At 46.2% G+C, this 71,224-nt stretch overlaps 1 protein-coding gene across 1 annotated transcript; it reads left to right on the top strand.

The window, feature by feature from the left end:
- The first annotated feature begins 12,638 nt into the window (after window positions 1–12,638).
- Sfrp1 (secreted frizzled related protein 1) lies at window positions 12,639–51,895 on the top strand. The gene is made up of 3 exons (XM_004855447.4): window positions 12,639–13,347; window positions 17,944–18,021; window positions 50,107–51,895. The coding sequence occupies exons 1-3, from the start codon at window positions 12,825–12,827 to the stop codon at window positions 50,427–50,429; spliced, it is 924 nt and encodes a 307-aa protein (XP_004855504.1). The 5' UTR covers window positions 12,639–12,824; the 3' UTR covers window positions 50,430–51,895.
- The last annotated feature ends 19,329 nt before the right edge of the window (window positions 51,896–71,224 follow it).

Below are 71,224 nucleotides of genomic sequence, written 5' to 3'. Positions count from 1 at the left end.
TGGAAGAGGCACAGTCTCTCCTCTTAAGGATGGTGATTCACTGCACAGATGCTGGGGAGGAGGTCAGGAGAATAGACGAGGTGGCAAGAGTTGTAAGGAGCAGGAGACAAGGGATGTGTGAGGGGGCAAGCAGCCAAGTGAGAGAAAGTGAGTGTGAGAACTGATCAAGTCTGAACCTTGCACACAGTAGGGGCTCATTAAATATTTGCTGATTGATCCTTGGCCTAAGAGTGCTTGCTCTTGTTCACTCCTGTGTGGTCTGGAAGAAAGATGGAGAATATGACTCCACATGCATCCCAGACTGGACAATGGGGGCAATTATCCAGAAAATGTGAGCTGTCACCCTCCCAAGCCTTTTGCAATAATCACGTGACATTTTCAATGAAGTAGGATTTTTAAGAACCTATGTAATTGAGGCCAGTATCAGAGACTCGTATTGTTCTTTCTACCAGAGAGGATATTGATGTGGTTCTATTAATTCATCTTCTTTTCTTTAAAATTAATATGTATACTTTTGCCTTTAGCAGAAATGATGTATAGTCAATGTAGAAAATTTCAGAAAATGAAGAAAAACAAAAAGTAAACCACCTAGGATTCCAACACCCAGAAATGGTAAACTCAGTATATGTAGTTTCACTATTTTTCCTTCTTTCCTTCCCTTCTTCTTTTTTGCCTTTCATCCTTCTTTTTCCAAAATTGAAATCATATATATATATATGTATATGTATATACACATATACAGAGTTTGCCAAAAATGTATATGTCAGAAAAAGTAAAACATATAAATATTTTAATACTAAATTTATTGAGACATCATGAGATCAATACAAGTTATCTTTGGCCTCTGCAGTTACAAAAGGTATTCAAAGTAGTGGCCATTAGCTTCCAGACATTTATTAGTACAATGAACAGCTGAAGTGTGTATACATTTTTTTGGCGGGCTCTCTATATGTGTGTGTGTGTGTGTGTGTGTATATATATATATATATATATATATATATATATATATATATATATATATGCAACCTAGAGTCTCTGTATTATATTCATCTACTCAGTCATTCATGCCTTTATCACATAATAAGTTGTTATTTGAGGGCTTATCCAGCGCCAGAGCACTATGCTATGGGATGTGACAATGAAACTGTTAAAAACAAAGTACACAAGTTTCCTAGGCTGGGTTTGAATTTGGAATCCTCTTGCTCAGCCTCCCAAAGAGCTGGGATTATAGGTATGTGCCACTATGCCTGACTTGGTACCACTTTTAATAGTTGAGTCTGAACTAGTAAGGCAATGTTCTCTATAAAGATCCTCTGTTTCCAATGTTACACCTTTGGGTGCTTGAAATGACTTTCTCAGGATGCACAAAAATCTAGGTGAAATTATATCAGCAATATTGGTGATGAAATTATTTAAAAGAAAAATGCAGGACTAGGGTCATAGCTTAGCACGTGCAAGGCCCTGGATTTGATCCCCAGTACTGCCACCAAAAAGATGGAGGGCAAAGAAATTTGCTAAAAGTTCACAGCCAAGTCCTGGGTCTTTTCCAGGGTGATCAGACCATACTGTGGCAGAGAAGACCATGAGCCAGGTAGACCAGCTTTCCAGAGGGATTGACACAGAGTCACCCTTTCCTTACAACCCACGTGGGGTACTCTTACTTCCTGGGTTGACATCTGGGCTAGGAGAATGAGCAGTTCCCATTGGAATGGTTTTAGGTCTGGTGTTCACCTTGCTGTATGCACACTGATCTCTAGCAAAAGTGGAAGTGTTCATTGACTTTTGCCCTGGGCTCATCAGCTGTTGAGGTTCTGTCTTCACTGGGTGGTAGAGGCAGCATGGTCAGAGTTTGAAATAGCTGTCTAGATTTGCCCCTTTCCATGCTAAGAAAAAAGACTCAGAGAAGTAAAGAGAGTGCAGAATGACATGACACTCAGTCCCTCAGGCTGGAAAACTGGAATCTTGGTGCAGTGCTCACTCATGGCAGCAGGTACTCCAGGGCTGCCATCTTCATGGCATCTTCCCTTCCAGCAGCTGTGCTTGTTTCCCTGGGTAAACCCAAAATAGACATGCTTGTTCCAGGCCCATGGCCAGCAGCAGGCCTCCAGTTATACTGGAGCACTACTGCCTGGACACCACTGTGGCTATGCCTGTGGATGTCCTGGGTGGCTGGTTCCAGCCCTGGGGCTCTGTCCTGGCCTGGGGATGCTGTGGGTGCAGGATCCAGGAAGTAGCATGGTGCCTTGGTGCCCACCAGCTAAACCCTTCTGAAGCCTGGAATATGGACTTTGTCTGACTGCTCTAATCTGCTCCAAAGGGAGGAAAGGCAGTCATTTGGCAAAAATAAGCTCACTTGCAGCCATTGTTCTTAGGGGGCAGAGCTGAATGGCTGAGGGACTAATGTATTCTATTATGCCCATAGTGGCCTCCGGGTGCTTAGCATGGGGAGAGGGCAAATTCCTTAGCCTCCCTCCCCCAGGGCTCTGCTCCAAGCCTGAGGTTCTCCCCTCTCTGGACAGCACCAGGAGCCACAGTGGGGAGAGGGGTGTGGAGGGAGACTGAGAGTCCACTGAGAGAGGCAGCTGCGGAGGCCTGGGAAGAGTGGGAGGCAGCCTGAGGTAGCTCTGGTGTCACAGGGCACTTGGTCCCTGCCTGCACTCTGGCTCTGCAGGGCACAGTCACCAACCATGGAATGTGGGTTTTCATCCCTTTCTCCTCCCTCAGCAACTCTTTTCCATGAGGAACATTTGTCTTCTACAGGACACAGGGGCTGGTAAGTGGGAGCAGGTATGGAGACAGAGCCTGCTCCTGGACATCTGTCCCAGGCCTTCTACTCACATAGCAGGGGCTGTGTGGCTCTCTGCTCAGTGGCCCTGTGTGTGTGCTTTGGACATCTAGGCCCCCATCAAGGACCTCCCTCACCTCCCTCACCTCCCTCACTGAACACGGTTCCTCCCAGTGAGGAACTTGGCCAAGGGAGGAAGGAGGGAAGGCAGGGTGTGGCCCACAGGAGGCTTGGAAGCGTAACTTCCCTTGCCTCAGGGCGGCTGAGCTCATCCTTCAGCAAGCTTGCTCTGGACAGCAGTACTTCCTGCCCCCCCCCCCCCATCTATTTTGATCTCTTTCTCTTTTTTTTTTCAATACTAGGGATTGAACCCAAGGCCTTTGCACTGAGATACATTTCCAGACATTTTTATCTTTTTATTTTGGGCCAAGCTCTCACTAAGTTGCTAGGTTGCCCAGGCTGGGCTAAACTTTTGATCTTCCTCCCTCAGCCTCCCAGAATACTAGGATTACAGACAAGTACCACCATGTTTGGCCAACAAGGTATTAATTCTTATTGAAAATAGTTAGCTAGCCTTGTGGAAGACATATCAGAAGGCTGAAGCTTTCTTGTTTGGAATAATTGGAATGAAGCAAGAAGATGGACAAAATGATTTAGAGGTGTGTATGTATGTATGAGAGAAAGAGAGATGAGAGAGAGAGAGAGAGAGAGAGAGAGACTAAAACATCTCTACCTCTAAAGCCACAATGGGGTGATAGGGTTCCTGGTAGGCTTGCTCTAGGGCTGTGTCCTCCCAGTGTCTTCTGGTTTCTCTGGGTTGTTAGAAGGTAGATGAATCTACCAAGATGAATCACACTGACCTGATCAATTGGTGATACACAATACCTGAACATTCAACTAAGAAGGAGGAAAGGCCATTTTGGCTCATGGTTTCAAAGGTTTCAGTCCATGGTTACCTGCTGCTGTTGCTCTGGGCCTGTGCTGAGGCAGATCGTCACAGAGGGAACATGTTGGGGTACAAAGCTGCTCACCTCATAGCAGTCAGGAAGCAAAGTCAGAGAGAAAGAGGAGGCAGGGGCTGGGATCCTATATTCCTTTCAAGGGCACACATTCAGTGACCTAACTTCCTTCCCCTGGAACACATCTCCTCAAAGTTCCACCACTGCCCCGTAGTGCCCAAGACCAAGCCTTGAGCACATGGCCTTTGGGGGACATATTAGATCCCAGCAGTAACACTACTTGTGACATCTATTTAGTCCTAGCCTTCCACCTCCACTGTCCCAACTCTCTGCTTGCACATATTTCCTCCCATGTTAGCTTTGGTGTGTATCCTTCTTTTCCACCTCAAGGTTCATGGGGTTAGGGAAGACAACTCAGATGCCCTCTCCTCCCTACACGATCCTGCACAGGACCAGGGGCACAGTGTGCAAATGATCAGTGAGTACCTGTTGATTCACTGGCTGCTGGAATCTGAAAACACAGCTCACAGCACCAGCCGCAGATGAAGCTTATGTCAGAGGGAAAGAGGATGAAATTAAGCTCCAAGCTGAAACCCTTATTAATTGTGAGGAGCTGATTTCCTCAGGGTGGGAATGGAAATAAAACCCCAAAGCTGGGAATTTGGATGAGTTAAAACCTTGCAGGATGTAGGGTATTTCATCCTCCTGAAAGAACATTTATTCTCCTGTCAAGATGACAATGATAATGGCCATAAAAGAAAACATAAGTGATAGTGTGAGGATTACACAGCAATTTAGGGTGCAGCTGGTTATATACTTATGGACCCAAATGGCTGGAAAACCCTTCAGACTGGAGAAGTTAATGCAGAACTTGGAAAGCACTCTTTGACTGAATGGCTCTTTTGGGGAAATTGTTATTTATGGAGCTTTATGCTGTGTATTAAGCAATTCGGTGGTCTAGACTATAGTTAAAGATGAAGAACAAAAGGTTTTGATGGACAAATTATGCTTTGTGGGGTGGGGGAGCTTTCTTATAACACTGTAAGTGTTAGATGGATTTGATAGAAGACATTGATAGAGCGACAAATATTAAATACGATAGAATGTGAAACTGCTAGGAGATCACAGCAGCACCAGATACACAGCTGCTTGTACTCCTATGTGGAGAAGAAAGTGGGGACCCTAGGGCCTCTCAGGGGACTCTGTACAGAGGGAGAAAGAGCAGTGTGGGGGTATGTATTGCTGAACCCATTAACATTGAGAACCACAGTGCTCCACAGTGACTGGAGTTGACGCAGAGGAAGATTTACAAACTTCCAAGCACATGGAAGAGTTTCTCAAGATGATGTTTCTTAGTACTGAATATGCTTAAGATTCACCTCAGAATTTCATTCAGATGGAAATTCTGATTGAGTAAGTCTGGGAGGGTGGTTAAGAGTCTTTATCTGGAACAAAGTCTTAGAAGATGCTGATGCTGCTGGTCTGATGACCACACTTTGAGTAACAAAGTCCAAACAGAGTGAAACCTTTGGGTTTCCTCACCCAAAGATGGGTTTCTGACTGTCGTGAGAGTCGCTAAATTAAAGACCTGTACAATTTAGGTTGGTTTTTTGCAGCCTGAAAAAAAAATCTCAAATGTTTTTGGATTTAAACAAGTGCCCATGTAGGTCTCATCTAGCAAGAATTTGGGGGTAGGCAGCTCAGAACTCTTTCAGTAATTCCTTATAACCTAGGATGTTTCTGTTCCATCCTCCTTGTGGGCTGGCATTTATACTTGTGCTTATGGCCCTTGGTTGCAAGAAAACTGCTATACTTCCTGGTGTCACATCTGAATGCCAGGCAGGAAGAAAACAATAGATTCAGGTGCATGGCATCTAAGGCTGTCTGTTAAAAATGCGTGTCCACTGACCAACTTCTACTTACTTCTCACTGATCAGAGATGGATCATAAAACCAACCTTGAGAAAGTAGCTCTTTCTGTGAGTGCATATCTATGGTACACCTGCTACACACAGGAAATGGAAATACAAAGATCAAATTTCTGCAAGGCCTCCAGACACATAAGCAAGCAAAACTGTGTTTGAAGAGAAGGGCTCTGTCAATAGTGGAGGACAGGAGAATGCAGTCTGACTTCTCAGGCTAGGGAGACAGTCCTGCCTGCAAAGGTGGCATGAGCTCAGGCCAGATACAGGAGTCTGGAGTGGCACCTCTATCCTAGCTGCCCCTGTGCTGGGTCCAGCTGGCACTCACCTGTCAGACTGCAAAGGTAGCATTATTTGCATACAAGCTGTTATGGTTTGGATCTAAAATGTCTCTCCCGCAAAATCTTTTGAGAGATGGGGCCTGGTGGCAGAAGGCAGGTCACTGGAGTGTGACCTGGAAGGGAACAGTCTCACCTCTGGCTCCTCCCTTCCTTCTGTGCTTCCTGGCTGCCATAATGTGAGCAGCTGTCCCCTGCCAGGCCCTTCCACTGTGTTGTTTCTACCTTGGAGCCAGCTAGCCATGGACTGAGCCCAGTGAAAATGTGAGGCAAAATAAACCTCCTGTAACCTGCTGGTGTTGAGTATTGTATCCCAGGGATGGGAAAAGGACTAATACCCAATCCAGTGCTCTGCTGCCCATGGCTATATTGGGTTGTAAATACTTCCATGATCACTCTTAGAAAGACCAAAGAACTCTGAAAACTTCCAGGTCCTAGAGGGCCACAGACCCCTTACCTCACATCTTGACCAGACCTCTGTCTTTCTCATGACTACACTGAGCCCTCTCTCCATCACTTCACCCCCAGAATGTTTCTTCTGGGCTGCTACATGTTGGCAAGTTGGATACACGGGTTCCTTGGGAGCTGCCTGCACTGACCACTGTGGTCCCCTCTGCAACCTCGGATGGGCATGGCCACCCTTCCTTGCCACTGGCCCCAGTCATCCACTCCAAGTCCTGCAGAACTGAACCACTCCTTCCTACCCTTCTTTCCCAAGATCCACAGGGAGACATGTGATGCACCTACGCAAACTCACATCTATCTCTTGTCCCTCTTTTAAAACCATCTTTACCTTCTAGCTGGCCTCCTGGAAGCACCTGGTAAACAAATTCATAAGATGTTACCAACTGCCCCAAAGTTCAGGAACTGGCGATCTGATCCAGTGTGAACTCAGCAGTGTTTAGATTCCAAAGAGCTATGTTCCAGAGCCATTTGTCTTGCATGGGGGGGTCTTGTGGCTGAGCTACTGGTGAGGGTTCCACCACCCTGAACTCCCCTGTCTTCTTCTGTTAGATGGAAGTAGTGAGACTCTGTGCCAGTGCAGGGGCTTTCTGTGAGGCTCACATGTGATAATGAACATAGAGTAGAATGTGGGAAAGACCACAGAAAGAGGGAGGCTGTTACATGACAGGGTGCTCTGCTATAACCAGGGTGAGTGACATGTCCGGGACTGGCAGGAGGAGGTTTACCAGTACCACCATCCCATGGAGGTTTCCTGCTGGGGAGGAGAATGGGAAGGGCACTCTGCCCTGTCCCCATCTCTGCCAGCAGCTCATTTATATCCAAGTTACCCCCATCTCCAATCCTTGAGGAAGGTGGTGACTGTCTGGCACACCTGTCACCAAGGGTTAGGTAAATAAGAACATGAATCCTCGGGGAATGTTTCAGGTGCTGGCTGCTGCCCACCCCAGCAGCGCCATGAGATTTATCAGCATCTGTCACTCAGGCATGCGCCACCTAGCTTTCACTTCCCTGGGGTCACCAGAGGGGAAGAGGGTCTCCTGCTATGTGGTGTCCAAGCAAAGCCTGGAGCCCTGAAACAGGAACCTGGCACCTGGGTCGAGCCCTAGAGCTCCCTCTATCTGCTCCCGATGCCCACTCCTGGTTACTGTCAGCAGCTTCTGGAAACCCCAGCCTTGTAGGTATAAGCCCCTGTTTTTACATAGCCTTGTGCTGGGGGGTGTGGGAAGAGTGTCCCAAGCAGGGTTTACAGGAAGCTCTCTCTTTCTTCCCTGAACTGGTACTGCACTAATGAATCCATCCACCTCCATCCTCTGCTGAGCAACCTCTCACATGCAGACCCTGGGGAGAGAGTAGTGCCTTGGACATAGCCTCCGACACAGGGTTGGCTATGGGCTAGGGAAAGAATGAATACAAGACCCTACTCTCTACAGGATTTGAATAAGCACTGATGACCTATTTCCTCGGGATCCAGAGTTTCCTTTCCTGAAGACAAAGAGAACTAACTGTGACAGCTATTCATCCTTACTTGTCCTGGAAGTTCTAGGGACACTCAATGCAGACTCTTTGTGCAAATAGCGCAATACCCAATGAGCCTGGGTATTCCACACATTTGCCTCCTTCTGCTACATGCTTAATCATCACCAACTTGGGGGACATTCTAAGTCTTCAGTATAGGCCCAGCTCTGTACAGGATATTGGGGAAGCAGGGATGGACCAAATATAAGTCAAGGTCTTGGCCCTCCAGGAGCTGACAGCCAAGTAGCACACACCCAGAAGTCAGCAGTTATGCATTTCTTGTCTGTAAGGATGTGTGCTCAGGTGCTCTGGGCACAGGGAGCAGAGGGCTGTCAATCGACTAGATATGGGGGGAAGGAAATGATGAGCAGACAGGAAGTCAGTCAGAACTAAGCAGAGGCAGTGCTACTTAGGGAAGAAGAGGTGGGTTTGCCTATAAAAAAAAAGGTGCCTAGGAAAATTTGAATTCCAGATAAATAAGAGCTATTCTGTAGTATAAGTAGCATCCAAATATTGCATGAGATATACCTAGACTATAAATTTTTCATTGCTTATCTGAAATTCAAATTTTACTGGGCATTCTCTATTTTAATTTACTAAGTCTGGGAACCCGATGAGTAGGAATTGGTATAAAGGTCATGGAGGGCATTGCAGACAGAGCAAAGACCATTTGCACACAATGCCTGCCAAAGACAGGAGGCAAGCGAAAGCAGGCAGGCTGGGTGAGAAGAGACTGGGTGATTAGTGGGGCTGGGGAAGCGACACTGGGGGAATTTGGAGGGCAAGTAGTAGATGTTCCCCGCCTGGAGTTTGGGACTGATGAGTGTGAGGTTTTGGATTAGAGAAATAGACAATTCAATATTTTTGTTTCAATTTAAAATGTCATATTAAAATTTGCCTTTCATTTTTAGTTGTTCTCTTTCTGGAAGATAGTATGTAAACCTACAGTTTGTACATTTCTAAATAAGTTACTCTATCCATGAATTTATAAAAATTGTCAGGCCCAGTTTGACAAAGTGTCCCCTGAAAGGTAAGCCCATGTGTCCTTCTGAGCAGAGGCAGGACTGGGTCCACAGGTGGCCTTGTAGGGGTCATCTGATGGTGCTGTTACCAGCCACTGCTTGTGGGGGAGGAACCTGCAGTTTCCTCCACAGGAAAGTGTTCTAGTGCATTGCCTCTCGTTGGTGGCTGGGTCCCAAAGTGGGGGAAGGGTTCAGCAGTTGCAGCTGGGACACCCAGTGAGTATCCATCAAGAATGATGCAGAAGGGATGCAGATGCCAGAAAGTGGTGAGGCTGGGTGCACTTTCTGCTTTCCCAGACATTTCAAAGCCCAGTAGTATGCCCAGTCAGTCCTTGAAAGAATTAGGGGGTAGAAATTGCTTGCCTTAGAGGTGGAAGGGAAAGAAGCCTGTCCAAGTAATACTGCTAGACTTGGCAATGTCTTGCATGCCATGCCATACAGCTTTAAGCTTTTAGACCCTGACTGAAGGCCTAACTACACACCTCATGTGACCCTAGACACTGAGAGTTCACATCCTTCCTTTTAGCAGGGCAGGCATTAGGAGTTTGGTCTTACAGGTGAGAATGCTACAGCCAGCAGGGTGTGGAGGACACACTTCCTAGGTGTCCCACGCCTGTGGGAGCAAAACTGAGGCTATGCCTACTGTTCTGACTCAGCCAGAACACTTTTTTTTGCCTTGTTCCAGACCTGCTGCTAGGGGGCCACAGGCAGGAGTCCCTCTGTCCTGTTGCTGCCCTGACAGCCCATGGAGCAGACTTCTGAGGGTGTCTCTGGAGAGAGTCCTAAAAATCATGAATCATGAGCAGAACAGAAGTCTCTCCCACTAGAGTCTTGAGCTCTCAGCATGGGAAAAGGCCACCAGGCCCCTCAGCTTCATGCCTGGGGGCGACTGAAGAGTGCCTCCTGAGGCTGGTGTTGTTAGGCAACAGGGCATTCACTTCTAATTTTCAGGGATGAGCATCTAGCAATGCTGGAAAATCAGAACTTTTTTGAAACAAGAAACATAAATTTAAAGCTGAATTTGCTTTGATTCATTTAAATCACTGGATAAAGAGGGAGGCATAGGCTTCCAGACCAGTTAGATAAGAGGGAACTCAGGTTCTGGGAGCTGGGCTAGTTAATGGCATAGTCAAAGAGCTTTGGTCCTGAACTTTCTCCTGTGTATGCATGCACACACACACACACACACACACACACACACACACACACACACCCATTAGAACAGGGGTGACTGGATTTTTAAGTATAAAGTTCTGACAGTGTAAAAAATGGCAAAAATACCATACATGCTTCTGAAATACGAGGTTCTCTCTAGTCCTGTTCTCCATATGTGAACTGACCCGAAGTGACTCTCTAGGGTCCCAGCATGATTCAAGGTTGTCAGTGGGACAGAGACCTAGGGTCCTTCCTTTTCAGCAGGGCATTGGAAGGAAGCAGCCATTAGCAGATTCAGGCCTCAGGGTCTACTGACTCTGTTTGCCCTGGATCTGACTGTGTCCCTGCTATAACCTGGGAGGCTCAGCTCTAGAGCAGGAAGACCATCAGAGGTGAGGTGAGGCTGCTGGGCACTGAGGGGAGATCAATGTCAGTGTGAGGTGACCAGACACAGGCTGGGTCTTCCTGTGAATGGATTTGTGAGACTGGCTCCTAACTGGGGACTTTGAGGGCTGACGGAGTTACAGTCACATGGACTAATTTCCAGAATTTTGACAGCAGCCTTGCCAAATCCTCCTACCATTTGGGAAGGTTGTACAAACACAAGTGAGGGGTCAGCTACGTTGGGATCCAGAGGTGAGAGAATGTTATCCACAAACACCAGTCCTTCCAGTGAGCGAGTTAGCACACACTTGGGGACTGGGACTGAGGGCCTAGCCTGAGGAGTGAAAAGGACCCCCTACCAAATACCATTTTTCTCTAAATGCCCCTTGAATGGGAACAGTTGCCTGGTCTCCTGTGGTCTATTCTCTATGAGGAATGTCCTCACCAGCTCCTCAGGCTGAGCAGTACAACTTATTTCAGGATTAACCCTTGGCCATCCAAAATGTTGCTCTGTATCCTCTGTCTCTTTGCCCCCATCCTGTGCCTCTGGCTTTGGGGTGTTTTGCATGGTCTAGAAAGGACAGAGAGACCTGTACCATCTGCCAAGTGCGTCTCTGGAGAGACGCTCCCCGCCCTTGAAGTGGACTCACACCCTTTGTGGGGGCATGACTGCTTTAAGGAAATAGCACTGCTTCTTCACAAACTGTAGTAGTTTTACTTGGAACCTCTCCATCAAGAAATTAGGTTTGCAGAGCCCAAAGTCAGCTTCCCCAGAGCTCTACAAACAAGCCAGCCCAGCAGTGTCACACCTCCAGACCTAAGATCCTGTCTGTCACTAGGGGAGGTTCCATTGTGCTCAGGCATAGATTTTAGCATCTTTGGCTTTCCTTCACCCACGCTTAGGGGCACAAGCATGTGGAGCCCCAGTGGTGCACAAGCTCCTTGTAACATGTCTGCTGGCCTGGGGTCAGTTGTGGCCACGTTCCCAGCTCCAAGAAGCTGAAAACTCCTTCCCCTGGGGATGTTTGAAACACACAGTGCAAAGAAAGCTCAGGAGGGAGATGGAGAGAGGCAGCAGGTCTTCTGCTCCCAGGGCACAGATGAGACAGACAGCTGAGCTGGCTCTGCCAATACTGTCCCATTGGCTTCTGCCTTGCCAGGACCTTTGGTTTTGACTTGAGGTTCATTGACTGGGTCTGAACATAGCATGTGTGCCTGAGTGATGAACTTAATATTTACACAAGCCATGTTGATAAGTACACATGTGTTTTTAATGTTTGGGCTTTCTACACCACAAACATGTCAATGCATATATGTGTGCACACACAGATGTGCTGTTGGCTGGGGTGGAACTTGAGTAGGGGTTTAAAAAACTATTTAGAAAAAAATTTTAAAGTTGTCCTCTCAAGGGTAACACCTTTCCGAGCAATTATTTCCCACCAACCTGAACAACTTTCACCTCCTGCCTCCCTTGAGGGTGAGAGCCACCAGGCAGCTGGGTCACCTGGAAAAATGCGATGGTTTGAGCACAGCACAGAGTCAGCAAGCCACCTTCCCTGTCTTTGCGGGAGGCAGCAGGGGATTTAAAAGCAGACAGCACTTACTTCAGTCTTCCCATAAACGACTGTCTGTGCGTATCCTTGGAGAACAAAACTTCGGAGTATCGCTGCTCATGTGAGCGTTGCTGCTTGAAATCAGGACAGTGTAAAAGCAGTCTTCATAATCTCAGGACTTCCTATCAAGGCTCTGCTTCTTCGCACACCGATCCACATCAATCACAAACATTTTCCTTACGCACCACCCCACTTCTGTCGGCTCCTTTTTTTATCCTTCCCATCTTACTTATTTATTTCTCACTTTTGCTTTGGAAGGGGTGTTGACCTGTGTCTAGTTGTACCAAACCGAGCCCCCTGGCCAGGGAGGCGATTGGCTCCTGGTGCCGGTGACGGTCGGGGAGCCGAGTGCGGCCGCGCAGCCGGGCGCTGATTGGCTGCGCGCTGAGACTCAGCTCGGCCACCCGCGCGGCGCCTCGCCCGGCCTCGCTCCTCGCTCGCTCTCGCAGAGGTGTCGCGCCCGCCGCACCGCCGCGCCTCGGGGACGCCCGGACGCCCCTCGCGGTTCTCCGCCGCTGCGCCCGCGGTCGGCCAGGGCAGTCCCGGGCCGGGGACTCGGAAGAGCGCGCGGCCGCGAGCCGGGCCGGGCTGGGCACAGCGCCTTTTGTCCCCAGAGCCTCCTGCAAGTTCGCTGCGGGACGCGCGCGGGCGGCCCGACGTCGCCGGCATGGGCAGCGGGTTCGGCGCGGGGGGCGTGCTGCTGGCCCTGGCCGCGGGGCTGCTGGCCTCTGGCTCGGCCAGCGAGTACGACTACGTGAGCTTCCAGTCGGACATCGGCGCATACCAGAGCGGGCGCTTCTACACCAAGCCGCCGCAGTGCGTGGACATCCCGGCGGACCTTCGGCTGTGCCACAATGTGGGCTACAAGAGGATGGTGCTGCCCAACCTGCTGGAGCACGAGACCATGGCCGAGGTAAAGCAACAGGCCAGCAGCTGGGTGCCCCTGCTCAACAAGAACTGCCACATGGGCACGCAGGTCTTCTTGTGCGCGCTCTTCGCCCCCGTGTGCCTCGACCGGCCCATCTACCCGTGCCGCTGGCTCTGCGAGGCCGTGCGCGACTCCTGCGAGCCCGTCATGCAGTTCTTTGGCTTCTACTGGCCCGAGATGCTCAAGTGCGACAAGTTCCCCGAGGGGGACGTCTGCATCGCCATGACCCCGCCCAATGCTACCGAAGCCTCGAGACCCCAAGGTAAGGGCGCCTTGGACCCCGCGGGCTCCCACGCGAGGCCGGACTTGCTCCCGCGGCGCAGGCCGTCTGTGCACGGCCGAGCGAGCCCAGGTGCCGCGCGGCGTCTCTGCCAACTCGGCCTGGCGGGGCTTGCTGGGCCCGGGAGCCTCTGTTCTCCATCGGGTCTCCCCTTTTCCCTTTCAGAAGCCGAGCCTTACATTTTTGTAGCCTGAGAGGTTGCCTCTGTCAGGGTAGGGTATTTGCCCATCCCATGCCAAAGTTTTTAATTCTCCCAAGCGGGGCTGCTCTCGCGGGGAAAACACGAACGCCAGAGTGGGAAGCTCAGAACCGCTGAGAGAAAGCTAGGCGCGGCTTTATTTTCACAGGGTTGGAGAGCAACTTTAAACAACTTTCTTAAGCTGCGCAAAACTGACCCAGGGAAAGAAGTGTAGACATCGCGGGGATTTCTTCACCTTTTCTCCTAACAGTTCTGTTTAGGGATCTTCAGGACTTCCTCGCATACCCCCTGCTTCTCTCATTCACGAAAATCCTCAGGTAATTAGAAAGATAAAAATGTAATTAACTCACTGTTGGTCTCCTCCGTGGGGAGTGGGCCCTGGAAATTGGGATCTGCAAATTCCTAACCCCCCTGGGGACCTGAGATTCTTCTCTGAATCCCTTGCTACTCAAAGGGCAATTCTTGAATGGCAGAAAAAAGAAAGATCCTTGGAGATAAAAAAAAAAAAACAAGTATACCCCAGCCTGGTGGCCTGACTTATAGGAACGAATTCAGCCCAGAATCCTGTCAAAGCAGAGCTGAGACTCAGAGCTGGGTGGAGGACCTGAGATAGGGAGCTGTACCAGGGGTGCTTAGCCCAGGGACCCACATCTTGGGGCCTTTTGGGGCAGTGGGGAGAGTTGAGCTCATCTGGAAGTGTTCAATGTCTTTTGACCTCTGTTACTGCTACTAAAAGGATGAGCAAGCTATCACTGGCTCCCTGAGTGAGGATGGGTTAGATGTGGGGAAAAGGATGCCCTGAAGTTGGTACCTCTGCTCTTGCTTATCCTAGGGAGAGAGATGGCCCCAGAGGGGTGGGGGCACAGGGATAGACACCTCCCTGGGTGGGCGGGATGGGCAGCCCTGCTTGCAGGGGCCAGTCCCAGGCACCTGTGCGCTCAGGGCTAGCCTTCCAGAGGGGCAGCTCTTTGAAAGCAGCTCTGAGTAGTGACCTAAAGTAAAGCACTTTGTGTCTTGCGGGTATGGAACTGTTCCTGCAGTCCTCAGGTTTCCCTTGCCTCAGCAGCTGGGGGTGAGTGGCCCTGCTCTGGAGGCTGTGACCAGCTCTGCTTGGCTGAGTCCAGTCTTGGTGACCTGTGGTGGCCTCTTTCTGGGGTTGTTTGTGGACAGAAGTGGAGACTTCTGAGGAGCAGATTGTGGGGGCAGCTATGGCTCCAGGGAAGGATGGAGCACTGGATAGGCTGGTGCCTGGTCATGAAGGAAAAGAGCTCCTCAAAGCCTGCTGTGGAGTGGGCAAAAAACCCTCTGTTGCTAACCCCTGGGTGCCTTTTCCGAGGTCACTGTCCCCTTGTCTGCTATCTTTCTGGACCTAGGTTCAGGCCGTCCCCTGCCAAGTTCTGTGCTGATCAGAGAGAATTTCTGGGAGAGGATCAGTCAGGAGTGGGACTAGACTGGTGCTCTCCTCATGTCCAGAGAGGGCCCGGGTACCTGCCCAGAACTGTAGCTCCTTGCTGTGAGGGAGCCCATGTGACTTCCCCAGCTGCCTGGCCACTGTCAGCTGAAACTGGAGGTGGGAGAGTGTGTGTGTGTTTGCGTGTGCACGCACGTGTGTGTATGTGTAGGGCAACCTGAGACAGACTTAACACTTGTCCTCAAAGCCTTATGGCTGGTGACTCTGGGACAACAACTAGTAGTACTTTTGAATGACAATGAATATTGTATCTTCGAACTGATCGTTTATTTACCTTTTATTCTTTGAAATTAAAACTGAATTTTTAATACAGTGTCATACCCTTATATACTTAAGACTGGTCTCTGTTTACATACATGGGCATATAGAGTTTTTGGGGTACTGGGCAGCAACTTGTTATTAAGGATAAATCTGATAATGAAAAAAGACTCAAAAGACATTCTTCTCCCTAAAGGCAGATGCCCAAGCCACATCAGTCTGTGTTACAGGGCAGGCAATTGTTCTTTTTCCAAGACAGTGACTTCTAAATCTTGTACTCATATTAAACTTGTTGAATTCCAAGGCCAATAAATTGTTCCTCTTTCCTGCCAGGTTTACTGATGCAGTGCATTGGTTTAGTGCTGTTGTTGAGGCATGTTGTGCATTAAACCCACCAGGCTTTTTAGGCCCAGATCGTGGAGGCTACAGTGCTGTTGCCTCCCCACTGCCGCCTGCCTTAGGATCTCTTCATCCATCTCTCATCAGCTGTCCAGGGAAAATTGGCTATGCATACGTGTGTGTGTCTGTGTGCACACATTAATTTAAAAAGTTCAATTTAAAAGTGACTCCAGTGTTAGGCTTTCTCTTCTGAAATATTAACAAAATAAAAAACCTTGTACTGTTTTGTTCATCTATTTTAAACATTATTTTAAACACATCTTAAGACAGTGATTCAGCCTTGCCTTTCAGATAGAGGCCTGGGTGGCTTTCTCTTGCCCAGGCAGCCTACAGGGCCCCAAGGACACACGAGGAGGTGCAGATTAATATTATATTACACATTCCTCTCCTTTCTCCAGAAAAAGCTAGTCCAGAGTCTGGCTGTAAGAAAAGTCCAGATAGAAAAAGCCATCTTGAAAAACACACTGAGCTCCCCAAAGGGAGGTCTTGCTACTGAGAGTCCTTGAAGTCCAAAGGTGTAATTGATGGGACTGGGGAAAATGCCTTTGTGGGGTTCAAAGTCTGCGGATCCAGGGAGCTGCGGTGAGCATGTGGAGGGGAGGGGAACTTGGCCTTTCTATTCAGGTTTCCCTGACCTTACTACTTTTTGGATTAACATTATATATGTAGAATTTTCCAATTCAATAACTTCTACTTAAAAACATAAACAAGGATTAGAAGTAACTAAACGAGGAAAGCACAAAGTACAGGTCACTCTCTTGAGCACATAGGGCTTCCTTTCCCTTTTTTTTCTCTCCATGGAAGCAAGAACCATAATGGGAAATTCTGGGCAAGTTTTTTTCTTTGGTAAGAAACATCACCTCCAGAATTCAGCCTCAAGTTCTGGGTGCAAAGCATATTTCCAACATCTGCTCAAAGACAGTGAAGCCACCCTCTGCTTGGAGTGTGTGCTTGGGGCACGAGATTACCTGCAAGGTTCAGAGTACCGGTCGGAGAAGTGAATGTCAGGACAGACTCGGGTGTGGCCTCTGCTGGGCTGGCAGGATCCTTCTTGGATCCAGCTGGAGAGGTCTGGGGTGCCAGACCTCTGTGGCCTACAGGAATCCTGCCCAGGTCAGGCTTGTAGCTCACTCCTGCTCCATCTTGGGGGGCTTTGTCCACTTCAGGGTCTGAGCCACGGGGGCTCCAAAGGAAGGGAGGTCCTACTGCAGAAGCCATGGAGGGGCAGAGGAAGAGGAAGACGAAGAGCAACCCCTTCCCATCCCCTTGCTTTAGTCTCAGGGGGCACTGTCCTGTACTTTGTAGCTGCAGTGCAGCTCAGCTTGACGACGTGGCCTGGTGTGGACTGTCCTTACAGTGTGGTGTGCTTCCCTACGTCCTCTGTGAGTTGTTTGCTAGTTGATGATGAAGAGGAGGAGGACAGCAATCATAAGCCACTTTGGCCTTTCAGGCTCCACTGGGCACTTCCCCCTGTCCTTCCAGCTGAGAGGCTGCTGGCCCTGGCCTCAGAGGTCTCCTCCCTGTGGCCCAGCCTGCCTGCCCCACACCCCTCCTCTTCAAAGGCTTCACAATCACTCCTGAAAGACCCTGCAGAGGGTGCCCCCTGGGCCAGCTCTCTCCTCCATTTGGCAGCTCAGGCCCTGCCTCCCTGCCCCCACCCTGCTGCTTTACTGGAGCTCCTATTGCTGGCCCTTGGGAGAGGGGTGTTCAGAGCTTTGGGGCTGAAGCTCCTGCGCCTGTGTCTTTTTCTTTTAGCTCCTGTAGAGCAGCTGGTCACATAGATGGGCCATCTTCTTGGAAGTTTGCTCATTGGAAGGGGGCAGAAATCAGAGGGGGATAGCTGAAGGATAGGGGAAAGGACCACAAATAGATGACTGAAATAGTCTGTTTTGATTTATAAGCCAGCTTTTTTCAGGGTCTCTCAGCAGCCCATAAACCAGGCTTCCTGGGACTTGCCTGCACCTACTTGGATAGCATTAGTTTAAATGTGTCACATTCAGGGTCTCTAGACCAAAATATTTAAAGAAACGATTTACCTGCTTATAGCTTAGATCCTGCACTTGATCTTAGCCAAAAGGCCGAGAGGCGATGGCTTAGATCCTGGATTCAAGGGTCCTTCTTTTCAATTCTCAGGTCACCTTTCAGAATTTCTAGAAGACCCTATCTGCTTTCAGCCTGCTGCCCATGATGATCTCCTTCTCAGGGGAACCCCTTAACTTACAGCTTCTATTTTCCCTCTTTCCCTTCCTAGGTACGACTGTGTGTCCTCCATGTGACAACGAGTTGAAATCTGAGGCCATTATTGAGCACCTCTGTGCAAGCGAGTTTGGTAAGAAAGGGTTCCAGGCCACCTCTGGAGGGCTTGGGATCCCTGTCTCCTGCTGGCTTCTGTCCCCAGGAACAGAAAGCCTGTGGGTACATCTTGTTAGAAATTTAGATTCTCCACCTCTGTCTTATCCCGAGGGCTGCTTGTCCCACACAGACAGAAGACAGGACAGGAAGGGGGACCAGACAGTCTCTGTTCAGGTCAAACTGCTCTGCCCTTCTGTGAGAGGGGGTGTCACTGTACAGATTTGGGGGGCTTTCTCTAAGACAGGCTTGGGGACCAGTGAGGAGGAGCTAGGTAAGCACAGCAACTCTTTGGAAGCTGCAAAGTAGAGGGAAGAGGTCAGTCCCTCTCACCTGCTCTCTCCTGCAGCTCCAGCCTGCAGCTCCACCAGCTCCTCCTGTCAGATGGATGGCTCTTTCTATATCTACCCCTAGGTGTCAGCACTACTCTACCCAGGATTTCAGTGGATGACCTGGGGTACTTTCCTAAGAGGGGGGATATTTCAGTGCTTGGAAGTACAGAGGAAGGCCCCCAGGCAGGTTCTTCAGACAGAGCAAATTGACATCCCCATGGTGGTGTGCTTTCTTTCCCTCCCCAAGTCACTCTGAGTTGAGATAGAATTGCACACCAGCACTCTAGGATTAAGGCTGGGCGTAACCTGGGCACAGATCCCAGGACCTCTCAGGGCTGGTCCCACACAGTCTGGCCTTCAGGAGTCCTGAGTGCCAAACACTCTGGATGTCTCTTCTCGGGAGAGGTCAGGTGGGAGTGGGGTCCCTCCAACTCCCAACCTATCTCTGTCTCTGTCACTCGTGGATGTGGAGAGGCTGCCCACCAGGCCCAGTTTGCCGAAGGACAGGTTCAGCCTGATGCTGAACATTGTGTTTCTCCTAATTCCTGCATTGTGTCCTCGAGGTTGGATTTCTTACAGAATTCTTACCAGGAAAAACATAAAGGTAGGTAATGTGAGTCTTGCTCTCTATTCACAACCCCTCCTCTGTGTTCTTAATCAGTTGCACAGAAGGGTTTTGTGTTGGTAAAGGGAGTAGCACACGGAAGTGGAAGGAAATAGTGCACCAGTACATCTGCAGGCCATTTGCAGCCATGTCTAAGTTACAAGTTGAGGAATTCAGACCCTTCGCCACTGAGAGCTTCATGAGAATCGATATTTCTTTTGGTTTTTATTTTGATGTCCCTACCTGCCTCCATCATTCTTGGGGAAGGACAATGGCACCCCCAAGAAAAATTGTTCTCCTGTACATTTTGCTGCTTGGGTTTGAGTCACATTCTTCTTTTCTTTGGCCCTTTAAAATGAACTCAAGTAAAATTATAGAGGGCACCTGGCAGGATGCATGGCACATCTGATTGCCCTTCTGTCTACTGAGTGTCACTCACAGCCACTGCATGGTTCACGGGGGTGCCCCAAGCCAAAGGTCTCCTGCTGTAACATCTGTGGGTATACAGCCCCACATGACCTCAGCAACAAGCCTTTCATCCCCAAAGATGTACTTGGTTCCTTCCCAAAGGTACATTTGGACACAGGAAAAACAATGACATACACAAAATCTCTCAGTCATCCTGAGAGAATAACTTATTTCGAGGCAGGAAAAATTGGCTCAGCTGTGGCCAAGATCCCAAAGGATCCTCAGAAGGGATATTCAGATATGGTAAATCACAACAATCTCTTTAGAAGTTGGCTCTCTAACATTTTACAAATCCAGGGAATATTAGAGTAAACTCTGAAAGGTGTAGATAGTTATGTTCATGTGATTTTATCAGGGAAGAGTGATGGAAGCCCTCGGCAATGAGCATGTAGAGGTGGCTGGTGGGTGCTGTCTTCCCAAAGATCTCAAAATTCAGTGTATTTGATAATTTGTATGTACGTATCCCTCCATTCAGCATTTATTGAGTACAAGTCACTGGGCTAGATATTGTAATCCAAAAATACTCATCTAGCCTAAATTATAATTTAAATTTTAGATTTTAAACATCCAGACCAAATACCAACCAATGATTTGCTAGAGGATCATGGAGTTGGGTTATAATTCAGAGGCTGTAGATGGGGTTGTGGGAACTCAAGGCCAAAGGTAGTGTTAAGAAGCTGAAAAAAAGTGGATCTCCATCTTTGTGCTGAAAATCTTTATTTGAAACTCACCAACCCCAAATCATCATCAGATTTTTTTGCTGTTCTCCCAGTTGCTCACCAAAACTCAGGTACCTCAGACACATGCCCTAGTTAAACTAGACACATCCCATGTCCGAGGCCTGGAGTGAAGAGGCCAGCCTTAGGAAGGAATTGGAATGTGGCAAGGCTGACTTTGTACAAAGGAGGCAAAGGTCCAGGGGACACTCTGACCTTTCACCTGTGGTGGATGCCCTTTCCTGCTGCAGCAGGTGCCTGCCAGGTAGTCAGCAGGACCCCAGTGTGCTGCTTATGGGAAGTAGGGTGAAAATAAACAGTCAGGTCCAAGACTCTGAGTGATTAACTGTTTGGGATTGTGTCCTTTTAGCCCGAGATTATTTTCTTCTTGGGTTCACAGGTCTTCTGAGTTTGTCTAGAACCTTCAAGGTCATCTTACCAAGCCCTCTCTTTTAATAAATAAGGAGTCTGACTTTCCCAACTGGAGTACTTTTACTCCCTATAGCATGGCCTTCCTCACAAGACAGTGAACTGTTAGGGCCTTGCCATCGAGACGCTGATGTGTGCAGTGCAAGTATGATAGATGCCAGAGTTCTTTGATGGGGGTGAAGGAGAGACATTTTTGGTTTTTGTTTGTAATGTTCTTATGAAACAATAAATAGGATCCCCCCACCCCTTGCAGGGGCTGAGCTTAGCTTTGCCCTTCTTAGCACCCTGGAGAATGCAGCCTTGTTGAGAAACTTGTTTCCTAGCTCATTTCATTTCAAGTAAGTGAGGCAGTCAGCCACGCTAGTGGGATTCAGTTAGAAAACAAAGACATTTGACAATGTGAGCTGACACACAGCAGAGAAGAGAAGGAATGTCTGACTCTGTACCCCAGGGATCAAACTTTGTGTTAAGCGGTCTTGACATCCCAGTGGGAAGACATCAGGTTGCTGGAAAGCTCTCTGTGAGCTCCGCAAATGAGGGATGCATTTTCTGGGTCAGTACGCAGGCTCACCCTGCTGCCAAAGCCTGCTTGGACTCTTTCGGCTTCTGTGGAGCTGGGTATGCCCTGCCCACTATCTTCTCCTCCAGCAATGCATTTATAACTCTCTCTGTCAGCTCTGCCTGGCCATTCGTCTCTCCACCCCTGCACTGTACCCCCTCAGTTCAGAGCACATTTTTTTCCCCAACAGGGAAAAGCATCAGCAGAAAAGCCTGTGTGCTGATGCTTAGGAATGCAGCTAGATCAGCCTGGATCAAGCACCAGATGTGGGAAGCCAAAAGTTGAATGGTGCAGTCTCCAAATTCAACATGGCGGCCAGCTTGCCTGCTGTGCTTCAGTCAGGGCACACAGCTCTGCTTTTTGTTCCCTGTGCCTTCCTTGCTAGATGGCAACAGGATACTGCCCTTGCCTTTTCAGCAGTCCAGTGTAGCATTTGCCAGCCGCCACACTAATAATCTTGCTGTTAACACTCAGTGCCTACAGCCATATTTTTTCAGGTTTTTTTTTTTCCATTTTGTCTCAGGGATGTGAAGATCTCATTTGTAATTGTTGTGAGGTTAGTATCCCCAGCTCTGGTCATTTTCTTGAGCTTCTTTTCCAGTTTCTGTGAACACCTGTAAGTTTTTCTGACAGAAATTAGCACAGTGATCTCTAGTACTTTTGTTAAGAGAGTTCCAAGCTTCTTCTTGTACTCACTATTAGACATTTTTTAGTTTGAGAGTTCAGGGGGCAACTTCTTTAGCCTCCCCTGTTCTCATCCCTTTTATTGGCTGTGGAAAAAGACTTCTTTGCCCCCAGAAATTTTCCTTGCCTTCTAAAAGGATTATATTTTTATTTATACATTTCCTCATAAAGAGAAAAAATTGTGCTTTGCAACACTAAAATTGGCTAAATAAGAAAGAAAAAGAAAATCAACTCTCACAGTTAGCACTGGGAGTATTTCCTAGAAGAAGTGTTTTCCGAGATTCTTGTATCCCCAGGAATCTGCTGTCTGTCCCAGTGTCTTTTAAAGTGCCTGGCTGGGCTACTCTGAGGAAGGCCATGTGTACTCTGCAGGGCAGTTTGCTGTCTTGCAAAAGGTAGGGTGAAGCTTTCCAAACCAAACCTGGGTTTCCTCCTGAGTATGAGGAAGGCTGGCTGCCAGCACAGGAATTGCAACATCTATAAGTTGCGTGAGAGTAGGGTCTGTGTCTGGTGCCATGTTTTACCTACTGTAAGATGCCTGTTAATTGTGAGGTGCACTATTCATTTTGCACCACTGACAGGGAACACACACTTTGTGCTAAAATGTGAAGAAAATCTCAGTCCTAGAGTGAGAGTGGATAAAATAAGGCCTATTTGTATTCAAACAGTCCCTGGCACTGCATCTCATACATGGTTGGCATAAAATAAAAATTTGTCAGATGAGTGTTTGAATGACAGGGGATGGTGAGGATCTGGACATTGGAGTTCCTTGTTTATAAAGTAGAGTGCTCCTTTTCAGCCAATATGTTTATTGAATTCAAGCAAAACTACATACCCTGTTTGAGGTGACTGTGAGTGTCTGTGTGTATTTTAAAAAGAGCCCTGATATCCAGAAATCTAGTTTGGTCAAAGTAAAATTAAATAGACTCTGGAAAAGGAGCTGTTAACCTGAGGTAGGGTTGGCAGGTTGAAAATGACTGAATTCTGCTGTCACTGAAGATCTTTAAAACATTCACACCATTCCTGAGTTGGTAAATGCTTGGAGCAAGTTGTGATGGTGCTCCCTGAGCTGGAAGGTCTGAGAAACTTTTCTTCAGTGCACTGCAGATGTAACTGTGGCTGATGGGCTCCTCTCATTCCAGATATTCTCCCTATGTTTGGGGGTGGGTGGCACAGTGCAGAGATCATGGCTGAACCAAAGGCCTTTGAAGCCTTCCTGCTAGTGGGATGTTTGTAAGGTCAATTACTTGCTCACCCATGGCTCACATTGAAGTATTACTGAGCCAGCCCCAAACCTAGGGGTCAGGCCCAAGGATTCAGGCCCTGGGAAGTTTGGGCTGGGGTTGCACATGGAGGAACCATGAAGAGAACCTGTAAAGAACCATATTTTATGTCTGTGGAGAGCATGGTACATCCTTTCTCCATCACTAATCTTTTCTTGGCTGTCACCACAGCAGGAAGTTTCTTAGACACATTTCACTGAGTATAGCTTACTTCCACATCTTTAAACCAGGGAAGTGTGGAGTAGTAGAAGGGAAATGGACATTCATGACCCTTGGATGAGGTATTGCATCTACTGGAGCTTAGTTCAAGTCTCTCTTTGCCCCCTTTGACTCTGTGTGCTCTTCCACACTTGGCAGATCTCTTAAGGACTCTGTGCCTCAGTTTCTGAAGTGAGATGGTAGCCAATACTCAGGTGTAGATTTTGGTGAGGAGCAGATGAGATGAGATTGTGTCTGCAGACTGAGCTCAATAGAGGTGCATTTCAGTGCTCTTTCAGAGTTGGACGTGATCAGCCATCTGTCCTCATTCATGGGTTCACCAGCGTGGTGAGGGGATTTTGGAAACATTTCTGTCCTCTACTTCTGCATGTTTATTGAACCTGATTCTCTTTCCAGCCCTTTGCCCTCCTTGCATCATGCTGGAATGATCCCTTGTTCTAAGACAGATTTAGGTTCGGGCATGACTGGTTCAGGACTGGCTGACACATGACTTCCTATTTGTGGTGAAGTCCAGTTCTGGCAAGATTATTTCTTTGGACAGGCAATTGCCAAATAGTGTGGTCTAGGCATCCTTTCAAGGGCCTTCCAAACTGCAATTTTGTGAGGCTCTGGTCACGAGTGGTCCTGATCCAGCGCCTCTCCTCCCTTCTCCTCCCCTTCTGTCCCTTCCCCTTCCTTTCTGTCTTCTCTTCTCTTTCTTCTCATTTTCTTTTTTATTTCTCTTCTGTTTCTTTCTTTGATTGTGGCAACATATATAATATAAAATTGACCATTTCAATTTTATGTGTTCAGTCAGGGTTAACTCTCCATCTCTCTCTTCCCAGCTCTGGCAGTCACCATTTTCCTTTCTGTCCCTGGGAGTTTGACTACTCTAGGGACCTTATGGGAATGGAATCACATAGTACTTGTCCCTTGCATCATGGAGAAGGGGAACAAGGAGAAGGATTTGCTCCCAAGTTCACCATTATTTTCTAAAGTTGTTCTGGTGGGAGCAGAGAAAGGGGGTAAGGGGTGAGCTGGGATAGGGGAGTGTCTGTGGTCTGTGATACTGCCCATTTCTTCAGGCCTTGTCTGGCTCATCTGAACTGATTTGTCACTGTAGAGATATGCTCAGTTGGATAGGACCTCTGAGATCAGCCTGCCCATGCCCTCCTCCTGCCGACTGAGCAAAGTAAGATAAGGGAGTAAGTCCTTCAGCTGCCCATGGCTGCTACACCTGGAGCCCGCACAGCTCTCCTGCCCATCAGCACTTGCCTGGCAGCCCATCCAGACTTCATCCCTCCTGCCTTCCTACCCTCTCATGCCCATCCGGTTCCCATCCTGCCAGGCCAGTGGGGGCAGCACTGAGCAGCAGCACTCAGTGCTCCTTTACTGTCACACTTTGTGGAATTAAAATGGCCAGATGCCTGTGTCCCACACATTGAAGGAACTTGGCCATTGTTGGATTCCTTCTTGGTAGGAAGGTGGGCAGAACAGCAAAATGGAAGGAACCCAGGCTTTGGGCCAGACAAGACTTGCATTAAATCCCAACCCTCCATGCCAAGTGACCAAGAGAAAGTCTCTAAACCTCCCTGAGCCTGGCTCCCTATTTGCAAACTATGGGTGGTAATTTCAATGTGTTGTGGGGAGAATTGCATTAATGAAGCAGATGAGTTAATTCCAGTTCCTGGAATATGGTAGCTGTTCAACCGATAATAATCTCCTCTTATTGGAAAGAATCGTTTCAGGATGGAATTTAGCCTAGGAAGCAGGATTCTAGTGTTAGTGAAATCAGATTGGCAAAAAACAATTTAAGAGGTAGAATGGAAAGTCTTGGTTAATTCTCTGGTTAACAGAGGATTACACTGAAGACAGCTTTTAAAATATCAATTTGGAAAATCTTTATGCAGCTTCAAGTTACTGTACTCAATTAAAAAAAAAATACAAACAAACAACCCCCTTCCTCCCAACCTCAAGTCCTGTCTGTACTACATGGGAAGCAGGTCTGAAGTTCAGTTAGGTGACACTATTAAGTAGCCAGTGGACGATTAGGGCTGAATTTGCACAGGTTTTGGGGAACGCCCATTGAGGCTCTCTTTTGTGTGCTTTTGAGAAATCTCATACTTAATATATTCTACTCATAGCTTACTGGTGTCTGTTTCAAGAGATTTTTCGAGCCCTTTTGTGTTGCTCCTCCTCCCCTTTTTTTCTCAAGCAGTACCTCCAGGCAGATTTCCTTTTCTTTTTCAACAGCTGCCTTGTGATATTCAGTCCCTTTAACTAAAAAAAAAAAAAAAAAAAAAAAAAAAAGGCTATATTCAGAGGCAAAAGACCATTTAAATATTGGTAGGTTTCACCCAGTTTTGCAGAAATGAGCCAGAAGCTCCAATCTGTATTTTTTTTAAAAAAGGAGAACAAATGGCCAAAGAAATGTCAGACCCTTGCCCTGCCCCAACCTGCTTAGAGCAGCCAATTAAACGTGCATTAGCTTTGGAAGGCTTCTCAAAGGCCTATAGATTGTGCTTGAAATCTTTGTTTAGTCTTTCAGGAACACTGTCACACGGATGATTTATCAAAGAAAGTTGTTTATCTGGCAGTAAAACAAACTCTGGGCCTGTTCAGACTAAGATTTCCCGTGCATTTCTACCAAGGTAAATACTGGTAACTGGCAGGTTGCAGGTTCTGTGTGAAAGCCAGACACATACAATAAATATTTGAACTACAGCTTTGCCATGTAAGAGGCCCTGCCTGTCACTAGCGCTGTCACTCCTGACATGCCTGGCAGGACCTGGCACTGCAGCCAGGCCAGCTGGGGCTGGGTGGAGTGACACCTCTGGCATCTGCAGAAGCCTGAGCCTTCCTGGGTCTGGGAGCCACCTGATTGCTGGCACCTGAGTACTTTCTCTTTCTGGGGATTTCCTGGTTTGGAGGGAGGCAAGCCTCAGATGGCATCCCTCAGCACACCAACAGCCGGTGACAGTTCCAAGGGAAGTGAAGCAGAAGCAGCCAGATTAGGTTTCTTTGAGATAGACATTTGTTGAATCCAACTAGCGGGAGCTGGGTGTGCTGAATGACTGGGGAGCCAGGGCAGGGACATGGTGATAGGGAAAGAAATCCCCTTTTGGGTTCTGCTGAGTTTGAATTATTGTGGCAAAAAAAAGCCCTATAGATGCTTCCTCAGGGTCTCTGGCTGTGCCTGTTGGTGGTTTCAAGAGGCCTGTGTGGGACAGGAGAGAGCAGAGGAAGCTCTGTGCTGTAGACCTGGGTCCTAGGCCATGTTTACATGGTGCACTGGGGCAACAGATGCATCATAAGGCTGAAACAGAGATGAAATAGGGAAGAGGAAGGCTTTGTGCCAAGTGTGGTAGTGTTTCAGAGAAGGACTTTTGGGTTATGAGCTGCTTGCTTTCTGGCAGGCTGGGTGCTGGAGCTTCAGGCTCACACTGGCTTTGGGGTCCTTCCTGCAGCTTTGAGTTCACTCGGAAAGTGGTCTTGGGTGCCTCCTCTAACTTAGGTCCCACCTGCATCCTTCTTATCCTGACCCTCTTGGTAGGGCAGAGATGGCAAGCAAGAACCTTGGAACAGAGGTGACATCTGTGGCTGTCCGGGAGGTTTTGGGGATGTGATCACAGACAGCCACACTCACATCCGGATCTTGGGAGTACAAAGTGTCTTTCTCTAGTGTTACAGAGGGGCCTCAGGCATGGGCTGTTCATAGCTTTCTGGGCTGGTGTGCAGGCAATACTGTACATGCTTCCTGGCTTGCAGCTATTTAGGGGAATGAAGGAATATTTTCTTTAGGGCAGGAATTAAGGGAAATCATTTCCAAATTCTGGAAGGGTATCTACAAGAGGTAAAGAGACACTACCACTTTACTTTGGCAATGATGAAAAGGAGGAGTCAGCTTCCCTCCACAATGCTCATTTAGGCAGGATTAAGAGGGGGATTTTCTCTCCCTTATCTTCTCTGGTCCTCCTCTCAGCCTTCTTCATAGGACACTTCCTGTGGGCTTCTCAGAGGTGTTCTTCTCAGTGAGCTCTTTGAAAATCATTTCACAGCAGTGTCTTCAGTCTCATATCCATTCAGCTTTGGGAAATAGCTCATGGCTGAAGGAAGTTCCTGCCTTTGTGTCAGTGGTGAGGTGCAGAGAGGTCTGGCAGTTGTCTGCAAGGTGCCCATGGCAGCCAGTATCGGGCCTCTCTGATTGCAGTCTTTACTCTTCACACCTCATTTTCATTCAAAAACAGATTGTGTATGTATGCATGTGTGTTCTCTTTTGAAAATCAAAGCATCCACAGAGGACATGAACTCCTGTAGAGTGAAATCAGGGGACAGTTGTTGGGTGTCTGCTGAGTACAGAACTCTGCTTAATCTTTTTGCCACATTCGATAACTTCCAGATCATCATCCATAGAGATGTTTGGCTGAGCAGACAGGACTGTTTGTATTGCTTCTTCCTAGGGCCTGGGAAGAAGGGTCTCCATCATCAGAGCCAAGCAATGCAGCTGCAGTGAAGAGTTTGGAGACTCCTCCTTTCTCCAGGGTCTCTGTACCCTGAGTTAAGGCCTTTGCAAGGAAGGTAAAACCTTTGTTGGTCAGAAGACAGCTGGTGCCTGGGTCCTTACTTTGGGAAGAGCCTTTCTTTCTGGTTACATGTTGTATCAGGAGTGAGAAACCCTGCAGAGCTACCATGAGGAGGAAGAGGAGCACCCCCCTCCTTCAGCCTTGGGCTTAGCAGATAGAGCTGCTCAGGGGACCTCACTGTCCCCTTTGCCAGGACAGCTTGAAGAAAAGCTTCAAGTTAGTCAGGGACTTTTCCAAGGGGCCTCTGTTCTGCCTCACAGATCTGTGTACCCTGTATCTGTGTGCTACTCCTTAGGAACTTAGGGCTTTGAGGAGGAAGAAGATGCTTGAGTGATTTTCGGCATATTAGGATCAGGGTCTTTGTGTTCTTGAATTGGGAGTGTTGCAGGCCAGGCTCAGCAGTAGTCAGTGCACATGAAAAGGTTGTGCAGGGTGATTGGGGCACTGTTCCTGCCCTTGTGATTCGGTGGAATTTCTGTATTAGAGAAAGAACTGGTTCACAGTTGTGTAGAGGAAGGTACAGTTCTTCCTAGGAAGGTATCACAGAAAGCTGCAAAGAAGAGATCAGATGCTGTCCTCTGAGAAATTGGGGGGTGGCGCAAGTAATGTCCCTGGAGATGGTCCATTCAGGGCCACCCACCTAAAGGAGGCAGCCTGATGAGGTCAGCAGAGCAGCCCGGCAGCCAAGGACAGGCCATCTGCTGGGGTCAGCACCCTTGGAAAACCTCTGGCCTGGGCGTTCAGAGCCTGTATTCACTCATACTCGGGTGGCCACAGACCTGGTCATTACCAAAAGCAGCCATCATTAGTAGCTGTCATAAACTGCTCTGACTTCTCTCTGAGCTTGTTAGTGGCCCAGGCAGGCAGCAAGCACAGAGCTTCAGATCTGGCCCCACAAGGGCAGGACTGGGAATGTTAGTCAGGGCCGAGGGCCTGGGTTGGCTTGGGTATCTGAGCTGGGCTTTTTGGAGGAGGGAAGCAAGAGAAGCTGTAGCTACCATAAGGGATGAGGCAGAGGCATGTAGATGGAGTGCACATGCGGTTTGTGTGTGTGCGTCTCTGTGCTTGCATGTGGCTGTCTGCGAGAGTGGGTATAGATGTGTGAGAACAGTTGTTTGTGCAGTGGGGCATGGGCACACGTGCCTGCTGGTGTTTGCATGTGAGTATAGACATGTGCATTGTTCGTGGCATGAGGCCATTGCATGTGGCCCATGCCTGTGTGGGCACAGCGTATCCGCCTGGTGAGCATGGTTGGGCCAGCCAGCTGGTTGCACAGCTAAGGCATCTGCCTGTTCCGGCTGGCCTGGCCCTGTGGGTGGCAGGCTTCCCTAGTGAGATCTGAGCTTACCCTTCCCCCAAGGCTTTGCCAAGGCCTCTGAGAACATGCTGCCCATCTTGCCCTGCTCCAGAAGGGCTTTGGAGAAGCCCATGAGGGATTTCTCTGCAGCGATGCCATAGTGCAGATCAAAGCCTGTCTTTATAAGTTTGGGGACTCTCCTGAATGCTTCGTGTTGTTGATTGCTCCAAATGCCAGATAGGCTGATTTTGTTTAGGTTTTAGTATTTTCAGCAAACTCATTTAACGCTGCTGACTCTCTGACACTGGTCACTTCCTCAGCAGATTTCATTGGATGGAGGGGTTGTCATCGAGGGCAAGGTGTTATCCCCAGGGTTTAAAAAACAAGTTGGAAAGAGCACACATCATGTTAGCAGTGGGCAGCCTGAGCTCAGGGCCTACTACCACCTATAATGTCTGTGTACACAAGTCACTAATTCTTTCTCTGGCTCAACTTACCCACCTGTCAAAAGCACAAAATAAAAATTTCTGTACAGGAAGGTAAAATACGATATGGTAGAAATAACAAATTCTGATATCCTAGGATTTAATTCCAGTGTTTCCATGGAATGGTGACTTGGGTGAGCCTGTTAGTCTCTGGGCTGGTTTCCTTAAGCAAACTCCACAGATGGTCTCTTGAGCTCCCTCCAGCTCTGAAGTTGTGTGGTGTTGCTCTATGACTTGGTTTTCTGATGCAGTATCTTCCTTGGCACCTCCTCCCTGCTCCCCAGGTGTGTCTGCTGGTGGCTTCCTCTGAGGCATGTGTGGGAGAGAAGCCAAGGTGAAGGAGGTTGCAGCAGAGGGAAGCCAGGGGTGCACTCATGAAGAATTGGGTGAGGAGTGGAGCTAGGGGCTGTAGGGCCACTGCAAAGGGCAATGCATTGCACACCCTGGAGATCTGCATTCTCTGACCAGGGCCAGAGGGGCTGCTGGGCGTCCTAATCTCATGTGTGGAGCCTCTTCAGAATGTGTTGTGGACGTCATGCTCCTCTCTGTGCTTAACTGAGGCCAGAGAAGGGTGGCATCTTTGCATGTCTTCCCCCGCATGGGGCCAATGGAGCCTCTTAGGAGAATAGTTTGGAAGTGTGAAACAAGTATTTTCTAAGCAGTTGCTTCTAAAACTCAGAACTGAGTCACAAAGTAATCAAGTGGAGTTCTCTGGACCACAGGTCTCTCATCTGCTAAATAGAAACATTGGCAGAATCTTAGATTGCCAGTTCAGTACATGTTCACCAAGCTGGTATGGAGACCCCACAGGGTTTCATCAGTGTCCTGGTGTCTCAGGAACTCCAAAGTACAGTTCACATGTGACCTGTGACTCACATGTGACTCACAGCCAGTCACAAAGCTCAGTTGATGGCTCTGTTTGGCATCCTTCCGCAACTTTCCTCCCCATGTAGGGGCAGTCAGTATACCCTATATGGCTGTTTCCCCTCAAAGCACTTGTCATGTAGGCCATGCTTTCCTAAAAAAATGATGAATGCATGTTACAGATGTACCAGCACTGAAAGGGATCATTATGGTAATGTTTTTCTCAGGAGCCTAAAAATAATTGTCCAGGTTATTAGAATGCAAGCTAAGCTGACCCTAAACATCTCTGGGCTGATGAGGGCTGCTGTTATTAATGAAAAACTCTGAGATCTAGAGCAATAGGTGGGAGAAGATGCTTGGGAAATGTGGGCTTGAGATTTTGTGCTAGTCTTGCCCTCAAAGAGGGGACAGTTACTACAGCAACCCCAGGACAGATGTACTCTTATTGCTCCTCTTGGTGCCCATCCTCTGAACTGATGCCAACCTTCAGAATGAGCATTCAGCCTCTGTCAGCCCATAGTGGCTGATGGCAGATCTTTTGACGGCAACAGCTGGTAGGAGAAGGACGAGGAGGAAGTAAGCTGCTGCACCCAAGTTTCCAACCCTGGTGGTGTCAGGTTGGCTGTCTCCCACTTTCCAAAGAGCCTGGCTGCTCTTATCCTCACAACCTGTCTTCCCATGGATGAGCCCGTGTGTTCCAGAATGTCTGCCTCTTAGGATTGCAAACACCAGGAGGAAAATAATTGAGAACTGAGGTGATCTTGACCAGCAGAGGGGGACTTGTGTTCTGCATAGCTCCAGTAGAACTTGGCTTGGTGGAGCCAGGAAACTTCTTGGGCTGCCTTGTCAGGGAGTGAGACTGCACACACAAGATGCACAAAGGCGGATGTGCTGCCTGGGAGACCTGCCTTTGGCAAGAAGCCAGAAAGTGGTTCTTTGCAGCCCTTCAGATTCTGTGACACGTGATTCTTAAAGCACCTGCTGTGTGTTGTCTGGCAGTGGCTTCTCCCGGAGGTGGCTGTGTTGGGTGAACCAACCTTGTGGGGGAAGGTAGAGGAGTAAGTGAGGGTCTCTGGCCCAGCAGGTCACCAGCAGTGTAGAAATCCCACGCGCAAATGTGTCTCTTCAGTTCCTGACCTCACCTGCAGATCTCTTCAGTGATCTGGGTATGCAGAAACAGCACAGTGAAGGTGTCCGGAGAGAAGTGTCTCACAGGGGAAGAGCAGGTATCCTCATCTCTATAGGTCATGACTGTGGAGCAATCCTCAGTTGCCATTGAGGAAGCCCAGCACACAAGGACCAAAGTCCAGGCTCAGTGGGGCCTCCTTCACCTTCTGTTCCATCGCTCACACAGGCAGGAGCATCTAATGCCGCCGTAAGATCAGTTTTCATGGGGATTTTGTCTTAACTGTGTATGAAGGAGGGGTGGTGTGAAAGCTGAGCACCAAGCTGCCTTCGCTGGGAAAGGGGGAGAATGGATACATGCTTTGATTACCCTGTGATTGACAGCTCTCTGCCTGGAGCCTTCTTCTCTTACAGACTTAATGTATCTCCTGGCAGATCTCCCTGTTCAGAAAGCTGCACCCTGCCGGGAACAGGCAGGCCTAGGGAAGCATGGGGTACTTTCCCTTTCTTTTGCTGCTTGTTCCCATTCTGCCCCCACCTTTCTTGGTGCTCTTTGAAAGCAGGATGGTACAAGGACTCTGGTCTGGAGCAGCTGAGAATGCTGTGCTTTCTCCTTGTCCTCCAGCTACCCTGGAGTGGGAAGCTTGGGTTGTAGGCTGGAAGCTGCCTATTCCTTCCCAGGAGCCCTCAGTCAGGAAGTTCCCGGGGACCCACACCCTAAAACTCCAGCACAGAATACTGCCTTCTGAGGTGGCCTGAAGGGTCAAGGTGTCCCCTGGGGTGGCTGGAGCCTACCTTGTGTGCGCTATGCCCCTGATTCCCCAGGCATGCTCCTCAGAGGCAGGCGGGATAGTGAGAAGCCCAGGACTCTGTGTTGGCATCCTGGCCTCAGCACTGCTGTTTGGGCTTATCAGAGAGGGAAAGGGGGCCTGGGGCTGAATTCAGGAGACAGAGAGGGCTGGAGGAGGTAGGAGGACTGAAGCTGCATTTCTTGCAGGAAGTGATTTCTCTGATAATGAGCTGGGATTGTGCTTCTTTGGCCTGGAGTAGGGCTTAGTTTTCTTGAATTTTGGCACTTGGTTCTGGCATTCAGAAGACGGGAGGATTGCCTGCATTTGGAGAGGGAAGGAGGGGGAGATGGTTGGATCCCACAGGCTAGAAACGGAGGGGCTTCTGAGACAGTGTGTGTGGAGGAAGAAAAGAGAGGAAAATGAATGGAGGAAGGAGGCACAGGGTGCTCACGGGAGATGGGGGTTCTGGCCCTCGTGCCTGCTTAGCTGCTGGTGGCTGAGTAGCAGTAGTCCTGGATTTCTCTCTGGGCATCAGTTTACTGATCTGTAGAATGACACTTGGTTCCATGGCCTCTCAAATGGTCTCTGGCCTCGAAGACAGGGTAGGAATGATGATTTTTCTATCCAAACCATGTGAGTGTGGTAGCCTGCACGTGCTGAAGTTCCTCAGATGCTCACCAGGGGCTCTGTGCAGTCTCCTGGGCAGTGGGATGAGGATCCCTGCTGATGCTTCCTGCTGCTGTGGAGCCACAGGAGTGCTGGGCCGGGACCTGAGTGCTGTTCTCCTGGGAGGGTGTCCAGTGAGGCTGCTTTGTCCTATACATTGCAGCCTCCAGTGAAATCACATTGATCTATCTCCACAGCACTCTGTCCTACAGTGTGGCGTGGCTGGCTGCAGAAGAGCCACTTTGCCAAGCCAAGGCTGCAGTTCTCCCCCCACCCTCCCTGGGGTCTTGTTTCTGCATCTGGGTTCATGAACCAGCCTCTTCTTGGAGTTCTTTAGTGGCTTCATATCTTCTCTGAGTAATACAGCCTCGATGATTGTCTTAGAGTTTTATTTCCTGCAGCACTCAGTTAGCTGTTTGGTTCCAAGCAGGTACTGGTGTTGGGACAAGAATGTCACCCTCTCCCTCTCAGCTGGGACACCGTGTGCACAGCAGTAGGTCAGTTGAAGCCACTGGTCTGAACAGAGGAACAGGCTCTAATCAACTCTATGGATTGAGTGAACTAATAGATAAATACAAGAAAAGTGGAGAAATTTTTTCCCACAAAAATTAGTGTTCATGTACTTGGAGGTAGTTTTGGTTCCTCCAGTGGGCTGCCTTTCAGCATGTTGAGAATAGCTGGGGAAGTAACCTGTCACTTCCCTGTTGTCTGAGTGTTGTCTGGGCCTCCTAACTGGCCTCCAGGTTTATCTGATGTGGAAGACTGGATGTACCCTGGGGAAAGCCTGGCAGTCAGTCAGCTCCCATTCCCAAGGGAGTGTCCACAGCCGGGAAGGGGGTCCAGAGGAGGAGGAGGAGGAGGAAGTTGGGTGGTACCTGCCCCGTAACTACGCTCACTGTCAGGGAGAATGGCTTCTGGGAACCAGATGGAGAAGAAGCACAGGTGTGACTGAAGGTCAACAGATAAAGATACTGAAATCTTCATGGCAGCAAGAGGGGAGAAACAGTGTGGATGTGTGTTTCTGAAGGTTGTGAAGTGAGGCACAAAAATCTGCATGGAATTGGTCTGGAGCCTTCACACTTCAGGGAGCAGGAGGAGGATGATACTGTAGATAGTCACAGAACTTCTTGAAAGGCCACAGCGGAATGAATCAAAATTTCTAACCTGGGAGTTAGTTTGGCCTAATCAGAGTAAAAAGCTTGATGTACATTTCTTTGTTTCGCCTAATGCAGAGTGGTACTTAAAAATGGGACAGAAGATAAAGGAAATCACACAAATGAGGGAATGAATAAAACATAGGTAAAAACATAAATCTCTTTATATAATTTATTTTTAATCTGCAATTAGTTTTGAGAAGACAACATATTCACATTATACACAATATATTGTATGATTAAACATTATATTATCTGTATTATATATCATAGCCACATTGTATAGAAAAAGTATCCAAAGAATCCACATTTCAAAGTAAGAGAAACAGGTTGGCATTTTCAAAATACTTTCTTCTACATGAGTTTATTTTTAAATTGACCCTATGAAGTATGGAAAATATTATTAGCTCCCTTTTTCAGGTGAGCGATCAGTGACACCCAAAGTCACACAGCAAAGCTGGGATCCATACCCAGCCAGCACGCTAGATGGGGCGTGAGGAATGAGGGTCCACAGCAAGCTCTCCTCCACCTTGCTTGTGGCTGACCATCCATCTGTTGATGGACAGTGCAGCAGTATTGAGTGTGGACTTGTCTGTGTTTCCTAGCATGGCTGTAACAAATGACCAGAAACCAAGGGGCTTGAGCAGTGGGGATCTGTGTTCTCACAGTTGCAGAACGGAAGTATAAAGTAAAGGTGTCAGTAGGGTTGGTTCCCTCTGGGGCCTGGGAGGGAGCATCTATTCCATGCCTCTCCTGGCTTCTGGTGGCTCCCACAATCCTTGGTGTTCCTAGTCTTGGAATTCCAGTCTGTTTTCATCTTCAGACAGCTTCCTCCTTGTGTCTCTGTACTTCTGTGTCGCTTCTCTTCTTATAAGGACACTGTCACTGGATTTAGGGGCTTCCTGAAAATAGTGTGACTTTGTCTTAATTTAATTAACTGCATTGGCAAAGCAGGGTCCCATTCTGATGTTCTGTGGATATGATCTTTATTAAGAGCACTCTTCAGCATGCCATAGAGTTTCAGAGCCAAATTACCTTAGCTTGCATCCTGGCCCTGTCACTTACCTGCTGGGATCTTTGGGAAAGTTGTATGCTCAGAGCCCCTTGAGTTAAAAGGTAAGTGGTAGTACCCACGTAATTAGATTGTTGGGAACCTACGTGGGAGGGCCAGCTGCACTCCTGGCTCTTGGAAGGGGTTTCGACTGCAAAGAGCACTATTTATGCCTGGAGTGCCTCATGTGGTGGAGGAAATCCAGAGGTGTGGTGGCAGCTCAAGGGCTGTGTCGTAGCCTGGCAGTACATAGCTTTGGTAGTGCCTGGGAGGCAGGGAGCTGCTCGGAATGCAGCCAGTGGCTGTGCTTTTGGGATGCTGGGGACAGGAGGGTGTTACAAGATCTAATTTCTGTCCTTACAAACACGCGTTGTAAATGGAGCCACACTCAGAGCCATGAGAAGAGAGACGTCTGCATCCAGCTGCAGTAAGGAGTATGTGAGGTAGGCAGGAAAGGCAGCCAGCTGTGACCCCAGAGGGCTTAGGATGCAGGTCCTGAAGGGCTAGGAGAGGGTTGGGGTCTTGACCATGCCCAGCACTGCTTGCTCTGCAGGTCTGCAGTGCTTTGATAGCTAGCCCCCAGGGCTCATCTTAAGCTCTCAGACCCTTTAAAAGCTGGTTCATTTGACTGTGGGGTGCAATTGATGCACTCATCAGAGGTATCTGGGGAATCTGAGGCAGGGTAGGTTTGCCTTCGGAGAGCAGTCAGCAAGGTTGGAAAGGATCCTAGATCTTTCTGCTGAGTCTTTCTCAGCTGGCCGAAGGTGGGGTGGCTTCTTCTGAAGGCTGCAGCTCACAGCCCCTTAGGCTGGGGGGTATGGTAATGAGCCCCTGCATCAGAAAACCCTCCTCTATGACAAATTGGTATCATGGTTATTAGTTATACTGTGTCTCTTTATCCACATCTGCTCACAAAAACCACAAACCTGCTCTGGTGTTTGTGCAGCATGTGACAGATGACAAGATGGCCTCCCACTCAACACCTTGTCTGAGCTCTTTAGAAGGTAACCAGGAGCTTGAATGCTGTGTGTTCTGCATGACTTCTCTGGTCTCTACCTGAAAGGAGACATTTGTCTTCCATGGAGCCCTCCCTTGCTGAGAGGGAGGGGTGCCGGCACCCACCCTTCCTGCCCCAGTCCTAAATGCCTCCAACTTTGTAGCAGAGGCAGCTTGCTGGGGAACCCGTGAGATGGGGCTGGGAGGGCTTGGAAAGCAGCTGAAGGAGGAGGAGGACTCCCTGTACTGTCTGAGCAGGTGGCAGAACAGGGAAGCCAGTGGGTTGGTTCTGCACATCAGTTCATGCTCCTGTTGGGGAGGTGGAGCTCGTGCATGGTTCTCAGAGACAGCCAGCACCCGACCCTGGGATTTTGCCTTTTCTATAGGAAAAGAAGCACTTCTTATAGAGGGTGCTGTGGGTTTTTAAAAGACAGCAGGTGTAAAGGTGGATAATGGGGCATGAAGGTGATCAAAATACGTTAAACACATCGAACCTCCCAAAACAAGTGAAACGGGGAGGATGGGGCTGGGGGCAATAAAGGGAATGATTAAAGCATGTTATGCACATGTACAAATATGCTGAAATGCAGTGCATTAATCAGTATAACCAGTATGCACTAAAAAAAAAGGTTGTAAAAAAGACAGTCTGGAGCCAGGAAATTGGTTAGTGTCCTAGAAAGCATTTGCTCTGCAAGCAGTATAGGTTGGGGAAGGCACCCTGAGATGTAGGCCTGGCACCTATGTCTCCAGTCGAGTCCACAGGGCCCTGAGGCCAGAGCCTCCACAATTACAGAGAAGCTTTCTGTTTCTTTGCTTCCATTCAGTAAGTGGCTTTCCTGGTGAAGTAGGACAGGAGAGCCCAGTCTAGCCTATATGCATTTTCACAGCCTGCTCTTGTGTCTCCTGGCTGTTTGCTTCTGTTGGGCCTGGAGAACCTGCTCTTCTTGAGAGAAGGTTCAGGCTAAGAGGAGAAAGGAGACTCCATGAGGGTCAGAGGCCCACGGGAAGAGCCAAGATATTTAGCATGAGGGTGACACTCATTGCCACCTTGAGTGCAGGTCAATGAGTTGGGCAGAGAACAGGAACCCTAGAAAATTGAGACCAAGCCAGCGTTGGCATGGGACTGGTGCTGACTCCTATTCATTTTTTCAGTTCTTGGCTTCAACCAAATCCATCTTGGGCCAAGACCAGTCTTACCTTTGAGAACCCATCATTCCTACTGCCTGTTTCCTGTTACTGGAGAGCCATATGTGCTCTGTCCCCTCCCTCTGACTCCCCCAACTTGGCAGTGAAGCTGGGTGCTGCCTGGCTGGTGGATGGGGAAGGTGTGCTCATGGACCAGGCTCAGACTGGACCTCAGCTCTCACCAAAGGCCAGAGTCCAGGCAGGCTGCCAGGGTATCTGTGTCTTTGAGCCTCCCTGCTGCTAGTACAAACTCTGGAAGGGTTGAAAAGAAGAAATGAGGAAAATCCAGAGTAGGAAGTTGGCTGGATAGGGAGGGTGAGAAATGCAGAAAAGCCAGAAGAACCTAATCCTTGGCCACAACACTATGCACAGTCTGGTGGACTTAGGTGTAGCGAGAAAGCAGATGATGGTTGGAATGAGGGATTTGGGCTTCTCTTTCAGTTTTCTTAGCAGAAGCCTCCACTAAACAGAGGGTTACCTCCCTCTCTGTATCCTTTTTTTACCTAGAATTCTTGGAGGGCAAAGGGGCCAGTGAGAGCTGACTTAGACACTTCCTTGGCCCTCGGCCTGAAAAGCAGTTGGCCACAGGGTGTACAGGATATCCCAGGACATGGGGCACCCTGTCTGCATATGCAGCTCATTTAACCTTTGATCTTATTTGTATTTTGGGAGTTTGGCTTCCTAAAATGAAAGTTCACTTCTGCTGTTGAATAGTTGGAACTTGGGCAAATAACTTGAACCTTCCTGCTTAAGTCTCCTTGTCTAGAAACTGGTTATAATTGAAGCATCTCCCTTGTATGGTTATTAGAGGCTTCAGGGGGTTGTATATGTAAAAGTGCATAGACCAGTGCCATCACAGGGACTGAGGAACTGTTAGCTGTTGTTATTATTAGCTCTAAAGCAGATATTAGTGCAAAGAGTTCAAGTCCCATGAATGATGCTGTGAACTTCAGGACAGTGACATATCTTTTCCTACATTTGCATGTCGGGTAGATGCATAACCAAGCTCTTTGATGGGTTGGGCATTGCACTAGTGACTGAACAGAGATGAAAAAGGCTTTCGTGAGCTTACAGTAGGGAGGAGGATGGATGAGGCACAACCACAGGCAATTAGCATGTGAAAGTGTGCTCAGTTAAGGTTCAGACAGGGAGGACCAGAAAGGTCAAGGCTGGAACTGGCTAGAGGCTTCCTAGAGAAGATGCACTGTGGCTGGGCTTGAAGAATAGGTAAATAAAGCATACATTTTGCCTGGAGAGAATTCTCTGTGTTTAAGTCAACCACATTAGGAGGATAATAAAAGGAGGAGAGTAAGATGTGCCTGTGGCCACCATTACTCAGAGGTCCAGACTCAGTTTCTTCCTGGGGCATTTCTCTCAGGGGCCAGCACCTGCCCTAGATCTTTTTTTTTCTTTTTTTTACTGTCTATTAAATGCCGGCCACCTTGCTGGGAGTGTGTTGGGTCCTTTTCTGGGGCTGTCTTGGAGTTTAAACAACTTCATGACCAAGATTGGGCATTGTCTGATCTGTAGTGATGGGCTGGAGTGGATGTAGGGGAGGCATCTGGGGGATGTGAACAGGCAAGGGCAATCTTTGCCATCTGAGATGTAGAGTTTTCCTTTAGGTAACCTGGGCTTTGATATCGAATTTCAAAGGCAGAGGAAGGAAAATTGAAAATTTATGTATTTTTTTAAAAATTAATTTTATTGGTACATTTTAGGTATACAATATAATGACATTCATCATTGGAAATTTGCACCTTTACATAATCTCTCTTGGTTCTTATTTTTCCCCCTTCCCCTGCCCTCCCTTCAATCTCTCCATCCCTCCCTATTTACAAAGACTTTGTTTCTATTTTTTCATATTCTCATATTAATTCCATTCCCTTCTTTCCTTTCCCCTGCCCCTCCCACTTCCCCTCTGCCCCCTTTCTTCCTATTTCACATTATTATACATTTTAGTCCTATTTACACTTTCAGTTTCTCACACTACAGAAACTATGATTTAGTTTGTCAGTGCTGGAATGGAAATGGAGTTGAATAGCCAAAGTGACATGTCAAAATACCAACCTGTCCCCACTCTTAAACCCCTTAAACCAGTGGTTCTCATGTAGGTTTCCTAGTGCAGAATCATCAACATCTTCGAGACCCTGTTAGAAATACAAATCTTGGACCCCATCCCATTGCTCGTGATCCGAATCTGGGGTAGAACTCAACAATCTGCATTTTTAACATGTCTTCCATGTGATTCTGATGGTGCTCAGACCTGCTCACTTAAGTGTCCCTCAGAGCTGGGGATGCTCATGGCTTCTCCCATTTGGCTCCAAAGCCGTTCACCCCTCTCCATCTTCTTCCTTCCAAGAGATCATTCCACATTCCAACTTGCCATTTGGATGAACACTGGGAGGTGGAGTGGAGAGGGATGGGAATCCAGTGACCCTGAGGTAGGAAAAGCTGTTTGTCTTGGCAGCTTTTCTAGGATTTGGACCCTTGCTTCAGGCAATCCTCATGAAAGACCATATATACAGGGCTTGTTCGCTTCTCCTCTGCCTCCTGCTGGAGAGAGGAGGGCTGGCAGGTGGAGGTGTAAGGGTACACAAAAGGGAAAGGAAGAGCCAGAGCTCTTCTTTGTCCTACTCTGCAGCCTAGGCTTTTGCTGCTGCAGGCACCAGCACACATGCCTTCCCAAAGAAAACCACAACGGGCAGCACTTTCCTCTCAACGTGGGGTTTTCATTTTGTGCCATTAGCTTAAATCAGTGGATTTAACACAATCCATGAAATCAAGCAATTAGGCAGCGGGATTCCAGATGGCTGACATTGATGCTGCTTGTGTGGGGGGGTGGGGAGGGGAGGAGAAGTTGCAAATTCTAGTCTCCTGCTTAACTGTCTCCCTAAGGTATCTGAGATCCAGAAAACAGGACCACTTCAATTAAATAATTTGCCCCAAAAGAGTTCCTCTGGAACATTTTCTGTATCTCCTATTTTCTGTAGATAAGAGGGAGAGAGAGCTGTCTTTTGTCTCTTCTATTCTTTTTCTTTTTATAGGGGGTATGTCTTGTAGTCAGTAAATGCTTGTAAATATGCAGTGTGTGGTTTGTGGTCAGGGAGAGTCTGAGTTATCATGACAAAGTGCTAGCTCCTTTCTTTGCTAAATAAATTAATGGTGCCAAACATTGGCTCCTGCTGGGAACAGTGGGTTCTGGTAAACTGCCATCCAGAGGAGCTTTGTCAGGAGGACTCACCCAGACTCAGTGCCTTACAGCCAACTCTCCACAGTGCCTAGACCCACAGTTGAACATGGAGAGGAGGCTGCAGCTTCTCAGAGTCTGGGGCCTTACCTGGCACTGTTACCAAATCTCCTTTGGATTTGGGGACCATGCTTTGTGGCTCCAGCTTCTGGGATGCCCACCTAAGAGATAAGTGAACTGGGCCGAGGAAAGAGAAAATCAGGATCTTCTGTCTTCACGGCACAGTGAAGCTTTCTTATCTGCGCAGACTTTTCACCTGAAAGCTCCATGCAGTTGGAGGTTGTAAGCCAGGCTTGCAGGGCTGGAGCATTGGGGGTCTGTGGGCCCTTTCTGACCTGAGGGGTTGACTCTGGGTGGTAAAGAGGCTACCTATCACAGTGACTAGTTTACTTCTGCTCCTCCAGTCATCTGTTTGGGAACTTGGGACCTCTATGAAGAAGAAAGTAATTTAAGAGAGGAGTATGTTTCTTGGGGATCAGCGTACATTGTCTGGTGTCTGTCCCTGTTGTTTTTTCATTGGTGCTTGTTGGAGAGAATGTGTCCAAGTGCTGGTCCAGTGATCCCCAGTTTGCTGGTCCCTCATTCATGTGTTCTTGCTCTTCTACTGGAGGAAATGTGGGACAAAGCAAGATGCTCTGGGTGAATAGCCAAGGGGAGGAGGTTGCAGCCACAGCTGGGAGACCCTCCAGCTGGAGGACCTTGGGCAGCTACTTCCCAGCAGCCAGGACTAGCTTTAATGTCCTTTCCTGTCCAACATAGAGAATACATGCGCTAACCTAATGGATTTTTAAATCTGAAAAATGATGAGGATCGACTAGATCTGTAGGCTGCCTCTTCTTCCTCCTCCAAAACAACTAGTTGAACAAGTGGAAGTCTTAAATGAATTTTTTTTGCCATTAAGTTTATTGGTACATTTTAGGTATAAAATACAGTTATATTCATCATTGGGATCTTGTACCTTTACATGAAGTACATTGGTTCTTATTTTTTCCCCTTCCCCTGCCCTCCCTTCACCCCCTCCACCCTTCCCTATTTGCAAAGACTTTGTTTCCATTTTTTTCCTTTTCTCATATTTTTTCTTTTCTCATCTTTCCTTTCCCCTACCCCTCCCACTTCCCGTACTCCTTTAGACCTTTTCTTCCTATTAAATAATATCAATTATACATTAAAAAATTTACAATATCAAGATTTAGAGGACATTACCACAGATTTTACAGAGTTTAAAAGGATATAGAAAGCATATTACAAAAATCTTTTTTGAAATAAATTTGATAACGTCATGTGGCTTTTTCCTTTTCTTTGTTTAAATGATGACTTACGGTGGTGGATCTTCCAATGCTGAACCAACACTGTCATCCCTATAATAAAACTACTTACTACGTACTGCCAGATCTGACTTCTAATAGTTTGTTTTGTTAAACAAATTTCTATCTATGTTCATACTTTTCTCCTCTATTATCTTTATCCAGTTTTAGGATTAGCACAATGTTGATTTCCTAAAATGAGGGGAGAAGTGTTCCTTCTTTTTTCTGCTTTAAATGTTTGCTATAATTCATCAATTAAAATGTATATCAGGCTGTTGTTGTCATATGGGTAGATTCTCAAGCTAGGAATATACTTTCTTTAATTGGTGCTATTCAAATTTTATATTTCTTCCAGAGTCAGTTTCATTAATTTGTCTTCTTAAATGAATTCTTAAAAAGTCCTGACCACAGTTGGTTGCTCTAGGTGGCTGGAGAATGGAAAGTCTGGAAATGTAATCTCTGTTCTTGAATGATCGCACATTTTGTGATTCATTTACATTTTATATTCTTATTAGACCCTTTTAAATATTTAAAATTTTTGCTTCAAAATAAATGCAGTTTAAAAAATCAAATAGGAATAAAAGACTTTTAATAAAAAATGCAGTCCTCTCTCCCATTCCTTCTCACTGCCAATTCCCATGACCTAGAGGTAGTAATTTTCACCTATTTTAGCTGTTTCTTGTGATATTTAGCAAACTGGAGCAAATATGTAACATGCATAGTATTTGATTTATTAATTTTAATATTTCAACATTATTTATTGATTTTCTGTTAATGAAGTTAAGATTTATCTCTCTTACCCTAATTCTCTAATCTCATTATGTCACTCTTTTGGCTAATCAATTTTTGTACTGGAATTATGTAGAATTTGCTGCTGAGCCATAAAGTGTACTGCATCATGTTCCATTTCTTTTGCACCTTCTTGGGTTTTATTTGAGATATGAATGACTTAATCTTACCTGCCCAGTTCCTTATGTTCACGTTGGAAATCAGCCCCAACATCTCTGGTGAGACACTTGCCTGCTGAGCCTTCAGACCTTCTGCTGGACAGATAGAGCTTTAGGCCTGCTGCACAATTGTCCTGTAAAACCATTTTAAGCCTTCTTTCGTTAGGTCTTTGTTTTCCTGAATGTTTTGTCATCTTCTTTACTTAATGCATTTTTACGAATTGCTAAGAAAAGATACATGGGAGATAAAAATCTGTAGCCCTTTGATGCCCGAAGATGTCTTTATTCTACTGTCACAGGCTGATTGATGGTTTGGTCCAGTGTCAAATTTGTGAATTTAATTAACTAAAATTTTTTTGTGGGGCTGGGGAGCAATTTTTTGTGATGTCAGAGCCTTGCACATGCTAGGTAAGTGCTCTATTGCTGAGCTACATCCTCAGCCCTTGAAAATTTTAAAGGCATTCATTCATCATCTTACAGTTCCTAATGTTGCTTTTGATAAATCCAGTGCCATTCTGATGCCTGATCCTCAATTTTAGATCTATATTGTCATGATTTATTTAGCTGGATACTATTTAACCTGATAACTCACGTCCTTCACTTTTGGAAAACTTTCTTGAGTTATTTCTTTGGTATTATCTCCCATTTGTTTTCTTGTTACCAGTCTTTAACTCCTTTCATTTAACTGTTGCAACTTTTAGATTGATATTCTATTTTCTGTTGTCCCCCTCTTTGCCATATTGTTCAGCTTCACTGGAAATATCCTTAACCCTATTTAAAATCATTTGTTTTGGATCTTTTGGTTCTTCTTTTTTAATTTAAGTATACAAGCACTTTTTCACTTTTTGTGTCCATTAAATGCTCCCTTTAATAATTTTGTGTTCTCATTTTATGAGTAAAATATCATCTCTAATTTTATTATTATTTTAAAAAGTTTTTTTTATGTTCCCTGCATTGTCTCTATTACCTCTGAATTATTTTTAAAACATTTGTTTTGTATGTATTGGTCTCTGTGATTCACATTTAAAGTCTTTCCTCAGATGCCTGCCAAGCCTTGATGATGTGTTTGAATGTAAAAGTGAGGTATGGAATTGGATGCTCTTTATTTATATTTAGAGACTGTTATTTTTGGTTCTCATTTTAGAGGATTTTTGGGAGGAGAGGGGGAATAGATCCTTTTCTTTTGAGCTTTTGTTACAGTAACCATTCAATCCTTTTACTGGAGAATAAAAAGGTAAAAATGTGTTCTAAGGTCTGAAGGTCCTACTTTTACTCTGCAGACCTTCATTTAACCCTGTGGTGCCTGTGCAGTACTCTACTACCTGTCCTTTTGTGTTTCTGCTCAAACCTCTGTATAGAATAAACCTGTTGGCTGCCGCTGAAGTTAGGAAGAGCAGCCACTTGGGTTTATGGGCTTAGGGAATGGATCTGAGTGTCCTTACACAGACCTCACACCAATCCCTACACTTAACAAACCTCAGTAATGGTGTACAGACCCCACCGGTGAGCATTCCTGGGTCCTGCAGTGAGGATCAGCTTGCTTCCTGCTGGCCTCTCTCCTTGTAGGCAGCTGGGTTTCAGTGTTTCTTCTCTGTCAAGCCAAATTCTACCATGCATTTGCTTTCCATTATGCAAAATGTTGTTGATACGTTCTTGTTTCCCTTACCAATTTCTTGTATGTGTTTATAACATTTTTTAACTATAACTTCAGATTGACTTCATTAAGCAGTGGGAATGCCTGTACGTGTGCAGCCTACTGTGTCTGGCTAGAAGTGGCCAGCAGTAACTCTGTGTAGACCGTGCAGGAGTTTGGTGTTTGGAGACGGGGTCTGCTTTTGTTTTCTCCTCCCAGAGGGTTTTGGATCTCTGGAATTCACCTTTGCCCCATCAGATCCTAGCCTTCCACAGGTCTCTAGTGACCTTCCAGTCACCAAATAAAGTGATCTAGTTTCAGACTTATTCTTAAACCCTTCAGCATTTGGGGATCAAGGGTGTCTCTGCCATTTGACACAGCTTTCTCATGTGGTTTTCATGACCCTGGGTTGCCTGGTTTCTTAGCTTTGCCTCCAATAACTTACAATGACTCTTCTTTTTCCTCTCATTCCAGCAAAGGAACTTCCTTGGGTCTTCCCTTTTCTGCTTTTCTCTACATTTTACCCTGACTATGATCTGTAGTCAAATGAGTTCCTAACTCAGCCCAATTCCTGCCTTTCCCATCAGGTCCCTCTGAGATTCCTACAGCTATTCCAGATCATTGATTACAAAAGTGATTGGTCCTTGGCTGTTGACTTCCATCCAAGCACAGTGTATAAGTCATTGGAGGAACAGTGGCATCAGTACAATCAAAAAGTGAGGAGAAAGAGATGGTTTTGACAGAAGTGTGGGCTTGGGGTGGGTGTACTGACTCTCTGATTCTCATTTCAGCCTCAGGAATATGGCCAAGCTTCATGGGGAGGCTATCAAGGAAGTATAATTTGTGAGCAGAAATGTGGTTTGAGTGACCAAAAGTGGAATGAAGCTTTAATGGTCCACTTGACTGTAAGGGATTATTTGTTTTAAGATTGCTGAGAAAGACTCAGACAGTCCCTAATTGCAGCCTCAAGTTTTGGGTTTTCAAAGTTTATGGGGCTCTGAATTCTTGGGGGCAGTAATGCATAGGTGGGAGTAATGTCCTGTCCTTGGGGAACATTGTTACTCAGAAAAAGAAGTTGTTTTGTTTTTGTTTTCTCGCGCTGTGTTTCAGTACAGGGTTTAGCTGTTACAGGTAGCTGAGATATTGTTTAGATTTAGTGTTCTCTGTCAGGATGAAGAACTGCCCAGGGTAGAGAACCTGGCTGGAGACGACTGATCTGGGTTCCCAGTATTGCCCAGCATGGGCCCTCTGAATGGTAAGTCTGCCAGGCTGGCAGCCAGACCGTGCTTTATCCTTTACCGATGGAAAACCTGGACTGTGAGGTCATACAGCATCCAGGACCCATCTTCTTCTCTTTGAGTTCTACCACCATTGTGTTGTGCACCTGGCCATGGATGAGATCCCTGGGGTTTAGAAACATTAGCATGGGGGTAGATGGGGAGTCCTTGGCTGTCCCTGGGCCAGTAGCCCCCAGATGGCATGGGGTGGCTACACACCCATCCACAAGGCAGGGGGAAATCAACCTTGGACAGGTAATTGCTTATCTAAACATTGTTGGTAATCGGCATCCCTAAAATTAACCTTGAAAGATGGAAAGATGTTAGCAATTTCTGGCCATATGTACCTTCTTCCCTACTCTCCCATCTCAAAAAAGAAAGTAAGCCAAATGGCAGAAGTAGAGTCTAATGCATAACACATTTCCATCAGTTTTTCCCCTCTCCCCTCACCTCCCCCCATGTAAACTAAATTCCTTTACATGGTCATGGCAAAGGAACACTAATTCTTGATTTGAATTGTGATTAAGAGCAACACAATCAAAAGAGTAAAATAGTTTCCACTGAAGCAGTATCATTTTACACTGAGTGATGGTATGGGAGAGGCTATGGGTTTAGGTGTGGCTTCTAATCTTGACTGTGTCTCTTACAAATTATTGCCTTGTGGTGTCATTACTTAGTTTGGGTACTTCTCCTTGATTCTTATAAAATAACAATGATGTCTACTTAACATAGTTGTGGTAGCAAAGAGGGAACAGTATGTAGCACCTATCATCTGTAGATAGTAGCTGTGGTGGGCACTCTGTAAATGGTGACCCACTTCTCTGCAGAAAAGAAGGTCCCCACATTGTCAGCTGGTGCATGCTGATGTGTTTGATAGCTCCTGTGGCAAAATGCTGTGTTCCAAGCCTCAGGCTTTGGGAATTAGCTTTGGACTTATCTAATAACTCGAGGTCACTTTTTGGAGGGTCTTAGAGGATGAGAGAAGTTGTTCTCATTCTCTTGTTCCCATGCTTTGATTATGCAGAGTGTTAAGTCAGATTTTTGTGGCTATCACAAATACCCAAGTTAATAAATATAAAGAGAAAAAGTTTAGTTTGGTTCGCAGTTTTGCAAACTAGTGCCTGATCACTTGGCCCATAGCTTTGGGCAAATTAGCACATTGTGGTGGGAAAATGAGGTAGAGCAAAACTGTTCATGGCCAGAGAGCTCAAAAGAGGAAAGGGCCAGAGTCCCATAATCTCCTTCTAGAGTACACTCAGTGCCTGAAAGATCTCCTACTGGGCCCCACCTCTTGAGGTCCATCACCTCCCAGTAGTGTCACTTAGGGATAAAGCCTTTAAAGCATAGGTCTTAGGGAACATTTAGGATTCAAACTATAGCACATGATTTTCTCCATTCCCATTTGGTGTGTGTTGCAGAAAGGAGGCACAGGGGAGACTTGATCTTGCCTTGGCCTGGCAGTGAGTCTCTTTGTGAGTCTCTCACTGAACTCAATGAGAACTTATGTTGTTCATCAAGAACCTCTGGGTTCAAGGTTTGTCAGGCAGCAGTGGAAGCTGAACTGGATGTGGGCTGGTTCAGACACGTCTGGGATGAGTCCTGCACAGGGTAGTCTCTGCAGCTTTCTCCTCCCTGTAATTCAGGCTACTGGTTCCCACTGCTTGGCCATCAAACGTAATCAAAGCATGGGCAGGGGCCACCTCAGGGTGGGGAGAGAGCTTGAGAAATGGAAAATTCACTGAGAAGCTGTGCTCATTCACTCCCACACATGTTGGGACAGCCTGCAGGTCAGTGCTGATCCTCCACCGGAGCAATTGGTGTTCATTTCTGACCTTCATGCTACCCTTGGAGTGAGGCACTTCTCAGGCCTGGGGTAGTATATGGAGCTTGAGTTAAGTAAGCTTCAGGATAATTTTGTGACTTTGACACATTTGTTAAAGGTTTGGTTGTAGGATTTTGCCTTCCTCTTTACTTGTGGGTTAGCCAAAAGTGCGGTTTTCTAAACAACTAAATATTGAATGGCAAAGGCTTTGCATTGCAGTTCTGCCTTTGCTAGAGTAGTTCTTTTGGCCCTGGGAACCATTTACCACTTCATGAAAAAAGTAATTTTTAAATGTGGGTGAATCTGGGAAAAGGGTCTGAGTTTTTCCTCCTTATTTCCTTGGTCCATTCAATGACTACTTCAAGTTTGGGGCTCATTATAAAGTATTCTGGAACCAGAGTCAGTGAGGACCACATGGTTAAAAGTGCACAGTCAGACATGGTGCTAGGGTTGAGAGACATGTCCCTTCAAGGGCCCATGGGTTAAGCATGATTTCCAGTGTGTGGCAATGCTGAGAGGTGATAGAGCCTTTCGGAGGTGGGGCCTAATAAGAGCAACTTAGGTCACTGGGGATGTGACCTTAGGTCAAAGGAGATAATGGTTCCCTGGACCTTCTCTCTCTCTGCTTCCCAGCTGCTGTTAGCTGAGCATTGTTCTGTCATGTGCTCCAACTATACCATGATGTCTTACTTCTCCACAGGCCCAGAGTGACAGGGCAGTCAATCATGGACTGAAACTATAAGCCAAAACAAACCTTTCTTCCTTATAAGTTGATTTATCTTGGGTATTTGTTACAGTAATGGAAAGCTGGCCCAACATGTGGTTTTAGGATTAATGACCTGGGGCAAGTCAGCCTAAATGGATAAGCCTCAGTTTTCTCATGTTAGATGGGGAAAATAATTATACCTTTCTCATGGAGTTATTAGAATTAATTGAGAAGATACCTCCAAAAATACTTAGTAGACTTACTGGCATGCAAGAGGTTTTTATAATTGTTAGCTATTATTATGTGGTTCAAATTCAAGAGTTTCCTCACATAGTGTGGGTGGAAGCCCTGAGTTATTAAAAAGAGGGGTTGGTAATTTTTAATTCAGAAGGATTCAGAGGTAGTGTACAAATTATTTGATGATGGGCATCTGAAAATGATTTCCAGTTCCTAAATGTCTGGTATCAACCCATCCTAAGTGGATCAGTGGTAGCAGCAACATTACCTGTTTGCCTGTGCTCCTCGACATTAATTTGTCTTTATCAGCAGAACTTGTGTGGCCATTACCAAAGGATCTGGTCCACAACTTAAAAATAATGTTGAGGCGGGCCAGGGATTTAGCTCAGTGGCACTGAGCCTGTCTTGCAAGTGCAAGGTCCTGAGTTCAAACCCCGGTACTGCAAAAAAAAAAAAAAATAATAATAATGTTGAGGGCTGAGGTGTGACTCAGTGGTAGGGCATTTGCCTAGCATGTGTAGGGCCTGGGTTTGCTCTCTAGCACTGAGAGGAAAGGTTAATGCAAAGTGTGTAGAGAAAAGAGGAAGCAGAGATGGTGAATGCTTTGGTTTTCTCTTTTCAAGGGAGCTGTGCTAACAGAAGCAGCCCTTGTATCACATTAGACCTAAAGAGTGGTCATTGCCTGACGTGGCCACTAGGACTTGCTCTGAGCAGTCAGGAAGCAGGATTCCGTATGGGTCTCCTCAGCTGATAGCACACGAGTGGCTCCTGCTGGGGGCTGGTTGAGTGGTGACAAGAAGCCTCAGTACCTGCTGTGCAGTGTCCTGAAGACCCAGAGCTGACTCTCCAGGTTGAGGCTGCGCATGGCTGGCTGTTGGGTGAACTTGGTGTGGCAACTGCAAGTGCTCATGACTTTCCCTTGCTGATTGTGCGCAGATTCAGTCTGCCTTGTCTACAGGGCCCAACTCTCAAGGAATTTCAAATGTTTAAAAGCTAAACCACTAACTTTCTCTTTAAAAAAATGTCAGGGCTGTTTTTTTTTTCTTTGAATTCAAGGATCTGCAGCATTAGGTTATGTGGATTAAGTTGTGGCACTCCCTTCTCTGAAGGCATTGTATGATATTCTGCATCACTGAATTTTATAAAGAAGTATGATTTGGTTTTGAAAACTGATTTGAGAATCTATGGCAATTCCTGAGGTACCATTAGACACGGTAGAACTATGGCATAGTCAGCAGCATGGTGCATTAGCAAGACCTCAGTGTTTTGTTTGGGAGGGCTCTCCCTCCTCCGCTGTCTGCCTCCTCCCCTGTGGACTGTCCACTTCAGCCAGAGGTTCACTCATGTTTCAGATGAAGAGCTGTGTTCTAAACTGCTGTCTTTCCCCCACCCTTCTCTCCTTCTCTGTCCCCACCTCTCTAGCACTGAGGATGAAAATAAAAGAGGTGAAAAAAGAAAATGGTGACAAGAAGATTGTCCCCAAGAAGAAGAAGCCCCTGAAGTTGGGACCCATCAAAAAGAAGGAACTGAAGAGGCTGGTGCTGTTCCTGAAGAATGGGGCCGACTGCCCGTGCCACCAGCTGGATAACCTGAGCCCTCACTTCCTCATCATGGGCCGGAAGGTGAAGGGCCAGTACCTGCTCACGGCTATTCACAAGTGGGACAAGAAGAACAAGGAATTCAAAAACTTCATGAAGAAGATGAAAAACCATGAGTGCCCCACTTTTCAGTCAGTCTTTAAGTGATTCCAACTGGTGGGGGGTAGGGAGCGGTGTGGGTGGGGGAGAGGTTGGACAGTGGATGCTCCTGGGGGCTGTGATCGCACACACACTGCTCCTGTTGGTGCAGTGGGTGTGGACGCTGCAATCAGCTGGCTTTGTTCTCACAGCTTCCCCACCCTTCCCTTCCTAGCACCTCACACCCCAGGATAGCCAGGTCAGGTAAGGAGGGCCACTCAGCTTAGGAAGGCTTTGGACAGCTGCAGCGGGAAATGGCAAGCATAGCACAAAGGGGCAGACCCATTGCACCCAGAGACACAGACACTAAAAGAGAAAGTTTCTGGATAAGTCCCAGTTTCAAAAAAAGAGGGATCAGGCAAAAAGTGAGAGGGTATCAAACTGTCATGGAGGTTGTGAATTGCTTATGGATTTATTGGCTAACCTGGGCCTTGGAACTAGTGCCTTTTAGCTATTGGTGAGTCCCGTCGCTTTCAGTTTCAGGGTAAGTTCTCTTTCTGTCTGCATTAGATAGGAACAAATGCATCCAGGCTTATCATATAAGATCTGTTCAGAAAGTAACAGGTGCAGGGATGCAAAGCACTCATGAAGTATATAATTGTGGGAATGAAGGGACCAGGAGGAAGGTGACTGCCTGCTGAGCCCTCGGGCCTTGTGAGTGTCTCATGGTGAGTCAGCCATGGTCAGATGCCCTGGCCATGGAGGCTCCCATCAGCCCTCTACATAACCTGCTCTCCAGATACTTAGAGGGCTGGAAAGAAAGAAGAACACAGAGGGCAGGAGGAAGAGGAGCATTTTCAGGGTGAGGAGGGAGTGGTTAATAGTTTTCCAAAGACAGTTAAAGAAGAAAAAAAGATTCAAAATTAAAACAGTTGAGCAAATAACTAGCTGGGTGAATTGTGAAGTTGGATGAAGAGCTTTGTATGCTAATTGGATTTGTTTATTCATTTCACATTTTTTAAAAAAAACAATGGTAAGACAAAAACCCACTTACTTTTCAAGGTTTAAAAAGCATTGAGCATTTGAAGAGTGAACAAAGTCCAAGTTCTCCTGATCAACTTGTGGCTGCTCTTGAGAGTGGTGGCTCTCCAATCTCCCCGGGCATTTTTAGTAGGAGGAGGATTCACCCAGCAGCGAAAGGCCAGCTTTGGACCCTCCTTCCTGGGCAGCCTCAGTCACCCTGGAGCCAGTACTACCAGGACAGTTTCACGGTGCTTCCCATCTCTGCTTTCCTATGAAGAAGCCAGTTCATTTTAGCTTGGTTGCCCATAGATCAAAGAGATTCAGAGCATCCTGCCTGCCTGACCCCTCCATGTTTCAGTTTTCCATGTCTCAGCAGGAAAATTGACACAGGGTCCCTATCCAAGAAGAGAGTTTTGAAGACAAACCATCTCTGGTTTTCCCAAATGCCTGCAGATGTCCCCCAAAGCCATTATGCTTTAGCAATAATGTAAATAAAGTAGTTCTCTAGAAAACTTTGGTCCTGTTGTCCAATATAGAGGAAGTGTTCGAAAGGATTAATGTTAATGTCTTCCGCCAAAGCCTGAGTTTTGATTTTCTATTGCATCTCAAGGACCTTAGCAGTTGTTCCTCTGGGTGAGTGTTGAGACCTGATCTGGGTGAGGCAGTGAAGTTGTTCGCTGTCCCCCTGTGGCCCTGGACCAACACAGAAATGGGAAGATGCTGTTAACTTGAGAGACTCGAGTCTGGAAGTCATCATGCCAATTAGTTACCTATCTGACTGCTATCCTGAAGTAGTTAACTGCTCACAGTTAGCAATCCCGTCATTTTAGTACCTATTTGTCCTTTTGGACATTTAATTATAAAGTATTGGGGGGTCTTCTATGATTTGCTTGTAATTTTGGATGATTTTAAAATGTGTATATATATTTAGTAATTAGATATATTCTACTTCCGTGTTGTCCAACTGAGATGCAATTTCATGACTACATGGGGGCTAGGCTTTAGTTTTGGTCAGTTAAATCAGGAGTTCAGTGCTCATGCACATCTGCTTATTTTGACAAAATGCATTCCGCAGCAGGCGCTGTCTATATGGCAGTAGCCATAAGAGAGGGCTTCAGCTGGCGTACAGTAGCAGCTGTCACGGAAGCAGCTTGGGAATGTGTTTCCATGGTGTGAAACTCTCTGAGTGGGAATCTTCAGTAGGAAGCAGCAGTTTAGGCAAGGGCCCCGCGACATTGGACATGTGAGTTACAGCTGCAGGTTTTACCCCAGCCCAGAGTTGCTGGCCATTGAGTTTCAGTGTGTACTTCAGTCACGACTTTAGATACCAGTGCTGTCCCTACATCAGCAATTTCAGGATGAAAAGAGCCCAAAGTTGCATTATCACTAACCTTTGTTGTTCTCAACAAGGGGTATAACAAAATCAATATGCAGACTCATTGGCTTGGTCATTGGTTTCCAAAAGAGGCCATCCGTACATGATTTGATAATTTTTGTTAGTGCAAATGTCAAATTTGTAAAGCTTTAAAATAATCATTCTGGAGAGTTCTATATGAAGCTATTCGCAGAACTTCACTAAATCTTTCAAGAATATTAGTAGCTATCTTAGAGGATAGAGTAGGAGGTGAAAATTCCAAGAACACTTTATTTTTAAGTATCCTGTGTGACACTTGGCTCTTGATATTGGTGGATTAGCACCAAGTTCTCCCCAAGGCAGAAGCCAGTCAGAGCCCCACTTTCCATTTGGATGTGTAAATTACCTAAATTCCATTTCCCAAGCCTAGGATCTGTTTTTCTCATCAAACTCCAAGTTACTGGCCACTGTGCTGTAGTTCCATAGATGTGGGGTGCGCAGATGGTCTGTTCTGGAAGCGTACATGGGGAACTTCCCTGGAATGACAGGCCGGGTGCTCTGACCTGTCACCAGCAGATACACAGGACATGGATGACATTCCCGTTTCCTCCTGTTCTTCGTGTAGTAACTCCTCTTTTAGAGTCTCAATCTTTCACAAAAGCTTCGAATACTGTGAAAATGTTTTACATTCCATTTCATTTGAGTTGTTTTTTTAACTGCATTTTACCAGATGTTTTGATGTTATCACTTATGTTAATAGTAATTCCCACATGTGTTCATTTTATTTTCGTGCTTTTCCTCCCATGTATTCACTTGACTAAAATCACTCAATCAATGAAGAGTGTGCGTTGTGACTTGCTGCCCCACCAGTCATATCCCACTCACCCTCTTCCACCAGACACCCCCCACACACCCCAAGTTGTTTCAGTGGTGTCTTCTAGCTCCTGCTAAACAGTTTTCAAATGGTGACTGGGTGTGGGTGGGCTGGACCCACAGGCTACCCGACCTCTCTCTCTGTTTACCATCTGCTCTGTGAAGAGCTGCCTGAAGTGTTTCTCTTGGTGTGTGTGTTTCAGATCAGAGAGAAGGTTAAATACTTGCTCTACAAGAATGTAGTTTTCAGCCCTGCCCAAGTTTCTTTTCCACGTTTCTGGTTTCAGATACTCTTTCCCCTCTGGTCCAACTCAAGGTTCAAATTAGCAGCTAGAACCTGACAACTCATTAGTGTCTGGAGCTTGGAGCTGTGTGAGACTTTGAAAAACACCATGTCTTCATGCTTTATAGGTGAGAAATCTAAGATGTGATACAGCAGGGACTTTCCAGGGGATTGCATGGCTCCAGCCATGGAGGCACAAGTCACCTGCAGAGCGGTTTCCTTTTGGACTCAGAGTGGCACATTCTGCAGTGCCCAGGCTGCTTCCTGTTAGGTCACTGGCATCTTGCCTGAGGAATTCTTCCATCAATATTTAGTTGTGATAACTTCATCAGTGTGGTTCCCTGATTAATAAACCACCCCCAAACCCGAGAAACTGGCAGTTCTCCCCCAATGTGAGTAAATATCCCCAAAGCACCCAAAACTGTGCCCAAGCAAACACCATCTTTAAAGGCCTGATGTGATAACCTGCAAGGGTCTTTCAAAGTCATGCTCTGGTACAGGCTTCCCCACACTGCTCACCTGCCTGGTGCAATCCTGAGAAGCTAAGCCAGCCATCTGAGATATTGGCATTTCCTTTTGGCTCCCTTGTGTAGTAAAAAGGAAATTTTTTTTAGGCTGGATATAGATGTGATTGTCACCCCCATGAAACCCCATCACCATGCTCCATCATTTCTCATTGCTTTTTTGAATTTTATTCTTTTTGAAAATCTGCATAAGGATGATGAAGTATGTGCAAAGGCACCTCAGCTCCACCCCACATGGATTTGTACTGGAGTTTGGGGTGCCCAAGGGCCAGGGCTGCTTGGCCTTGTAGGGATGCTGGCAGCACCATGAACAGTAGGCTTGGCCTCACAGGCACTGCCCTACCAAGGGGCAATAAGAGACGTGATCCACAGTATCCTCCAAGTTAGGTTGGTTTTACTTCTAAGGCTGGCTCCCCACAGTGGGCCCAGAGGAAGTGAGAGCTGTGCAATCACAGGAAAAGCAGATGTGTATACCTGTATACACATGCGCATGGGTCACTGAGGTGACTTGCACACATTGTTCCCAGCTTCCACCCCCAGGATCCTGATCAGGAGAGTTTGCCAAGGGCCCTGGACCTTGAATTTGTAATGACTACACTTAAGTTTTTCAGGTGCCCCTCTTCACACTTTACTTTGCAAAACATTCTAACAGGACAGATGAGGCTTGAGGATGAGATGCAGGAGATTATTTTGGTATCTTCCTTCACTCCCTATCCACCACCATACTGCTTCAGCCTTGTATAAAATTCGTTGAGCTTTTCTTACTAGATATTTGTCAATAGAAGTAAATTATGAAGGGGAGAGAATAATGCTTTACTCCTGTGTAACTGGGTACAACTGACTCTCCAAAGAATGCTCCTCAGACATCAATACACACCCAAGTCACTGAGGGACTAGTGTTAAAATGCAGATTCTAACTCAGATGTCTAAGGTGAGGGATTTTTGCATTTCTAATGAGCTCCAGAGAGGCTCCAGTGAGGCTGAGAGCTGCTGATCTGCACAGCACACATGGATGGGAACACTCCAACAGTCTCTGTAGAGTCCTTGCCCTGTTATAATAATGCCGGCTCTGGGATCTGGATACAGAGCCCATCTACTAGAGATTCAAAACATGAAACATGCTTTGATTTGAAAAGAAAATCAAGCCAAAAAATTGGAGCCAGTATAAACCCAAAGTTGGGGGCTTGCTTATCTTTGAAGCCAGGTCCTTGAGGATCCTGGGTGGGTACCTCTGATATATACCTCCAGCCTTGGATTTCATTTTGTGCTGGACAATCTACACCCTCAGTCCTAGATTCCAACCCCTTCAGGCTTGCTTCTTTTCCTTTAGACTCATTTTGGAAACTGACAGATCCCATCTTTTTTTTTTTTTTTTTTTTTGCCTCCTTCCATAATCTATTAACATTCCAAACTCTGTCCTTTACAGGATTTCCCCATCCCCAGCTCCCATCCCCAGCCTCTGACAGAGCTGGTTGGAATAAACCAACTGGTGACATTTACCTGCAAAGGTAAAGTAATTTGACAACAGGAATTTGACAAAAGAATTAGGACTTCTCGTGTTCCATTTGTTCACATTTTGGCAGTTTCAAATTTAGGTTATATGAGGAGCCAAGAAAAAAGGGGTGGCTAAAATCTTTGGAGGGGAAATCCCATCTCTTTGATAAACTGAGCATGTCTGCCAAGCAGGGCTGATTTACTAGTGGGAGCAAGCATTAGGAATTTCTGTTAGCAAAGGCCAAGCAAAGGTGCTTTTTGTAGGTTTGGAGAAGATGGGTACCAGAACAAGTTCCAAATGGGGCAGAAAGCTCCTGCATCTTTGTACATCTGTGGACTATTTAGATAAGAAGGGGCTGCACTTAATCACAAGAGAGCTGCTTGCTTACATAAAGGGAGGGAAAGTTGCACGTGTGTGTTTAAGGAGAGAAAGGATGTGAGAAGGAGAGAGGATCCAGCAGTTTTTCACAGCTGAAACCCTACCACCTGGTTTTAATTAGGATGACCTTCCTATCTACCTAAGCACCAGGATTGGTGGATGGGGGCTGGCAGTGAGGAATTTAGAATTCTCACAGACCTGGCCTGGGGATTTCAGCTGTGTTCTGCTGTGGGCAGCTGTAAGTTCTGGGAAAGTTCTTACTGCCCCTTCCCACGTCCAGGGCCTAGTGCCCTGTTCCTTTAGGAAGCCTGTCCACCATGGGGCCGGGTAGAGTCCAGGGCCAGGGTTTCTCTGAAACCCTAGGTGTAGGACTTCAAGGTTAAGAAACAATCATTACCCAGAAGCACCATTAGATTTCCTTCTAAGAGAGAAAATTGGAAAACAGAAGATCCTTCTGAAATGCTTTATCCATTATTTCATCCCTGTCAAATTCTTTAATGACTTACATAAGCATCCACGGTCACTATTTCTCCCAGTGAATGGTTGGGGAGCAGAAGGGGATGATTTAAGAGCCTCACTTTCCATTTTGTTGCCTAGTTCTCTGGAGACTTTATGCAGATCTGAGTGACTGCCTTTTTTCATAGATGATTAAACTCATCATCTGAAAGAATGGAAGGACTCCATGGCAAGACCCAAGTGGTTATTTCACAATGTGGCCCAGGTACAAAAAGAGGGGGTGCCACAGAATTAAGTAGATTCATCAGGGGTCAGAGCTCCCTTCCAAGACCAACATGAAGCCATTGGGAATCTTTATTGGGCTGCTAGCTGTGGCAGATTGCTCAATGACTTTGAGTAGTAAAACTTCCCTCTGGGATGGCAAATCAGGCCTTGACTTGCTTGAATCCTGGGGGAAGCCCAAGAGTTTCTGCAGAGGAAGAATAAAAAGAGGAGGAGGCAACCAGAAGTTGGCTAAAGAAAAAAATAGTCATCAGCCTGTAACAGGATGGATCCCCACCTATCAGCCACTGCCATGTGCCAACCCCCTGCATCCTGTCATAGTTCTCTTGGGTAGTTTCTGGTGTTTGGATGCCTCCTTCCTGCAGAGCTAGACCTGACTGACAGCTATTGGAGGCTGGTTGTCAATGTTGATGACATCCTACGATGGAGACAGGTTAGAAGTCCATCAGGACCCATAGACTTGCATCTATTCCCAATTGACTCATTCCTCACACCCTAACACCTCGCTTGCCTCCACCATGACTCTTCGGGAAGAGAAAGGACAGCTGGTATGTTCTGCTCAGTTTGGCTTCTGGCAGAATCTTTCCTTCCTAGGTTCTTCACTGTAACCTGATTTCTTCTCTGAGCGGGAGAGCAAACTCCATCCTAGGGGCTCATCTTCTTCCCTGGCCTACACATTTTCCAGCAATCCTCAGACTGCAGCTGCAGTGGGTCAGGAGAATAGTCTCTATTCCTGTCTGGTTTGCTATTTACTCACCGCCTGGGGGATGGAAATGTGTTTGTGCAGAAGTGGATCCAACTATAGGGGATAGGGATCCAGCTTCTAAATCAAAACTCATGTGTTTTAAAAGGTGCATGTGTGTGTGTGTGGACACACACACACACTCACCAAAGTCACACACGGGCCTAGGGACAGGGCCACAGTCTCACCCCAGAAAGCCCATTTTTTTTCCCTCAAGGTTCAAGCTGCTCCAGCTTTTAGTTTGTGGCTATTGTTCTAACAATTACTGTTATGTGTTCAGATGATTATGCATGGTGTTTGGAGTGTTCCTTCTCATGTAATTGCTTGTTTCCTACTGAAATTTCCTTGTCAGTCTCTTTCCTTGTTGCCATTTTCATCTGCCTCCCACTCTGCCTGACCACCAGCGTCCTCTGTATCCTGGATCCCAACCAGGTGCTGCCATCACAGGTCTCTGCTGGCCACAAGAATTCAGGGCTGGGAGCACTCACTGACCCTGGCCTGGCTGAGGGCCACAGGGAGCCATTTTTGGATGCTGGTCCAAGCATCAGGACAAGGGAGACTTGACAAGGGCCTGGCCTGCATCCTGATTTTGGATTAGGCCAAATTCAGAGTGCATTTTGCACCCCACCTCCAAGTATTTCAGATGAAATGTGACCCTTGTGTTTCTGATTCATGTGCACTTAACTCATTAAAATGTTGATTTATATGGGGTGGGAGATGTCCAAACAAACCTCTAGAGTCTGTACTTCAAGCCAAATTTTTTCTTGGGGACTTTTTGTGGGAAGGGTAGGTGGGAAGAAGAAATCCGAGGTTTCATCTCTAAGCTGAGAAGTTACATTCCATGAGGAATGAGACTTGCATCTTGCCAACAAGGATAGGAACTTTGACCATTGGAGTTGATGGGGGTCTCTGTTGGGCGAATTGTGTGCTTCTGGACCTAATCAGAACCACCTGGCCTTCCTCAAGGCCCAGTCACTGTCCAGGCTTCACATAGCCTTTGAACTTGACCTGTGCTAAACATGAACCAGTATACATAAAAGGAAAGACCAGAATCCACTAACAGGAATGAATGTGCACCTACAGAGAGCTCTTGGAATTTTACACTTCACACTCCAGGCTGGGCTCTCTAGTTCTTCACCTGAAATTCCAGCAATGACCTCCCAGGAACACTAATTTCCTCCTTTCATAGTCCCAACCTTCCTGGAACTTAGGGTGCATTTTTTTATAGGGTGCACAACAAACATGTTTGGAATAGGACAAAAGAATGAGGCCATCTCTTAAGTTCAGCTGTTTTTTTGAGGTGGGGGGAAATGTTAAAAAAATGGAACCCTGAACTGGTATGGGAAGAATATATCTGTTCTGGGGTGTGTTGTGTATGTGTGTGTTGGTGTATGTGCCTGTCGGTATGTGTGGTGTTGAGGTTGGGACCTAAGCATTTGTGTTGGTGCTGGTGTCCCTGTGTGTCCACTGTCAGGGCACTGGGAGCTTTCCTTGCACCTGCCTTACCTTGGTATGAGTGGGATGTTGAATCCTGTCATTCTAAGTCTGTTTTGCAATCATAACTCTTGTGTCTTGAGTGTATTTTAATTATTTCGACCCGTTTGTAGGAACCATGAGGTCAGCACCTATAACAGTAGTCTGTGTCACCTTCTCCATGCCATTGCCCTCTCTGTGTGATGTCTCATGCATGGCTTTTATTCAGATAACTTGAACTGCTTAGTTCAGAAGGAGGAGGCCTCAGTGTTACAGAGCATGGCCCATGTGGGAAGGGAAAGTTTCTCTGAGGGTTGGAGAGGATGGCACCTGCCAATGGCTTTCTGTTCCTGCCTGGGATCGCCTTTCTCCCTCCTGTCCACCCTGCTAGGTTGAAGTTGTTTTCCATTAAGATAACTTTGTTTTTTCACTGTAACAGAAAGATGGGGAATTATTTCATTAGACTTGTATTTCTGAAGACTGGTATGTCTTCACAGATGATGTCCGTCAGCCGCTGACATACCAATAAAATTAGGAAAAAGTTGGTTTCCCAGTATTTCTTTGGCAGAGGACCCAGTGGCTAACACTAGATTAGATTAGAATTAAGGCTCATAAAACATCGGGCCAGTAGCCTGGATGCTGAACACTCTCTCACAAGATCCCTCCAATTGCTTATTTTTTTAGAATAGCAAAATGTCAGCATTTGGTTCCCCACTTGGGACTGTTTACTGACTTTTAGGATGGTCCCTTTTGGTTTAAGTAGTCAAGATCTGAGCTCACTAGGAAACCTGAGATGTTTTCTTCCAAATAAGATCACTTTGGATTTTTTACATGGAAGTAGTTCTACGGGTTTCCTTGCTATAGGACTTCGAAAGCCGTATTATATTCAGAAGGCAGGAAAAGGCAACAACAACAACAAAAACCAAACACCACCACCACCAAATCAAAACTCAACAAGATAACAAGAAGACAGCAAATCCAAAAGATAACCTCCTCTGTGTAGCACAGGTCTGCAAAGAAAGGATTTCTGATAATCTCATGTATAGCTCTGACAAGAAAAGTCACCAAGCAGGAAAAAGTAGCTTCTCCCTGGCTGCAGACCAAGACCACAGGGACACACACATGGCAACCAGCAGGGCAGGCTTCGATCTTGTCCTTACAGTGGCATCTTGAGAAAAGCCAACTGTTCGAGCTGGCTTAAAGTGCTGTTCCTTACAAGCAAAATGATTTTTAAAAAGATATATTGCATTACATGAAAATTTTTTTAAATTTCTGTGCCTTCAAGAACAAAATCAACAGTGTAAAAAGACAGCTCCCAGAAGGGGAAAGAATATTTTCTAATCATATGTCTGAAAAGGGGTTAATATTTAGAATATGTAAAGAGCTTCTATAACTCAACAATAGAAAATTCAATAGCTTGATTTGAAAATGGACAAAAGACTTAAATACACATTTCTCCAAAAAGACATGGGCCAATAAGTACGTGATAGTTGCCCAACACCCCTAATCATTAGGAAGACACAGACCAGAGCTGAATGGGAAACATTGCTAATCGTTAGGGAGACGAAGACCAGAACTACAATGAGATGCCATTTCACACTCACCAGGATCATCACTATCAAAACACAGAAGGTAGCAAGTTCTGGGGCAGGTGTGGAGCTCTGCGCCCTGTTGGTAGGGGTGGGAGTTGGAACAGTTGCTGTGGAAGACAGTATGGACCCTCCTCCCCCAAATAGAGTTGTTCTGTGATGTAGCAATTCCACTTCTGGGGATAAAGCTAAAACAATTGAAAGCAGAATCTCAAAGAGATATTTGTACCGCATATTCATGGCAACCTTATTCATAACAGTTAAAAAGGTGGAGATGGATGAGTGGAAAAATAAATGTGGTGTGTACATATGATATTACTCACTTTTAGGAAGGAGGGAAATTCTAGCTCATACTACAACATGCATGAACCTTGAGGACTTTGCCTTAAGAGAAATAAGCCAGGCACAAAAAAAGACAAATATATTTGATTACATTTATATGAAATATCTGTATGTACTCCTATGAAGTACAGTAGTCACATTTATAGAGATAGGAGAAAGAAAGCATACCTGAGGATCAAGCAGGGGCAGCGAGTTCACAGATGCAGTTTCCATTTTGCCTGATGAAATGAGATCTGGAGAAAGATGGTGGTGATGATTGTACAACAATGTGAACATGCTTTATTTCAGAGAAATGCACCCTTTCAGAGGGTTCCAATGATAAATTTTGTTATGTGAATTTTACCGCAATTAAAAGTAAAAAATAAATTTAAAAAATATTGTTTCCTTTCTGATTTCTGAGTCAAAAGAGGTTTTCCAAAGTCCAGGAATTTGTGGCTTGAATGCTATGTGTGCAGTAGACCCTGATTCCTGAATTACTAAGTGTAGCAGTCCCCTAAAGGAAAAACACTTCATGAAGTGTTTCCAACTCCTTCTGCTTACCGCACCGAAGATGACAAGAGGGAAACAGAAACATTAGAATTAAAAGTGATCAGACCTCTTGCAATGGCAAGATTTTCCAACTTGGGAAGACAAGTTACATACAACCACCCACAATACTTACACAGACACACACACACACACACACACACTCACTTTTCCAGCCAGCTCAGCATCCCCAGTGAGACGACGACACTCCACAGCTTCCCGGTAGAGGAGTGGGACCCCAAACTCATCTCCCAGGGCCTCCAGGAAGGAAGAGGAGGGAGTGAGGGGACTTCAGAGAGAAACTTACATGGCTTACCTGGGTAACCAGTTTCTGGTGGGGCCAGAAAAGAAGCCTGGCCCTTGGGCTGGGCTGCCCACACCAGGAAAAGCATCTGGAAACATTTTCTGTAAGTCAACAAAGCTCTCATTGCTGAGGCTCAGGGTGCACTGGTCAGTGGTGCAGTGTATGCTTGGCATGTGCAAGGCCCCTGTTCTATCCCTAGCATCCCAACAACAACAATATCCTATTACACTAATGTTATGTCTTATTTGCCATTTCTTCTCCTTTACCCCTTTAAAAATGTCCTTATTTTCCCCACTCTCTTTCTTTCTGTTTTTTCTTTCAACGTGTTAAAAAAAATCTTCTTTCATACCTCTTTCTTTGGTCCCTTCCATTCCTCCAAACTTCTTGTCTGTTTTTCTCACTTCCTCCTTGTCTTTCTTTCTTGGCTTGCCTTTATAGTTCATGATACAATCTTTGGTAGAAGGACTAACCTGGGGATGATCTTATTCTGAGATATGACACAGGACTGGGGATGCTCGTGCTGGCTGAGCTGCCCAGGAGGAGTATGTCTCTGCTGAAGGCCTGGAAGCCTCTGGGACAAAGGCAGACCCAGATGGAGAACATCCCTCCTCCTCACAGCTCTTAGTCGCCTTGTCTAGTGGGTAGCCATGTCTGATTTACAGCAGGGCATCATGGCTGAATTGCCGGAAAAGCTGCCTCTCCAGGAGGCAGGAGGAAAGAGGGTTTGGTTCCTGAAGGTATGAAATGTGTCACATTGCTTTTGTACACTGCCATCATCCTGGTGCATTCTCAGATGTGAGAAAAAAACAAACCACGATTGTTTTCCAGACCAGCGGCACATTCCTTCCAGAGCTCATCACCCTGTAATCAAGCCTCGTGCCTGCCACGCACACCAGGGGCCTAAACAGAAGTGGTTTCCCTTCACACAACACCAGCCCATCTTCCATCTGTCAAGTCTGCTTCCTCATCTTGGGACAACTGGCACCGTGCTCTGACACCCTGCTAGGCAGTAAGAGGCCTGTGAGAGATGAAAGGAAATGTCCTAGTTCTGCTCGACTGAGACAGGGGACAGCTGGTGTCCTTGTTTTCTGAAGAGCTGAGAGAGGCACAGAGCACTTCCAAAGTGTCCGCTTAGCAACCAGCCCTTTCCCCTGGTGCTGGTGGGGTTTTCTGGCTGGGGTCCATCAGGGTATGGACCTCCCTGGGAGTGGATGACAAACAGCTATTGTCTCTGCCCAGCTTGCTCCTTCCAGATGGAGGGAGATGGCAGTGTTGTTTCAGTCACTGGTGGAAGTCAGCTTTATTGAGTAGCTGTTGGGCCAGCTATAATGAAGGAGACAAAAATAAGGCAGACATAAATCCTGCTGCCAGGAATTTTATAATCTCAGAGGGAAGGTAAGAGAGGGAAATGGGGAAGGGATGTAGGTATGTACAAATGGCCCCAAGGAGCCCCAGAGGAATGACGTCCAGGAAAACAGCAAAGGTGGCACAAGTGGCCCTACCATAGAGCCCTGGAGAGAGAAGCAACAAGGTTGAAGCAGAGAATGATGGCATGGGACTGGTGTCAGGGGCCCATCAAAGGATTGTGCTCTGGGGACATTTCTTCATCAGATGCTCCCTTAGGAGGGTACAGAGGGCAGCAGGGAAAAAGGAAAGGCAAGACCTGGACTGGTCAAGGGCCTGCAAGTTTTGTTTTTTCATGTCTTGAGCATTTATGTATTTATTCAATTTTGCTTGATATATAATATTTGGACATATTTATGAAATATGATATGATAATTTGGATGATGATAACTGCATGAATCTCAAAAAGGAATCTAAAAATAGTTGATTTCATAGAATTTGAGAGGAGAAGTGGTCACCAGGGGCCAGGTAGAGTAAAGAGAGGAAGGCCGTGGAACATATGTTACTGTGTGGCCTTGGTGTCTTATGGGGCACAAATCTTAGTGTCTGGATCCTGGGAAGTGCTGTGGTTGGGCCACCAGAGCTCAGAGCATGGGCCAGGGACTGGCTGTCAATTGTCCATGAAGAAAGAAGTGCAGAAATTGCAAATTGATGGAGCAAAATTTTGTTTTCTCTGTAATAATACAAACATTTTACTTCTATTTTATAGTGTTTGTATTCAGTTTTAAAATATTCATATTTACTATTGTTACAAAATATATATCCCTGGTAGAATGGACAGAAAAAACATTAATGGGCCTTTCAAAATGGGTATCTTTTGAAACCATTTTCCCTGAGAAAGGTTCCACGTTCCTTCAGTGATGTGTGATCATATCCCACACCATGGCTGAGGTCAGCTTAACCTGTCTTCTCTCTCCAGAGGGACCACACAAGGCACATGCCATGCCTTCCATCTGTGTTGAGGCCCACATGATGGGGCAGGAACAAGGCCTTGGGGTATTTGTGAGAAGAGGGGCTGTTGTTTGGGCTCTGCTTGTGAGTGCCTTGAGGTACTGCGGCAGATATGGATCAGTACCCTCACAGTCCTCCAAGTAAAGTTACAAGTGAACCTGGGAGAGGCCAAGCAGCCGCCTGCTCCATGACTGTGGCCCTCTGGACTCTTGTCTTTTTTCCTATGGACAATTTTCTGGAATCTCTTATTATCAGATGCTTTACTGAATGTGCTAGTGAAAGAATGCTCTATTTCCCCATCCTCGCCTTTCCACCTGCTCATTGCGGCCCTGTCCTGGGAACTCATAGTTCTCTGGTCCCTTGCAGTACTAAGGCACAGTCTCACCTTTATGTACCAAATAGTTTAGACTAGTCTAAAAATAATTGTAAGTTCTCATTCAAGTTAAACTCGACCTTCCCTTGGCATACAACCTCAGAAGCTTGCAATGGAGAAAGAGCAGGTGGCCCTTTCTGTCCTTGTCCTGTTTCCTTGCCCTCTGGTCCTCCTGCTTGCTGGGAAGGGAGGGTCAGGGGCTCAGCTTCAATAAGTGCAGGTCATCTGACTTGCCTGGAGCCCGTTGCCGGGCTTTCCCCTTTGGCCCTTCTGTGAATTGTTGGAGACCCTCTCCCCTCCTTGTGGAGATGTCTCATTTTCCAGCCTATGAGGCAACAGCCTCAGTTCCTGTTTGTAGGTGCGGCCCACACCTGTCTGTTGGGGTCACTTGGTCCTATATGCAGCATTTGTGAGTGTGGCCCTTTACATGGCTTCCATTTAACCACAGTCTGCCCGGAAGAGATCCCAGTGTGGCCCTCTCATTACTCTGCCTTTTTAACCAGTGACCCATGCACTCTGCTCAGCCTGTTCCACTGAGCCAGACTTTGGGTCCTCCCAGTTTCAGAGAACATCTCTCAGGGCCCCGTAGGAATGCACCCACTGGCTTTGGCCATGGTCCCAGGGCCCTGTTGCTTGAGGTGGCAAGAGCAAAGTGAGCTTCCATGTCAGCTTCAGCCAACCCCCATAACCCTCTTCCAAGACGGACATTCTCACTAGCCCTCTCCTAGCACCTCCTTTTATCCTTTCAAACAAAGGAAGGTAACGAAACACACATCATTTTAATACAGAGACTGCAATAAGATTAATCCTAAGCAACACCCTGCTGCTGCATTAGAGAACTGAAAGCTCACACCTCCTCACTCAGGTCCTCAGGAACAGTGAGGGGCTGGGGAGGTGTCTGTTCCTACGTGGTGATAGCATGTGCAGATGTCCTTCTGCTGTGAACTAGTATAAGACTGTGCACAACATACACAACAACTATTGACAGGCACTGGATAATAGGCAGCCTGGCACTGGGATTGCTGAGAGGAGGAACAGTCAGCCCTGCTATGGCCCTGACTCTCTGCTTGGTGTGGATTTTGGAACCATGTATAAGAATAGGGAGTTGAGAAGGCCCTGAGATCCTGCTGAGTTTAGGGGATAAAGACTGGTACTGGGGAGGCTGATGTGGTGGGGTTGTTGAGGCAGAGGACTGGAGATGACCCACATGGGGAAGGAGCTCCACAAATGCTCAGGGGGCCAGGCTGAGTGGGACAATTGGAGCCTGGATGAGAACACCTGCTGGAGAAAGACCTGCCACTGAGCATGTGTTGGAGAGAGCATTCCAGAGCTCCTACAGGACTGTGAATCCTTCCCTCCACCTCAGCAAGAGGAGCCTTGCTCAATACTGTGAAAGTCCCACAAGGTACACAACCCGAATGGTAGAGTTTTACTGCCTGGAACAAACCCTTCCCTAGATCTGACTGAAAAAGGATTTTTTTTTAAGCCCAAAAGATTAAGCTGATGTGCAAATAGCCAACTGTCAGTATAAAACCCAACATTCATTAAAGAAATGCAACAATACTTGACTATCAAATTCACAAAATTATTAGATTTGGAAAGTAGTAGGAACATGTGACCCAAAGCCAAAGGAAAAATAATTACTCAAAAGAAACACATCTAGAAACAACATATCAAAGGACCAGGAATTTAGCTCAGTGGTTTCCCCACCTGCTGCGCAAGCACAAGGACCTGAGTTCGATCCCGGTACCAAAAAAAGAAAAAGAATCCTAGATAGTTTTAGGGGCTCCTAGAGACTTCTTAGTATTTTCTCTGTAGATGATCATTTCATCTACATGTAAAGATTTTGCTTCTACCTTGCCAATCCTATCCTAATTGTGTTATTTTATTGCCAGACTATTTTGGTTTGGGCCTAGGTTTCAAAGTTTAATGGACAGATGAAGAGTAGGCATATTCGCCCTTGTTCCCCACCTTAGGGAGAAGGCATTGTATCTTCTCCATTCATATAAGACGTTCTCACTGAAAGTATGGAGTACATGTCTTTGATCTGTTGAGAAGGTTCTGTTCTACTTCTAGTCTCCTGATAGCTTTTACCATGAATAGCTGTAGAATTTAGTCCAATACTTTTTCTCCAACTAGTGACAGGATCATATGGCTTTTTCCTTTCCTCTGTTAAAATGATGACTTTTGGGGGTCGATCTTCCAATGCTGAACCAACACTGCCATCCCTATAATAAAACCACTTTCTACATACTGCCAGATCTGACTTCTAATAGTTTGTTTTGTTAAACAAATTTTTATCTATGTTCATAATTTTTTCTTCTATTATCTTTATCCAGTTTTAATATTAGCACAATGTTGAGTTCCTAAAATAAGGGGAGAAGCGTTCCTTCTTTTTTCTGCTTTAAATGTTTGATATAATTTATCAGTTAAAATGTATATGAGCCTTTTATTGTCATATAGGTAGGTTTTCAAGCTAGGAATATCTCTTTAATAGGTGCTATTCAAACTTTATATTTCCTCCAGAGTTAGTTTCATTAATTGGTCTTCCAAGGTACTTCTTAGAAGTTGTCAAATGTATTTAAAAAAGACTTGCAATATGTCTTCTATATCCTTTTAAATTCTGTAAAATCTGTGGTAATGTCTCCTAGATCTTGATATTGTAATTTTAAAAATGTATAATTGATATTGTGTAATAGGAAAAAAAGTCTAAAGGAGCAGGGGAAGTGGGAGGGGTAGGGGAAGGGAAAGAAGGGAAAAGAAAAAATATGAGAAAAGGAAAAAAATGGAAACAAAGTCTTTGCAAATAGGGAAAGTTGGAGGGGGTGAAGGGAGGGCAGGGAAAGGGGAAAAAATAAGAACCAAGATACTCATGGAATGGTACAAGATCCCAATGATGAATGTAACTGTATTTTATACCTGAAATGTACCAATAAACAATGGAAAAAAAAAAGAAATAGAAACAACAGATCAGATAGAATTAGTTGAAAACTATTTTAATTTTCTACATTACTCTCCCCTTGGCTGTGGATAGACTTAGTGACTCACTTCCAAAGAACAGAGTATGGAAGGAAAGAAATGATGCCTCCACAGAGAAGCCCAGCAGGTACAGCCGTCACCGTGTGGCTGAGGTTTACGTCACTGGGATTGTGTCAGTTTCCCTGCTGATACTCTATCATAGGAGGGGATTTCACTTCTGCAGCATTCTTCCCCCAAACCTCGTATAACCTCAGCTTAATGTGAAGAAGAATAGTTCCCTAATTGCGAGACATTTGCAAAATGTAAATGACCTTCAAGATCACAAAAAACAAGGAAAGTTTGGAATGTGTACCACTGTGCAGAAAAGACTGGGAAGGAAGGCAAAATCTTAATGCAAGGTAATATCCTGGACTGAATCCTGGAACAGTGAAAGGACATTAGTAGAAAAAGTGGTGAAATATCAATAAAGTCTGGAGTTTAGAGCAGAGTAATGTACTAATGCTAATACATGTATTAGTTTTCCAGGGCTGCTATAACAGTATCACAAACAAGGAGGCTTACAACAGGAGACACCTGTTATCTCATATTATCTCACAGTTCTGGAGGCTAGAAGTCTGAATTCAACCATTTCCAGGACATCCTCCTTCTTAAGGCTCTAGGGAAGAAGCTACTCTCTACCTACTGGTGGTCACAGGAGAATCTGGTCTTCAGATGCCCAGTCTCTGCCTCACTTATAACATGACATTAGGATGCCAGCCATACTGAAGTTAGGGTCCATTCACTGTACTCCAGTGTGACCTCATCTCAACCTACCACCCACATCTGTAAAGGCTTGTTTCCAAATATGGGCACATTCACAAGCACCAAGGGCTAGGACTTCACCATCTCTTTTTTGGGGAAATTTGATTCAACCCATGACATTTAGTTTTTACAAATGTTACCACAGTTATACAACATGTTAAATGAGGGGAACCTAAGGGTATGGTGTACAGAAATTTTATACTACTAGGGCAACTTTTCTTTTCTTTTTTCTCTTGAGACAGATCTCTCCATATAGTTCAGGCTGGCCTTGGACTCTATCTAGCCCAAGCTGGAACTCAGTATCCTCCTGCCTTAGCCTCCAAAATTCTAGGCTTACAGGTGTGCACTGCCATGTCCAGACATACCTTGGCAAGTTTTCTACAAGTCTAAAACTATTCTAAAATAAAAATTTATTTTAAAACCAATTGATATTAAATGTGCCCAATATGTTCAAAAACCTAGGGGGAAATGTGAGGATAATGAAAGTATAAATGGAAGATATTAAAAAAAATCAAATTCAAATTCTAAAGCTGAAAAATACAGTATCTGAAATGAAAGGTGCTGGTTCCAGTTTCTGGTTCCAAATGTAAGAAATTTGAAAGGTTGCTACTCAGCCCTTGCATAAAGTAAGGATCTGAACCAACTGAAAAATCAACTACTCTCCTTAGAGAAATGAGAGAGTAGGGTACACCACTACCCGCAAGTTGAAGAGATAACAGAAATACAGAGAGCCACAGTATCTGGGTGCAACAGCCTCTGTGGGAGCAGCACTGGGTAAGAAAGCCTGAACTATCACAGACGAAGAGTTGGAAGCTAAGTGTGGATAAGGCTTAGAGTTAAACAGCAAGGCAGAGCTGGTCCCAGGGCACCACACATATGTGAGTTTCCTCTCCAGCAGTAAAAACTGGAGAAGGAGCCTCTTCACTCTTCCAGCAGGATGAGGGGAGAAGAAACCACGTTTTAACAAGTCAGTGGGTTCTGTTCTAAACCAGGTCTGTGCTTGGGAGAAACCAGGTAATGAAAGTCTAACCTGATGGGGTCTTCTAGAGCCTAGTTAACCCAGGGACAGGAAAACACCCAATCCCAGTCAGCCCTCCCCTCCATATGAGGGAAAGGAGCACCAACTCCAGCTGCTCTACTGGTCCTGTCCTGCCTCAGAGGGGATGGAGACAGAGAAGCACTGGTGACGTTCTCGGTCCACAGGCATAGGCTCACTGAAAGACAGACCTAGGCACAGGGTAAGAGAATGTTTCCCCTCCCCTTACATCTCCTACCATATCACTAAGTCTCCTGACTAGAGTTCCTTTCCTCAGTACATCACATCTAGCTATGAAAAGAAAATTGCTAGCCATACTAAAAAGCAAAACATAAATCTGTCATTTGGAAGTGGGCTTGGATATGCTCTAGTGGACAAATTAGACAGCAACAAGAATACATGCATATGTAATATAGGAAGAGAGATGGAAACCCAAGGGGTGTGTATGTGTGTGGATGTGTGTATGTATGGGGGAGCTGGAAAATACCCCAAAATATTGCAGCACAAATGAAGAATGGACTTCTCTTCAGAATGGACAAGTCTTTTGACAGACTTGTTAGAATGGATATAGCTGAAGAAAGAATCTTTTGGATATATCAATAGAAACCTTCAAAACAAAAAAGGCAAGCAAAGAGAGAGAGAGAGAGAGAGAGAGAGAGAGAGAGAGAGAGAGAGAGAGATAGAAACAAAGAAAGGAAAGAAGGAAGGAAGGAAAGAGAAGGGAATAACTTGGAATTGTGGTTCATCTACAAAAGATCACATATTTGTACTGCAAATTCCAGAAGGAGAAGAGAAAGGAACAAAAGAAATATTTGTAGGAATAATGAATGATAATTTCCCCAAATTAATGCCAAACACCAAATCACAGATCCGGGAAGCTCAGAGAATCCCCAGAAGAATAAATGCCCAAAAAACTATACTGAGGCATGTTATTCTTAGATCACAGAAAATGAAAGATGAAGAAAAAAAATGATGCCTGAGGAACAAAACATATTATCTATAGAGGAACAAAAATAAGAATTACATCTGACCTCTCAGAGAACATGTAACAAGGTGACCTGGAGTGAAGTATTTGAAGTGTTAGGGCAGTCTAAATTCAGTACTCTAAAATTATCCTCCAAACGTTGTTATGGCTTGTGTCTAGATGTCCCTTCAAAGCCTCATGTACTCATAGGTGGGGCTTTTCAGAGCTGACTGGAACTAGGATGTATGATAATTAGTTTGGTTTAGCGTAGTTCAATATATGGATAATGGAAGCCTCACCCTGCATGTGGGTGACACCCATCAACACCCTTGTATCCTGAATGGAATAAAAAAAGCAATGAAGAAGGCTGACTGCTGCTGCTGCTGCTTGCTGCCTATTGCTTGCTGCTGGCCACAACATGAGCTATTTCTTCTCTGCAATGTCCCTCTGCCATGCCATCCTGCTTTGGAGCCAGCTGACTATGAACTGAAACCTCTACAAACTGAGCTGAAATAGACCTTTCCTCCTTTAACTTTGGGTGTTGGGTATTTTGTCCCAGCAACAAAAAAGTAACTAAGACAAAAGTGAAGGAGAAAGTCTTTCTTACACAAACAAAAATTAAGAGAGTGTGTTGCCAATGAACCTGCCTTGTAAGAAATGTTAAAAGAATATTTTTGGAGAGAAGTAAAATAGTAGGGGTCAGAAATTCAGAG

This window comes from Heterocephalus glaber, unplaced genomic scaffold (assembly GCF_053883595.1).
Source record: "Heterocephalus glaber isolate CG9 unplaced genomic scaffold, H.glaber_assembly_v1.0 deba00001461, whole genome shotgun sequence".
Lineage (NCBI taxonomy): Eukaryota > Metazoa > Chordata > Mammalia > Rodentia > Bathyergidae > Heterocephalus > Heterocephalus glaber.
The sequence above is the reverse complement of the archived record's forward strand: the minus strand, read 5'-3'. Positions and strand labels throughout refer to the sequence as shown.

Excerpts from the sequence above, each read along its gene's own strand:
- Sfrp1 (XM_004855447.4), top strand. The coding sequence starts at position 12,825 with ATGGGCAGCGGGTTCGGCGCGGGGGGCGTGCTGCTGGCCCTGGCCGCG. Across the intron at positions 13,348-17,943 it reads CGAAGCCTCGAGACCCCAAG|GTACGACTGTGTGTCCTCCA; the intron begins GTAAGGGCGCCT and ends TTCCCTTCCTAG. Across the intron at positions 18,022-50,106 it reads CCTCTGTGCAAGCGAGTTTG|CACTGAGGATGAAAATAAAA; the intron begins GTAAGAAAGGGT and ends CCACCTCTCTAG.